Source organism: Sus scrofa, chromosome 7, assembly GCF_054392235.1.
Source record: "Sus scrofa isolate SSC_HxYL_T2T_F1_AM1 chromosome 7, Sscrofa_HxYL_maternal_Yorkshire_Landrace_v2.0, whole genome shotgun sequence".
NCBI lineage: Eukaryota > Metazoa > Chordata > Mammalia > Artiodactyla > Suidae > Sus > Sus scrofa.
The window spans coordinates 127,165,263-127,235,726 of NC_139389.1; the positions used below are offsets into that span (position 1 = coordinate 127,165,263).

The 70,464-nt window shown below is 50.5% G+C and overlaps 1 protein-coding gene, 2 long non-coding RNA genes and 1 other non-coding gene across 4 annotated transcripts; 3 read left to right on the forward strand and 1 right to left on the reverse strand.

The window, feature by feature from the left end:
- The first annotated feature begins 6,461 nt into the window (after positions 1 to 6,461).
- Positions 6,462 to 16,663, forward strand: LOC146401902 (uncharacterized). Its single transcript, XR_014809337.1, has 3 exons — positions 6,462 to 7,150; positions 15,337 to 15,513; positions 16,199 to 16,663. It is a non-coding gene; the product is annotated as an uncharacterized LOC146401902 (long non-coding RNA).
- Positions 16,664 to 17,255: 592 nt separating this feature from the next.
- Positions 17,256 to 25,738, reverse strand: GSC (goosecoid homeobox). The gene is made up of 3 exons (XM_003482313.5): positions 25,281 to 25,738; positions 24,581 to 24,840; positions 17,256 to 24,241 (listed from the first exon to the last, which is right to left on the reverse strand). Exons 1-3 carry the CDS (start codon positions 25,633 to 25,635, stop codon positions 24,086 to 24,088), a joined length of 771 nt encoding a protein of 256 aa, XP_003482361.3. The 5' UTR covers positions 25,636 to 25,738; the 3' UTR covers positions 17,256 to 24,085.
- A 79-nt stretch (positions 25,739 to 25,817) lies between these two features.
- On the forward strand, positions 25,818 to 53,594 carry LOC106504549 (uncharacterized). Its single transcript, XR_001298110.2, has 4 exons — positions 25,818 to 25,918; positions 26,931 to 27,147; positions 50,871 to 50,966; positions 51,230 to 53,594. It is a non-coding gene; the product is annotated as an uncharacterized LOC106504549 (long non-coding RNA).
- A 3,780-nt stretch (positions 53,595 to 57,374) lies between these two features.
- LOC146401903 (small nucleolar RNA SNORA31) lies at positions 57,375 to 57,508 on the forward strand. The gene has a single exon (XR_014811728.1). It is a non-coding gene; the product is annotated as a small nucleolar RNA SNORA31 (small nucleolar RNA).
- The last annotated feature ends 12,956 nt before the right edge of the window (positions 57,509 to 70,464 follow it).

A 70,464-nucleotide genomic window follows, 5' to 3' on the forward strand; every position in this document is an offset into this window, starting at 1 on the left:
AGCACACGGAGCTGCCCAGGCTAGGGGTCCAATTGGAGCTGCAACTGCCGGCCTACAGCACAGCCACAGCAACACCCGATCCGAGCCACGTCCTGCAACCTACACCTCAGCTCATGGCATCACCAGATCCTTAACCCACTGAAGGAGGCCAGGGATCGAATCTGCGTCCTCATGGATACTAGTCAGGCTCGTTTCCACTGCGCCATGACAGGAATTCCTATGTCTATAATTTCTGAGTTGGTTCCAGTTAGGAACAGGCAAGAGTCACCAGGTTGAATCATGTGAAACCGCCAATGAAACAGGTCGAAAACAACTTGGTACAAGTTGGTACAAGATCTTGGTACAAGTTGGTACAAGTTGGTACAAGATCTGGACAACTTGGTACAGTTCAACCTAACATTTCTTGGGCACTGTCGTATGCTAACAGTGTATACCAGTGCTTTGCAAACTTAGGTCATATGAAAATCACCTGGGAATTTGGTAAAACTGCAAAGGCCCAAGCCCCACCTTACATCAGCCTGCTTGGGCCTCTGGGTCCTTTATTAGCCCTGCAGGCGAGGCTACACACACCAGAGTTTGTGAGTCCCTCCAACAAAGCATGAAGCTGAGCTCTGGCTTCTTCCACTCAGTCTCTGGGATGAGCCATGCTCTCTGCCTGACGCAGCTCCTATGGGCTCCCAAAAGCAAATTGGTAAACGTTTGGAGATTTTCTGAACTGTTTGTTAAACACAGTTGTGATTAAAAATTAAATATGAACTTCCGGTTAAGTCAATTATATTAAAAGCAAAGATAATACATACTCCAAACTCCTCACTTCTGTGCACAGCAGAAATCGACAGAACAGTGTAAATCAATCCTAATTTAAAAATTAAAAAAAAAAAAAAAACTCATCACTTCTGGGAGTTCCTGTCATGGCTCTGCGGTAACAAACCCGAATTGTATCCATGAGGATGTGAGTTTGATTCCTGGCCTTGCTCAGTGGGTTCAGGATCCGGCGTTGCTGTGAGCTGTGGTGTAGGTCGCAGACACAGCTCAGATCCCCTGTTGCTATGGCTGTGGTGTAGGCTGGCAGCTGCAGCTGCAATTCGACCCCTAGCCTGAGAACTTCCATGTGCCGTGGGTATGGCCCTAAAAAGCCAAAAAAAAAAAAAAAGAAAAAAAAAAGAAAGAAAGAAAAAGGAGAAACTGGGGGCTGGGAGATTTTGATGTTTCCGAGGTCAAAGAAAGAGTCCAAAACTGAGTTAGGATCGGGCTTGAAGTCCCTCCACTAGAAACCCAGGGGGCACTCGCTGTACAAGTGAGATCTACAGAATGTCTGTCCATCCCAAACCACGTCCCCTTACCTCCCGGGATCCAGAGGGCGATGCTCTCGGCCACGTAGAATGAGGCATCTCTGGGCCCTGGCCATGGATCGCTTTTTATGGGCTAAGAGGGGAACACAGCCAGTTCATCTAGAGCCAATCAGACTTCCTTCCCTTAGAGTCTGAAGCTGGGTCGTGAAGAAACAGAAAGACTGAAGAGGGACAGAGAAAGGAGGGAGACCTTGTCCGTGTGGCTGGTGCCATGTGTTTGCCCTGCGACGTGGGGCACAGAGAACATAGGTCTGCAGGCACCTAAAAATAAAGGAGAGGCAAAGAGAGATGAAGGGAGAATCTGAGTGACCTTCTGTGCCCTTCATAAGCTTAGCTTGTTCCTGCCCTGCTTCCTCATCCTAAAGGCTATTTTTTAAAATTAAAGGTAGATTGAATGGTATCTGTTACTTGCAGCCAAAAGAATGCAGATTAACAATTTGTAAATGCATGGATGTACCCCCCAAAACAACTCCGAAATTTAACTCTTGAATTTTCTAGAAGGAGGCTGATATTCACTTCAAGTATTTACCATGACTTGTCATAGAACAGCCAATAACAAATATGTTTATCGGTGGAACCCAGAAGCAATCCCTTTAAAGAAGCCAGTGAGGGAGTTCCCATCATGGCTCAGTGGTTAACGAATCAGACTAGCATCCATGAGACATAGGTTCGATCCCTGGCCTCCCTCAGTGGGTTAAGGATCCAGTGTTGCCATGAGCTGTGGTGTAGGTTGCAGATGCAACTCGGATTCTGTGTTGCTATGCCTGTGGCACCTTGTAGGCCAGCAGCTACAGCTCCGATTCAACCCCTAGCCTGTGAACCTCCGTAGGCTTTGGGTGTGGCCCTAAAAAGACAAAAAAAAAAAAAAAAAAAAAAAAAAAAAGGCAAAATAAGGATGCCTGCTGCCAACACCATCATATTCACTATTTTCTGGAGGACCTAGTGAATGCAATAAGGTAAGGAAAACAAGTAAATGAAAAAGTTTTGGGAAAGAAAAGGTGAAATTATCATTGTTTTGGATGATATGATTGTCCCCTTAGTAAATCCACCAAATCAACTGAATATCATGCTGAACCAATAACAGTTTGATAAAGTGGTTTGATACACCATAAAAACACAAAAATCAATCATTTCTCTGTATGTCAATAAAAAAAAAACTATTCTAATGGAAAAAAGAATCTCACTAACACAGTAAGAACTATAAAATGTCTAGGAATAAACCTGATGAAGATTGTGCAATTTATATGAAAACACCATAAACCTTTGCTAAAAACAAGAAAGAACTTGCTAAGGGTAAGTTATACCCTAAGGTCAAATGCATCACTGGCCCCAATTCTTTACCTCCCTCCTTTGAGGGTTTAACCATGTGACTCACTTTGGCCAATAGCATGTAAGCAGAAGTGGCTGTGCAATTCTGGGCCTAGGTCTTAAGAGACTAGGGACTGAACTCACACCACAGCAGCAACCCAAGCCAAAGCAGTGACAATACTGGATCCTTAACCCCACTGTGCCACCAGGGAACTCCATGCATCTTTAAAGGGAGAGAGAGAAAATGCCCAGGACTTGCAAACTGGGACAGTGATTCCCCCTCAAGAAAAGCATTGAACAGGAAGGAAAGATTTTCACTCCTTACCACACCCTTCTGTATAGTGGAAATTTGTATTTTATTTTATTTCTTAATTTTAATTTTTTCCTTTTTTGGCCGCCCTGTGGCACATGGAATTCACGAGCCAGGGATCAGATCCAAGCTGCAGTTGCAACTTACACGGCAGCTGCAGCAACACCTCTGTGCCGGGCCAGGAATGGAACCTGTGTCCCAGTGCTGCAGAAACACGGCCAATCCCATTGTGCCAGAGTGGAAGCTCCTAGCTGAAAATTCCACACATGCATGTATGGTTTATGGACTCCTAAAGGAAAGAAAGAAAATAAACGTGGAAATGGATAACACTTGTGTGTTAGTATGGGATAGATTTGGATACAGATAAAGAGAAAGGGATGCAGGCATACTTTGCTTTATTGTGTTTTGCTTTATTGTGCCATGAAGATTTGGCATTTTTTATAGATGGAGGGTCTGTAGCAACCCTGCGTCGAGCAAGACATTTGGTGACATTTTTCCAACAGCAGTTGCTCCCTTCACGACTCTGTGCCACACTAGCAATTCTCGTAATGTTTTACTTTGTCATTATTAATGTATTTGCAATGATCTGAGATCAGGGATCTTTGATGTTCCTGTCATCATTGTTTTGGGGTGCCAGGAACTGCGCCCACTTAAGATGATCATGTGCTCAATACATGTGCGTGTTCCGATTGCACCCCTGTCTCGCTCCTTCTCCCGGGGCCTCTGTTCCCTGAGACACAACGATCTCGAAATTCGGGCAGATGAATAATCCTACAACGGCCTCTAAGTACTCAGGTGAAGGGAAGGCTCGCACGTCTCTCACTTTAAATCCAAAGCTAGAAACCATTCAGCTTCGTGAGGAGGGCACTGTGGAAAGCTGAGACAGATGTGCCATTGCACACTTAAAAGACACCGGTAGTGTGCACAGAACTTTCACACGTGCACCGAAGCATTCACGAGACTCTCTCTATTACGGTACTCACTCTGTTCTGGAGGTAGAGGCCTGTGCGCAGACACAGAGGCATAAAGAGAGAGGCTAGAGATAGGAAACAAGACTTACAGACTTTACCCCTCATCACTTTCTGTTTTAAAATTCACTGTCTTTAAGACCTAGGAATGTCCCCCGCAGGGGTCAGGGGACGAGGGTGGGCGTGGAACCATGCGTGTTCTAAAGATGTAAATAGAGCTGTCAGCAATTTAGGGCACAATCGACCTCATTAGCCTGAGCCGGTGACATCTTTGTCTCAGGGTGGACACTAAGCGTGTCATTCCAGCGAGAAGAAAAGCTGGGGATCAGCCCTGTTCATGAGCATTGTCCCACTAAAGCCCCACTAATCCGGCCCTGCGGCCCCCACCCTGGATGCAGCCCCTCTCTCGTGGGCCTCGGGGCCTCTTCAAACTCCACCTGGACACCCTTTGTGTGGAGGGGTGCCCCCCGTGGGAAAGGCTTCAGGACTGAATCTTTAAAACCTTTATTCCTCCTGAAGTCTTTCCTGCCTCCATTTCTTTCCCATCCCAGATAGGATAACAGGGACGAGGATGACTGGGAGTTCCCGCTGTGGCTCACTGGGATAAGAACCGGACTAGTATCCATGAGGATTCAGGTTTGATCCCTGGCCTCGCTCAGTGGGTCGAGGATCCGGCGTTGCCTCGAGCTGTGGTGTAGGTCACAGATGTGGCTCGGATCCCACATTGCTGTGGCTGTGGTGTAGGTTGGCAGCTGCACCTCTGATTTGACCCCTCGCCTGGGAACTTCCATAGGCTGCAGGTGTGGCCCTAAAAAGCAAAAACAAACACAAACAGGGACAAGGATGACAGAGCAGCCAGCAGGAGCCAGGTGTGTGTTCAGCTCGGATGCTGAGCTAAGGACCCTACATATAACTGTGGTACCACCCTATTCAGTCCTGGGCACTCGGGAGCTGGTATCTAGGCTCCTGGCCCAGATATGAAAACTGAGCAAGGCAGGGCCAGGGTTCCCAGGGAAAGCTCCTCAAACCCCTCCCCCCCTTCCTCCAGACCCCCCACTGGGTCCTGTATCACTTGGCTTCAGTTATGCCTCCATGGAATTCATGTCTCAGAGGCTGCCTTGTGCCTTGGCTGAAGCTCCGCCCTGTTCATCTTTGCGTCCCCAGCCCTCGCAAAGGGCCAAGGCGACCGAGGAGGGAAGGACATGAAAGGAAAAGAAGGGACAGATGGAGGGGCTGGGGGGAGTGATTCTAGAAGGATGAAGAAAGTGAGGGCACAACTTAGGGTCCTGGGAGTGAGGCCAGACGGGGGCAGAGGTGGGCAGTCCCATGGGAGGGACCAGAAGCCAGGATGGTCAAGACAAGAAATGGTCACATTTCATCATGGACCTTCGTCCCACTGTTGGCTAAAAATACTGCTGTTCCCACGGGGTCTCTGTGTTCACACAGCCCTCGGTGGAGTCTTAAGTGGACCTAGCACACGGATGTCAATCCAGGCTCGGCCATGTGCAGCCCGAGAGCCTCTCAGACGCCGGACCTTCCACCCTGCAGGCTTGCTCCCCCCCTCGTGGCCGGCAGGAGCAGGCTCGGACCCGCTCACCCAGCTCACAGCGCCATCCTGAGCCCCTGGCCCCAGGGCACCCCACGCCCAATCGCCCAAGCCGTTCTGGTCAGCTTGGACTGAAGGCCAAGGCCCCGAGGCCGGCCTCCCCTCCCCTCCTGATTCAAGGCCCAGGATCTCTCCTGGTTCCTGTCTGCTCAGCCCGGTCCCCCGGTGCTCTGGGCACTCCTGGGAGGTCCCTGTCCTGGACTCTGTGCTCAGCTGCCCCTGCCTCACAGATGAGCTGGCTACAGTGGGATCCGGGACCCACCCCTGCTCGCCAAGCCTCCATTCCTCCTCTGGAACATTCTTCTCTCCATCTCATCCATTATCACCAGCACTAAATGGGGAAATGTCCTGCTCATAGTTACGAAGGAGTCTAGATGGCTGTTGTTTTGTTTTGTTTTTTCCAAGAACACAGAGCACGTTCCTGTAGGTGGCATTTGTCGTTTGTCCTCCCAGACGTTCTGTCATGGGTCTCAGAACAGAACGCTCAGAGGCAATATTCCACAGGCAAAAGTATGAGCTGTTACCAACATCATACTCTGCCATTTCACATCTAATTCATTTGAAGGGGCCACTCACCCCTCCCTCTCGGAGGGAAAAGGGGAAAAAAAAGTTGCTTTTGTGCTTCCAAGATTATAGTACTTTGCCCTGGAGAGAACAAAGGAGCGTGAGTTATTAACTCTCCTTTATGCTTGAGGCAACCATGCCTTTGAGAGATTAAACCACTTGCCTGTATCCCCAGACTCCAGGGGCCTCGGGAAGCAGAGCCAAGCCGCCTGGCTGTCCATCCCCAGCTACTCCCACCACCTCGTCCTGCCCCGCCTGCTAAAGCACTTTTAGTGCTGTCTGTCGGCAGTCACATAATTTGGACCAAATGCAGACCAACCCCTCAGGACAGCAAAGAGAGAGACAGCCTCAACAATTCAACCGAATGGGGTTGAACTGTTTGAAAATCGCTCATTTCCACTGAGGATGCAAACAAAAATAAAAGCAAACTGGAGAATAGTCACTCATTCTGGCAACGGATGCTTCAGGGGATCAGCGTGTGTGAGGGCTGCCTCGGGCTGGATCGCTTTACCTCCGCTCTGAAAATAAGCCCACTCTTCGTAAAAGGCAAAAGCATCTAGATTTCCAGGGGCAGTGACGAGAACGCCCCATGCACTGGAAAGAATGAGCATCCTTGAGGTCAACCTCGCTTGGCTGCAAAGAGACACACCCACTCTTCATGGCCGGCTGGCTGGCTGGCGGTCCCCTCCATCCCAGGAAGATGCTGGTCAATATCCAAATGACCCCTCTACTTGGAAGCCTTCAGCTCGGCTCGGCCTGGAAACTGTTGCTATGTGTGGGGAAGGATTTTCCCCCAAGCACTGAACGTAATAGCAGGCAGCAAGGAGGCTGCGCATGCCAGCGGATGTCCCCGCGGAGATGGCTTTGGAATTATTGAAGACAGCATTTTATCCGGCCAGGGCTGCACCCTGCCAATGAGGGGTGAAGAAGTTGCAGGATAGGGAAAAGCAGATCTTTTTTTTTTTTTTTTTTTTTTTGAAGTAAAAGGAAGAGTGGCAGTGCCTGAGTTGGGTGTTCAAGGTTCTTCTCTGAACCAACAATGGTAAGAAATGGGTGGGGGTGTTGGGGCGGGGGGAGAGCATCAGCTTTTGGAGTCAGACAGACATGGTTTCATGGCGCCTCCCTGACACTTCCTAGCTGGGAGATCTCCCTTTTTAAGCCTTGCGCTTCTCATCAAGCAAATGAAACAAATGATTGTCTCTGCCGATGGAGGAGGGTGAAGTGGGGCTGGACATACAGTACATAAATGCTCAGCATGGTCCCTGCACTGCTTTCAGTGCTCAGTATGTGGGGCTCCCACCAATAGAATCATTAGACGGAGACCCATGAAGATCTTAATGAAATGTCTACAGATGGCAGACGCTCTGATGCCCAGGGCTGATTAATAGACCTGGTAAATATCATCTTGGGACTTAAGAACTGCAGCATCCAGTAGGCCAGATCTGTCAAAATGTTAGTTCCATTGCTGAAGAGAATCAAAAGCATGGCATGGACTGAACTGTGTTCCCCCAAATTCCTATGTGAGAGTGTATGACTGGTATCTAGAGATAGGGCCTTCAAGAAGGTAATTAGGGAGTTCCCGTTATGGTTCAGTGGTTAATGAACCTGACTAGTATCCATGAGGATGCAGGTTTGATCCCTGGCCTTGCTCAGTAGGTTAAGGATCTGGCATTGCTGTGAGTGGTGGTGTAGGTCACAGACACAGCTTGGATCTCATTTTGCTGTGGCTGTGGTGTAGGCTGGCAGCTGTAGCTCCAATTAGACCCCCTAGCCTGGGAACCTCTATATGCCTTGGGAATGTGACTCTAAAAAAAAAAAAAAAAAAAGACGAAGAAGGTCCTGAGGTTAAATGAGGTCATAAGGATGGGGCCCCAACCTGATAGAATTAGTGTCCTTACAAGCAGAAGAAAAGGTACCAGCAGTGCCTGCACACAGAGGAAAGGCCATGTGAGGTCCAGAGAAGGAGGTAATGAGCTGCAAGCCAAGAAACCCACCCTGCCGGCATTTTGACCTTGGCCTTCCAACCTCCAGAACTGGAGAAAATAAACTCAGTTCTGTGAGCCACCCAATTCATGGTACTTTGTTGTGGCGACTAAAACCAGAGTTCTTTCACCCCATCTGTCACTTGCTGCCTCCAGGGTTTTCATCTCCCTGGCACTTGGGGGCTGCCTGAGGGAGGGCACTCAGGCCTCAGAGCATCACAGGTGCGTACTGGTCACCCTTGGTGTGAGAGGGTGACAAGCGCCAAGGGGAGAGGTCTGTGAGGACCTTCTTAGAATGATGTGCTAGGAACTCCTCCCTTTTCACACTTCCTGGAGTGGGTTCAACGGGGGCTCCCCAAAGATATGTCCAGGTCCTCACCCCAGGACCTTGTAAATGTGACCTTATTGGGGGAAAGGGTCTTGGCAGATGTAATTAAGGACCTAGAGTTGCGATCACCCTGGATTTCCAGTGAGCCCTAAAACTAATGACAAGTGCCCTTTAAATAAGAGAAAACCAGAGAGAGATCTAACACCGAGACACAGGGGAGGTGGCCGTGTGAAAACAGAGACAAGACTGGGCTTGTTTAACTGCCCAGGGGCTGCCATTCATGCTGCATTCTTTCCTGCTAACCCTCTTCCCTCCTGAGCAAGTTAACTGGCCACCGAGATGGAGCAGCGTCTTCTTGGGTGGTTGGTGACTCGGCTATTTAGACCAGCAGCAGCGTGTTCTCAATGTAGGTGACACATTCTCATCACAGACTGCGGGACCAGGTTGTCAGGGGAGGTGTGGTGAATATGGAGTGTAGATTTCTCAATGTTTTCTTTATCTATTTCTTTTATCTTTTTAGGGCCACACCCAAGGCATACAGAGGTTCCCAGGCTAGGGGTCAAATCAGAGCTATAGCTGCCGGCCTACACCACCCACAGAAACACCAGATCCAAGCCACCTCTGTCATCTACACCACAGCTCACAGCAACGCCAGATCTTTAACCTACTGAGCGAGGCCAGTGATTGAACCTGCGTCGTCATGGATGCTAGTCAGATTCGTTTCTGCTAAGCCAGAACAAGAACTCCAAGTTCTAAATATTTTAGGGGGACAAATGCATTAAAGGATATTTTATTGCATTGTTTTAATTTTTTAATTTTTTTTACACAAGCCAAACAGAGTTATTTGGGAATGGCAAAGAACAGCATTTGGGGACACACGGCTATGGTGAATCACAGGCAAACCCCTAAAGGATTTTAACGAGGGGAAGGTGGTGGATAGGCTGTAGTCACGCTGAGGAAACAGTTATAGTTAGAAATCACTGGAATAGGTGAGGGCCTCAGGGCTTGACTAGAATTTTAAACATGGCTCTCCATCACTCCCAGAAAGAAACCGTCTGATCTCTCTCAGCGTCACTATTAGTTGGGAGTAATTCTGCTGAGAGGGCAGATCTGATGGGCCTTAATTTGTAAGGAGAGTAGGATGTTACTCAAAACAATTCGTTTCAGATGGTAAAAATCAGGACCAGTTTTCCGGCTCACTCCCGATGCCCTGGGAATTACCTGGAGAGCATGCACTGATGTCCAGGCCCCAGGCCGAGAGTCGGATGCTGTTTGTCCCAGATGCAGCAACCTTGTCTTTCTTTCGTCTTTTTAGGACCACACCGTGGCACATGGAGGTTCCCGGCCTAGGGGTCAAATCAGAGCTGCAGGTGCAGGCCTGCACCACAGCCATAGCAACGCCAGATCTGAGCCACATCTGTGACCTACACCCCGGCTCACAGCAACACCGAATCCCTAACCCACTGAGCGAGGCCAGGGATCAAACCTGCAACCTCATGGTTCTCAGTCAGATTCGTTTCCATTGCGCCAGGACAGGAACTCCCTAACTAATTCATTTTAACGAAATTTTTATTAGAGTTGATTTTCAATGTCGTGCCAATTTCTGCTGTACAACAAAGTGAGCCAGTTGTATATATATGTACATTCTTTTTCTCATATTCTCTTCCATCATGATCCATCCCAAGAGACTGGATAAAGTTCCCTGTGCCACAGTAGGACCTCATTGCTGATCCATTCTAAATGGAACAGTTTGCATCTACGAACCTCAAACTCCCCATCCATCCCACTCCCTCCTCTCTTTCCTTGGCAATCACAAGTCTATTCTCCATGTCCGTGAGTCCATTTCTGTCTTGTAGATAGGTTCATCTGCGCCATATTTTAGATTCCACATAGAAGTAGTATCATATGGTATCTGTCTTTCTCTGTCTGACATATTTCACTTAGGATGAGAATCTCTAGTTGCATCCATGATGCTGCAAATGGCATTATTTTGTTTTTATGGCTGAGTAGTATTCCATTGTGTGTATCCACCTCTTCTTAATCCATTCATCTGTCAATGGACATTTAGGTTGTTTCCATGTCTTGGCTACTGTGCATAGTGCTGCAATGAGCATAGGGGTACCTGTATCTTTTTGAATTATAGCTTTGCCCATCATATTTGTTTATTAAAACTAAATTTTAAAAAAACCTACGAAAAAAATGCTACAAACCAAGGAATGCTTGGAGCCACTAGAAGCTAGGAGAGGCAAGCAACACAATCCCCCCTAGAGCTTTCGGGGGGGCAATTCCCTGCCAACACCCTGTCTTCAGGCCTCTGGCCCCCCAGAACTGGAGAGAATAAATTTCTGTTGTTTTAAATCACCATGTTTCCAGTAACAGGTTATGACAGCCACGAGAAATTGATATTCCTTCTGGTTCCATAAGAGTTCAATCCCTAATCTTAGACTAACAGACAAGTAAAATCCGAAGTAGCAAATAACATCATAACACAAGGTCCTGATGACAAAAGCTCCTGTTTCTTGAGGATTTGCTCCTTGTAAACCCTAGGGTAAATGCATCACCTCCATTCCCTCTTTCCAGATGAGAAAAAAAACGAAGCTCAGAAAGGCCAGGTGGGAGTTCCCATCGTGGCATAGCAGAAATTCATCTGACTAGGAACGATGAGGTTGCAGGTTCGATCCCTGGCCTTGCTCAGTGGGTTAAGGATCTGGCGTTGCTGTGAGCTGTGGTGTAGGTCGCAGATGCGGTTTGGATCTGGCATTGCTATGCCTGTGGCGTGGCAGCTACAGCTCCGATTAGACCCCTAGCTGGGGAACCTCCATGTGCCACAGGTGCAGCCCTTAAAAAAAAAAAAAAAAAAAGAAAAAGAAAAAGAAAAAAACAAATCACCATGTAACTAGTTTGAATGCTTTTTAGTCTCCACCATCAAACACCCTACCGGATACCTAGTAGATGCTTAATAAGTACCTGAACCGAACATGGAGAAAAGGAAACTGAAGCCCAGAGAGGGAGGAGTCTTACCCAAGCTCACACACAGGACTAGAACACTGGGCCGCCAGAGAACCGGTCACACTCTCTTCCTACACCGAGCCTCTGTGTCTGGGAGCAGCGTCCTGAGCAGCTGCTGCAAGACGGCAGGATTTCAAAAGGCAGCACTATGGGGAAAAGAGGCATCCCTGACAGAAGAGCATGGATGGATGCTCAGAGGCACATCTGGGGCTGGACCAGCCCAGGCACGTGGGCACTAGTCTTTCCGGTCCCTTCTTGGAGGTCATACTCTCAGCTCCCTGAGCTGCAAAGTGTTTCCCTCTGCATGTCGCCCTGTAATGTATGCAGAAGGAAAATGATGAAAATTTCCTAACTCAGAGTTCCCGTTGTGGCTCAGTAGGTTAAGCACACAACATAGTGTCCATGAGGATGGGGGTTTGATCCCTGGCCTTGCCCAGTGGGTTAAGGATCCAGCATTGCCGTAAGCTGCAGCAAGGCCACAGATGCAGCTAGGATGTGGTGTTACCGTGCCTGTGGTGTAGGCTGGCAGCTACAGCTCTGATTCTACCTTTAGCCTGGGAACCTCCATATGCCGCAGGTGTGGCCCTAAAAAGAAAAAAAGAGAGTGAAAGAAAATGACTGAACTGCAAAACAGCGCTCACAGTTTTCTTGGGTGCCTTCTCACAGATCCTAAGATTAAACTGAACATTGAAATGCTCCAGCCTGTGGGGTGGGGGAAGGGGAGGAAAAAGTCCCCACCCCCTAATGACCTGTCATTACAAACAACTGCAGAAGAAGTTAGACTCAGAGACATCATTTCAGGTCAAAGCAAATGTATTAGTCTCCTAGAGTTGCTGCAACAAATCACTGCAAACGTGATGGCTTAAAACAAGGAAAGTGTATCATCTCACAACTCTGCAGGCCTGAAGCCCAAAAAAAGCCCCAAACCAACCTGTTGGCAGGACCAGCGTACCTCTTCCAGCCTCCAGGGCTGCAGGTGTCCTTGGCTTGTGGCAGCCTCCCCGCCCCATCCCCACCTGCCTCTGCTTCCCAGAGCCTTCTCCCTGGTGGGTCTCCTCCCCTCCCCAGACACCCCACTCCTTTCTCTTATAAGGACACCTGTCCCGGGACTTTGGGCCCACCCCGATCCAGGATGACCTCATCTCTCGAGATCTTTAACTTCATTACATCTACAAAGACCCTTTTCCAGAGTTCCCATGTGGCTCAGTGGGATAAGAACCAAACTAGGATCCAAGAAGATGTGGGTTCGATCCCTGGCCCCTCTCAGTGGGTTAAGGATCTGGCATTGCCTCGAACTGCAGTGTAGTTTGCAGATGCAGCTCCGATCCGGTGTTGCTGTGGCTGTGGTGTAGGCTGGCAGCTGCAGCTCCGATTTGACACCTAGCCTGGGAACCTCCATATGCCGCAGGTGCGGCCCTAAAAAGACAAAAAAAAAAAAAAAAAAAAGCCATAGCTGAAAGAGACACTGCCATGTATAATTCAAAGTTGTCAAGCTGCCAGGGACACTGATCAACATGTGATCATAGGACCCATCACCACCCAGTATGTCTGCATCCATCAAATCCCTCAACAAGCCCAGGAGGTGACAAGGCAGGACTACCAACTCTCCCTAACAGTAGGGAAACTGAAGCCTGGAGGGTGAGTGTGGTGACCAAGGGTCACCAAGCCAGGAGCTGGCAGAGGCCACCCTTCCAACAGCCAGTCTGATTCTCTCATGGCCCTCTTCCACCCACACCCATGCGTGGCCCCAATTCAAAGCTTAACTCGAAAGCATCAGCCATGAAAGTGGGCTGAGTGGGATGCACTCCTGGCCCCCGTCACCCTGCTTCTCAGCCCCGTTTCCCAGGCCTGAGAGTTGCCCTCAGAGCAGGTGTTGAGAAGTCCTTGCTGTCGGCCCTTGGGCTTTGGGCTCCAGGCACCCCACTACTCTGTCCAGCTGCTGAGCTCAGAGAACGGTTTGGCTCCCGCCCGCCTACAAGAGCAAGTGCCCTGGGCCTGGCAGCTCCCCCTTCTGTGAAATGGGAACAACAGTCCCAGCCAGGCCCACATCCCACGGCTGCTGTTGGCACAGGCAGTGAATAGTCGTGAGAGGGTGTCCATAAGACGTGAGATGCGCACACATGCCTGGGCAGGTGCCCAGGGGCCAAGACTGGTGCCTGAGCCTCACAGGGGCTTGGAGCTGGGGGCAGGGCAGGGCAGGGGCAGCCTTGATGTGTCAGCGGCCCAAGAACTGCAGCATCTGGAAAAAGCACGTTGATGAACTAGACTACCAGCCACAAATCACTGTATTTTAAAACTCATTCAAAAATAATTAAATAAATAACAACAACCTTCTTTGCAAACTGAGGTGTTTTTCTCTCCTGTGAGAGAGAGCTCGTCTAGCACATGCTGACAAGATACGGCCCCGAGGGTCTCTCTGGGCTGGAAAGGCCTGTGGCTGACGGTGGACCTGAAGGGCTGTGTTACTGTGACCCTGGCCGCCCCTTTGACTCTCTTCCAACATCTGGGAGGGGAGAGAAGACTATTCTGAGCATTGGTTTAAAATAGTAAACTGGGGAGTTCCCTGGTGGCTCAGCGGGGTTAAGGATCCAGCACTGTTAGTGCTGTGGCTCGGGTCGCTGCTGCAGCTCAGGTTCCACCCCTGGCTTAGGAACTTCCGTGTGCCCTGAGTGGTGCCAAACAAACAAAAATCATAAACTGAACACTACACGGTGCCAGACTACGGATTCCTACCACAGTCCTGCCTTCAATTCTCTCAGTCTCTGCCCAGCTAAAACCATTCCTGGTAGCAACCTGCCTCCCCACCTCCGAGCCTCTTTTTTTTCCTTTTTATGGGCGCACCTGTGGCATATGGAAGTTCCCGGACCAGGGGTCAAATCAGAGCTGCGCCAGCCAGCCTATGCCACAGTCACATTAACACCAGATCCGAGCCGTGTCTGTGACCTAGGTTGGCCCCTTAACCCACTGAGCGGGGCCAGGGATCAAACCTACATCCCCACGAAGGACACTGTATCAGGTTCTTAACCCCCTGAACCACAAGGGGAACTCCTACCTCCAAGCCTTGGATCAAGCTGTTCCCTCTTCCAGAAAGACTCCTTCTCCCCTGCCCATCCTCAAGTGCCTCAAACCGGGTAGCTCTGACGATCCACCTCCAAAAGCCCTGTAGGACCCCTCCTCTGCCCACACACAGGACATTGTGGGGTCCCCCACCTCCCCCTCATCACTGGTCATCTAGGATTGAATCAGCTTCATTCTCCTGCCTGAGGCCAGACAAGACACCGCTCTGTTCATGCCTGTGACCCAACTCGGCAGAGGGCCTGGTGCACGGCAGGAGCTTAGTGGGTGTCAGATGCATGGAGAGAGGCGGACTGCACACAGAAACGCTGGAGCGTGATAGCCGGACCGCCTCCTCTCTGGTCTGGTCAGGGCGGCCTCCTGGCTGCCACCATACCTGCCTGTCTTTGTGTCTCTGCTCTGTCAGGCCCAATCCTAATGGCTTGCAACTCCCACCTCCTCCAGGAAGCCTCTGGGGTTGCAGCCACCTTTCGTCTTGCTCTCCACGTCGCAGTCACTAATGCGCGCTTCCTGACATCCTGCTTTCTACTGTCCCAAAGACGTTTCTTACACACACAGGCTACATCCCCAGGAGAGCTGCTCCCACAGCAGGTACCACATTTGTGTTCTCCCGTTACCCTGCCACAGACTCCAACCCAGTCCCCATCACAGGGGGCCAATTGCTATGCTAAGACCACAGACAAAGGAAACAAAGCCTCAGGCAACAGGTGTAAAACCAGCCTCCATCCGCTCTTAGCAATAGCCTGTATTTCTGATTTAAACACTAAATATTAGACTTGCCATCAGCAAATTTTTCCTGTGAAAGACCAGATACTAATATTTTCAGTTTTGCAGGCCCTCCAGTCTCTACCGTATCGAGTCAAATCTGCCACAAGGAGAAGCAACTGTGAACAGTACAAAAATGAATGGGGGCGTTCCCATCGTGGCACAAGGGAAATGATTCCAACTAGTACCCACGAGGATGTAGGTTTGATCCCTGGCCTTGCTCAGGGGAACTTCCACATGCTGCAGGTATGGCCCTAAAAAGCAAAAGCAAAAAAAAAAAAAAGAATGGGCATGGCTGGGTTCCAATAAAACTTTATTGGCAAACCAGACTGGCCCATAGACTATAGTCTGTCCACCGCAGCTTTGGAGGATTACTTGAGATGACATTGAACCCCCTCACCGCACAGACCTCAGCCCACACTGTAAAATATCCCAAACCCTGCCTCAACCCCCAGCTCCCTCTCCCACCGCAGCAGAATTGGTTTTCATCCCAGCACTTCCCACTGAAACCTGAAATCACAGCCTGTCTACTCGGTGATGAAGTGTCTGCCCCAACAGAACCTGGAACTCCAGCTGCTCTAGTATCCCCAGCACCTAAAACAGTGCCTGGCACAGATGAAGCACTCTTTTAATGTTTGTGAACAGAATAGAAGCCATAATCATTATTACTATCATTGTTGCTGAAAATTTTCAGTAAATATTTGATTATGTGCTTCGATTTTGATGTTTTGGGCCCTACCTGTGGCATGAGAAAGTTCCTGGGCCAGGGATCGAACCCACGCCAGAGCAGTGACCTGAACCACAGCTGTGACTATGCTAGATCCTTAACCTGCTGAGCCACCTGGGAACTCCTACATGCTTTTTTTTTTTTTTTTTAATACTTCTATTGTTAAATGTGTTGATATATATGATCAATCATTTGTGTTTGCAGGTAATTTTCATGGGTTGCAGGCAATGAAATCCCCCTACATTGGAAATGAGGGGGCTGAAGCTCACAGGTGACGCTGCCTGCTGGTGACTGGCAGAGATTCGAGCCCGGAGCCACTGGTGGGTCCTCAGGGGGTCTGGCAGTGTAGGCAGAGCACTGCGCATGGAGCAACCTTACAAGACGCAACCTCACCTGAATGGACTCTGTCATCTCACTTTCTGCAAAACGGTGACTACCATGCCAACTTCCCAGGCGCGGAGACGGGATTCAATAAAATACAGACGATAAGGCACTCAGAACAGCGCTCCTTATGTGATAGGGTGACAGCAAGCACCCCACCCAGCCTCCCGGGATTAGATAAGGACACAATTAGGAAACAGTCCATCCTCCCGGCGAAACATAAGGTGTATTTTTCACCACACCCTCTAGGCACTGCAGAAAAGATTTCCCCTCTTTAAAAAAAAAATAAACCACACAAGAACCTCTTTCCCAAAGACAAAAATAAACCATAAAGACCTCTGATCTTTTTAGAGCTTTAATTGCAGTCCAGAAAAGGGTTAAGCGCACATCTGCTCACATCTGTATCCGAGTCCATTCACCATATGGGCTGAAACCGAAACACAACCAAGGGGTTTTATCAGGCTGAGGACAAAGGGATGGGTCTCTGTTTCAACCCATGCACCTGGGGGCGGGGAGGGGGTGGGGGGTCCTCTTGCGGCAAAAGCAGACCTGAAACAAAAACAGCAACCCTGACACCGAGGGAGCGCCACTCCTAGCGTCCTGCACCGGTGGATGCTTTGAAAGTTCCCTGCATGGCAGGCATCACGAAGACTGGAGTTACAGTTAGGATGAGACAGACAGACAGACAGACAGACACATACACACACACACACAGACTTTCCATGCCTGAGACAGACACACACACACACACACACACACACACAGACTTTCCATGCCTGAGACAGACACACACACACACACACACACACACACACACACACACACACACAGAGAGAGACTTTCCATGCCTGCCCACTTCAGTAGAAAGTGATTCACTTGGTTTCAGATTTAAATATTTATTCCTCAAATACAAAACAATGTTGAACATGCACACCCCTTAATGTCCCAGCCATCTGGCCTTCGGTCGGCGCATCCTCAGATGAAACGAGCAGCTGGGATTCCGACTTCACAGAGTTCTGAGTCTTCATCGCAGAGGGGGGATCTTTCCAAAGGCCCGGGGCCTCCCTGCTTCGTGGAGAAGGGCAGTTGGAGTTTTCTGGTCCCATACTTAGCACTTTGAGGATTTTCAAAGGAGGATTAGCCATACTCCATCTGGAAGGAAGCATCACTGGGCCTTGCCGGGTGATGTCAATAGTTTCTTTAGGACACGAACGAAACAGGCACAGTCACCGTGAGGCTGGCGGGTCAAATGCGGACTGCTGTGATTTAGACCCTAGGGCCGTGTCTGCAGGGAGCCCTGACCTGGCAGGTGCAGGCCCTCCCCAGCCCACAAGCTCCCCCTTGAAAGAGGAATTCCCTTGACTGCCCGTCTATCTTCCATGCAGCCCTGCGGTCACGTGGGACGGCTGCCACTGTGCTGTGGGCGGCCTGTGGCCACCACACCTGTGACACACCGTGTTTCTCACCACAGGCTGCTGGCAAACACAGGTCTTCACTCTAAAAATTTATTTTTAAATTAAAAAAAATTTTTTAATAGCCCCACCCACGACATATGGAAATGTCCAGGCTAGGGATCAAATCTGAGCCACAGCTGCAGCTGTGACAATGCCCAATCCTCGAACCCAATGCGCCAGGCAGGGGACTGAACCCGTGCCTCCACAGTGACCCGAGCTGCTGCAATCGGATTCTTAACCCACTGTGCCACAGCAGGAACTTCCCAGAAATTTCTTATTTTTTAGCAACTTCTGTCTCCCACCCTCACCCCCCTTCCAAAAAGTTTAAACAATTGACTGTGTGTTAGTTTGGGGGGAGCGGGGGGAGCATGAAAGCACATCCTTGCTGGGCAAGCCGCTCAACCTTCCTCAGTGCAACAGGGAGACTCTGTCTCCTTAACCTGCAGCGGCCCCTTTGGGGTCAGTCTCACTGCTGCTGTGGCGGGGCTGAAGCATTTTGCAGCTAGTAAATCAGGGAGGACAGGATGTGCGCACTTCTCAACTCTGTCCATCTCGGCTAAAATGATCGCACGAATGACAGCTTCCAGAAATCAACTCAGGTTAAGGGAGGGCAGGCGAATGCCCAGCGAGACTCCCCAGACTTAACCCAGCCGCTTGACTTGATCAGCAGCCTCCAGAGGACCTCAAAATTAGGAAAACAGAAGGTGCAAGTGAAACAAACGCCTAAAGAGGGGAGGAGGTGGGTGGGAGAGGAATTCGGATGGAACCCTCTCCATGGATGCTTCCCAGGGCTGGACTGGGGAGAACAAATGAGGCCTGTGGGCATCCCAAAATTACAGACCCCCTTCAAAATGCCCCAACATGCCATAATCCACCCTGTTTGTTTCGTGGGTTACTTGGACTGCAAAGACAATGGCTTTTTATTTCTTCCCAGAGTTCAAACCAAGCCATGACAAACAGAGTGCTTCTGTGTGGTCACAGAGCTCCAGGGACAGGCCTTGGGGATACCCCAGATCCTCAACCCCACCCCCCCACAAGTGAGAAAGCCCTACAACCAAAAGACCCGGCTGGATCCATCTCTCCCAGAACGTTCAAGGAGCTTTGCACTGGCTGCTGTGTTTGGTTTCCGTTTTACTTTTGAGAAACTTCAAGGTCATTTCATGAAGCTTGGAAATTGAATCCAAATCCGCTCCACTTCTCCCTTCTTCCCTCTAACTCGCCTGGTCCTAAAGCTCTTAGGGAGAAGGCAAAACCCATTATACCTTATCAGATGTTTCCTTGTCTTCAATCCATTTAATTTCATTAGCGTTTGTGTCCTGTGGTCACGCATAAACCCCTAAACCAGCAACAATTAAAAACTAGGGGCAGTCCGGAATTCCTAATTCCCATCTTCTTATGCAGAGCATCATCCAGCCCATTCGAGGGTGGTTTTTCAAAACACGCAATAATAAATGTGTCAGACACGCTGCTGGGTTCTTATATTATCTCCCATCCTCTACCCAAACCCATTTTGCAGCTGAGGAAGGAACTTCTTCCAAGTCACCTGGCGAACACACAGCCCCATCCAGATGGGGGCTTGGACCAGTGAGACTGGAGTCCACTCGCCACCTCATGTGGCCCTGCCTGCCTGAGGCTGGAACTCCATCTTTGTAGATAATTAGCATCTGCACGCCGTTCACCTAGAGCTGACTGGCTGTGCAATGAACAAAGGGGAGTTATTTGGGGGACCTGAGGTATGGATCCAGGGGGTCTCAGGGGCTAGGAACCCTGGTGCCAGACCTATTTACTGAAAACCCCATACAGTGCAGAAAAAGCATGCCCGCCCCCGCCCCCTTACCTCCCAGCCCTGGTTTGCTCCAGAGGCATCCGCCAGCTTGGATCTCACACATCCATTAAAACTACATCCTTTACACAAGGAGGTTAGCTCCAAATTGCGAAGTCAGTAAAAGGCAAACTGGATTGAAGAACTGCCATGGAGATATATACTCTCCAACGGTGCGGTTTGCAAAGCAAGTGTTTCAAGCCCTCCCCCTACCCCGACAGCCCATGGCAAAGACCACGGACATGTACCCTCCCTGAAGATCGTGCAGAAGCCAAGACTCCCCGAATCTTCCACACACTCCACCGCCCCTTGTCAGCTCCTTGCAGCCAGGGCCCTCCTTAGGCCAGGTGACCCAGGGTACCCAGAAGTTACCCCGTATCCTGCCACCAATACCAGGAGGTGCGTGTGGGGTGGGGGGGTGGTCTGCTCAGTTCTGGGGGCTTAGGCCAGCTCTACCCTTTGTGTGTGTGTGTGTGTGTGTGTGTGAGAGAGAGAGAGAGAGTGTGTGTGTGTGTGTGTGTGTGTGTTTTGGGGAGGGGTGGGAGTGGGAGTGGTGGGTTTTTGCCTTTTTTTTTTTTTTTTTTTTTTTGTCTTTTTCTATAGCCACACCCACGGCATATGGAGGTTCCCAGGCTAGGGGTCTAATCAGAGCTGTAGCCGCTGGCCTACACCACAGCCACAGCAACTCGGGATCCAAGCCAAGTCTGCGACCTACAGCACAGCTCATGGCAACGCCGGATCCTTAACCCACAGAGCAAGGCCAGGGATCGAAGCCGCAACCTCATGGTTCCTAGTCAGATTCGTCAACCACTGAGCCACGACCGGGAACTCCCCAGCTCTACCCTTTACTATGCCTCCTGAGGGAGGCTTTTAGTCTCTCTGAGCCTCCACTTCCCATCTGCAAAATGGGCAGTGACCGCCACCTCCTGAGGGCCTGAGAGGTGTGTGGAAGGGCTTTACAGTGGAAAGTGCTAGACCAAAGTTAGGGGCTCTAACAGTCGTCATTGTTCTTTGCCAGAGCCTGTCTGGCACTTGGTGGCAGATTAATTCCTGTGTCTCCCAGGGGCAGCTGCCTTCACTCCTGAGGAACTGAACTTTCTAGGCAGCTTGCACCACCCCCTCACCCCCCAAATGAACAGCCTGTGTTCGGGAGGCAGCCTGCTTTCCGTAAATCCAAAGAGCCCTGCTCCTTGCAGATGGCAGTTCTCATTCCGGCCCTTTGTGCTCACTTGGTGCCCCAGTTTGCTCAGCTGTGAAACTGGGAGAACACCTTCAACTGGGGCGGGGGATGTGCTGTCCAGACTGGAAACCACTAGGCAGCCACCTGGCTTTTGCTCACCCACTCGAATGCAGACACACCACTTTTCCAACGCCGGGATCCAAATTCCCACCCAGGACAATTACAAGACCCAGACAGCACTTGAAGGCCAAGTGCTTTCTGCTCTGAGACCCCACAGGGCCCTCCCTGACCCCAAGAGCTAGGCTAAGACAAAGGTTTGAGCCCCACAGCTGACTGGGGAATGCAGGACGTGGTGGCTGGGCTGTAATAGGACCCTCCTGACATTTCCCTCTTCACTCCAGGCATTTGTTAAGAGATGTTTATTTTCTGTGAGCTGGGCCAATTCTATAGTACTTCACAGGGTCTTCTGGCAGGAAGACCTGGACAGGGAGGGGCTTTCTCTTGCCACCCTAGCCCTGCCCAAGCCAAGCTGTGTGCAACCATCCAGCTTCCCAACCCATCTGTCCGCTGCTCCTTGCATGCCCCCCCACCCCACCTCACTTTTCACCAGGTGCCCCGAGTGGGGGAGGAGTGTCTGAGAGCCTAACCCTCCCCCAAAGCCCCCTGTCACTGTGAACACCTTTCCAGACTCTCTAGACAAATGCAGATTCTTCCCCCCCTTTTTGTGGCCGCATCTGCAACATATGCAAGTTTCCAGGCTGGGGGTGGAAATGGAGCTGGAGCTGCAGCTGCAGGCTTACGCCACAGCCACACCAAATCCCACCTACACCGGATGCAGTTTGTGGCATTGCCAGATCCTCAACCCACTGAGTGAGGCCAGGGATCGAACCTGCATCCTCACAGACACTACATCAGATTCTTAATCCACTGAGTTACAATGGGAACTCCCTTCTTTTAGGAAGGATCCGATTTATAGGGAGCAAGTCACGGACAAAGACAGAGGATATACTTCCGGAGATGTTAGATTTTCAGGGTGGAATGATGCTACCCACTTCTGTCAGAATGTTCCAGACTAAAGGAGTACTGGAAGCAGGCAGGGCTCCCTCCTCTCCAATGAGACAAAGCACAGCATCTAGGAACAGTGATGGAGAAGGGGTACTGGGCAAGCGAGGGTCTCCCCAGGGAGTCTGATCTCTAAGCAGGAGGTACAATCATGGCCATTGCAAGATTATTTGACCTGAACCGAACAGCTTCCTTGAGTACCTCTCACCAGAACTGGTATCAGCAGCAGCATTTCAATCACGGTTTAAGATGTACTCGGGCAAAGATGATGTCCCATCTTTTATTTCTTACAAACTGAATGGCATTAAAAGTATTTAATCCTCCCAACCTTAATTCCCTCATCTGTAAAATGATGCACTTGCATTCCCCATCTCAGAGTAGTGAGAGGTGAAACGAGATAATGCACACAGGTCCTGAAGTGCTGGTTCTGACATAATTATGCCATAATCGATGTTTTTAAAAAATGAGTAGCCATGAAGAATTCCCTTCCGCCAGGTATCACTCTTCGTGAGACCGTGCCTTGCCATGTCCACAACCCCCCTGGGAGGCAGATGCTATTACTGTGCCCATTTTACTGTCATGGAAGGTGAGGCACAGAGGGGTTCAGTCATTTGCCCAAGGTCACACAGGATGGAGTCTGGAGAGGAACCAAGGCAACCTTGTCCCTTGAGGCAGACCTGTCTCTAAGTTGCTGCCCCCCTTTTGTCTAGGGACACTCCTTATTTAAAAGGTGGTGTTTGGGAGCCACTAAGTGTCTTTTCACCTGCTCCAGGAGTCACTCCTACCTTTTAAAACCCCAAAAAGCTGTGAAAAATACCGCTTCTCGTAAAAGCCTGTTGTTACTTTTCGTGTGCTGTGTTCCACGGTGAAGATACCCAGCCTTCTCCCAGGGGGGGACCTTACTCAGCCCAGAAGGAACAGGCTCACCTACTCCGAGCAGCAGAAACATCAGGAAGGCTCTGAACCTGCCTCCTTGTCTATAAAACGGGTTTAGTGCAAAACCCATCAAGTTGAACATGTGAAAAGCCATTCCTGCTGGCCCCTGGCCTCCACGCCCTCCTCCCCAGGGTCTGGAGAACTGTACTGAAGGAATGCTCTCATCTTCGTCCGCGGCGCTGATGGGGCACCAGGAAGCTTCGCCAAGCTTTCACAAGCTGCTGACCAGCACCCCTGAACGGCTCTCGGGTTTCTCCGACTCTGGCCTGATCCGTGCAGAGCAAGACAGTCAGCAGAGAAAGCCACAGGCACTCTCATCTCGCAGGGACTCTGCCACGGCAGCCGTGTGCTCTTAGGCCCCGGTCGGCTGGCACAGGACGACAGAACGCATGGCTCAGAATGTGGTTTCCAAACTCCCAGGGAGAAGCACAATGGGCCCTGCACCCAGGGGTCTGCACTGGGCGCCCAGCTCTGAGCTGCCTAGGGGGGCTGTGGGGCAGAAACCCTTGCCAGGGACAAGGGGAGCATCCAGAGCCGGGACCAGGAAAGATCCAGGAGTTTCTAGAGAGAGGGCATGCCTGCCTAATTCCACTGGGACCTGCCACCTCAGGCCTGGAGATTTCGTGGGAGCGGGGCCTGGTGAGCGGCCTAAGCGGGCTCAGAAGTCGCTCCCAGGATCCATCAACTCCAGGCGGATCCTGCTTTCTGCTCTCCCGTGGTAACAAGGAGGAAAAGGTCTCTCTCTCCCCACCGGCCAAAGGGAACAGGAATCCCAGGCTGCCTCCTTCAAACACCACCCCTTTCCTGAAAGCTACACTTGAAACCGGGACACTGGGTCCTGTGACCACCTATACCCAGACTTTTTTTTTTTTTCTTTTTTTGGACAAGTCATTTTTCCTTCCAAAGCTCTACACTACAAAGATCTCTTTGGGCCGTAGATGGTGCTGGCGGTGGGGTACGAAATACAGAATGTGGCCCGTCTACATCGCCATCACTTTATTGTATTGTCACCGTTAATTTAACTATAAATACTACGGCGGGGAGCGAGTCGCCCGGCGGCCCCGAACGTTGGGCTGCGAGCCCCGGCGGCGCGGTAGCCCAGGCGCCCACCCTCTCCGGACTGTACACTATTTACAACTCTTCGTTCCTCCTTCTCGACCCCCCTCCCGCAAGGCAGCGCGTGTGCAAGAAAAGTAGCATCGTCTGGGTGTGCAAGTCCTTCGTGTTAGGCAAGGGCCACGGCCGGCCTGCGGCCGTCAGCTGTCCGAGTCCAAATCGCTTTTACCTTCCTCTTCCCTCTTCTCGGGCGAGGCTTTCGACGACGTCTTGTTCCATTTCTCGGCGTTTTCCGACTCCTCGGACGAAGACCGCTTCTGCCGCCTCCATTTGGCGCGGCGGTTTTTGAACCAGACCTGTTGCGCAGCAGAGAGTAGAACAGCTATTAGGATCAAAGGTGCGTCCCCCCAACGCCCCGGCACCCCGGGGCTGGGTGTGGCCACGGGGCGCCCCCGGCGTGGAGAGGGAACCGGGGACCCCGCGCGCGCACGCCAACAAAAGGAGAGGAGACCGGCTCCCGCTTCCGTATTTTCACTTAACTTCCTGGGCCTAAAGCGCCCTCCAGCAGCCTCCGGGCCGCCACTGGGAGGTTTTTAAAGAGCAGGGAGACCCAAGGAGGGCCGAGCAAACCCGGCTGGGGCCACGATTCGCTGGGAAGGGCCGTGAGTTGCGCCGCAGTAGGGTCCCGCGCCTACCTCCACTTTCTCCTCGCGGAGGTGCACCTTCCGAGCCAGCTGCTCGCGGGTACCCACGTCTGGGTACTTGGTCTCCTGGAAGAGGTTCTCCAGGGCTTCGAGCTGTTCATCGGTGAAGATGGTGCGGTGCCGCCGCTTCCGCCGGCAGTGCAGCTGGTTGAGGAGCTGCAGTTCCGTGCGCGACAGGGTGCCCACGTTCATGTAGGGCAGCATCTGGTGTGGCACAGGGGACACCAGCACCGAGCCGGGGCCCTCGTAGCCTGCGACAGAGTAAGGCGCACGGTCAGCCACTTCTCTTGCCACCGCGCACACGCCGGCCTGCCCGCCAACGACCCACTCCGACTTTAAAATCGTCTGCAAGGGGGTGCGGGGAATTGGGGGTGCACGGAAAACAACGGTTCGGGGAACTGAGGAACCATGCCAGAGTCCACCCGCACGCTCGCAAAGCCGTTAGCAAATCCTAAAAGTCTAGTCTCCCCACGCAGGCACTGTTACAGTTTCCACTAACTCGCCTAAAGTTTGCAGCCAGTGTGCAAACGCCTGAGCCCGATCCGCAAAAAAAAGGGGGGCAGGGGGAGTAGATTTGCAAGAGGAGAAAAGTTCGCGCAAAGTGAAAGAAGCGAACGCCACCGCCACCCACGTCCCAAGGGCTGAGGACCACGGCGGCGGGCCGCCGAGGCCCGAGCGAGCGCGACCCTACCTGGGGGCGTCGGGACGCAGGAGCACTGCTGGGCACCCAGGGGCGGCACGGCCCCGCAGCAGGCCGGGCCCACCGGTGCCGCCTGCACGTGCAGCTGCCCGTAGAAGTAGTTGTTGTAGCCGAGGCGGGAGCCGCCGACCGCGGCCGGGAGGCCTGCACCGCCGGGGGCCACGGGGCGCGGGTAGAAGGCGCCATAGTCCGAGGAGGCGCCGCCGCCGGCGCCGTAGAGCGAGTCCCCGTGCAGGGCCGGGAAGACGACGGGAGCCGCGGCGCTGGGCGCCACCGGCAGCACCGAGTCCTTGCAGCGCGGCCGGGCGGCCAGGATGTTGTCGATGCTGAACATGCTGGCGGGCATCCCCGAGCCCGGCGCCGGGACCGGGGGGCGGCGGGGACGCGCCGAGGAAAAAGCTTCAAGGTGGGGGGGTCCACTCTCCTCCCGCGGCGGCCCAAACCGAAAGAGCGCCGGCGAGCGCGCAGCCCCGCGCCCCTCCCCGCCCCCTGCGTCCGCGCTCCCTCCTCCCGCCCTCCCCTCGCTGCGGCGTTCGGCGAACTCAACCCGCGGGTAGGACGGAGTTTAGACCAGCTGAACCTCTTGTTGGTTTTATACTGAGTCGACGTCATCCTGGATTTAGTTCCTGGTAATATGCAGATGACAAACAGAACCAGATTTGGCCCTTTCTGTTCCTTTGGGTGGGGGTGGGGGTGGGGGGGCAGGACTTGAAGAAAGGGGGAGGGGAAGAGGCCAAGGGGAGGGGGCTACGGGGGCCTGAAAGGAGATTGTGGATTGCGAATTAATGAAATTAACCTAATCTTTTCCATTCAGCAGCCCCGCCGCGGGCCGGCGGAGCTGGGCGGGCGTCCTAATTGCCCCGGTTAATCTCATTAATTCCATTGTGGGGCCGCAGTTAACAACTCCCTCCGCCGACCTCTCCGCCCCCACCGTTCCCCCTCAGATTGGGTCCTATTATTGGGTGCGATTTCCTCTGCAAGAAGCTCAAATTCATTGTGGCCAGTTTTACTTTGGGGCTACTTTTTTTTTTTTTTCCTTTTCGGAATTTGTTTTGTTTTAGAAAATGCGAGGGGCCGCGTCCTCAATCAAGCAAGATTGAAATTCCGCTCTGCCTTCGGGCCCCCATGCCCTGACCGCGTAATTTCACCTCTGTTTTTTTTATCTTGACATTCTCTCCCGAATAGAACTGGTTAAACCCCGAAAGCCTTTTGTTTTTGCAAAGGCCAAAATTTGTAATGGAAAAACGACAAAAGAAGTGCATCGTGATTCTTAATTATAAATATATATTTAGTAAATATATATATTATTTTTTTAATTTATTTTTTTATTTGCAGGCACCTTGGGTCTGAAAACTACCGTAGCAGCCCCTAGGCCCTTACCCAGCCGAGTCCAAATTCATCCACTACTTTAAAATTCGCCACCAAAAATAGCCATCGGAAGCAATGCTTCCAAATGCTCCCTGCGTGGGTGTTGGTAGGTTTTGCGGGGTTTGTTATGTTTTTCAAACTTTTTTCGGAAGTAGGGTGTCTTCTCCCTCAACTGTTTCAACCCCCCCCCCAAAAAGGGGGGGGGAGGATTTTAGGAATTCCCTGTCTCCTTTCCCAACAAATGAATCGCATTTTCCCCTTCTGACCTGCTAGCTCCCCGCCCGGGACCGGCCTCCTGGCTGTCCTTCTCCCGGCAGGCCCCAGCTGGGCTCCCTGGGCCCCGGCGGCCTGGCCGAAGCCCGGCTCGGCTCGCGGCAGGCGGCCACGGTGATTTGCGGGACCCTCTGCGCGTCACGGCCCGTCAGCCGGAGCTGCGGGAGGCGCATCCAGTCCACGACGGCGCGCAGGCGGCCGAGAGCCCTGCGAGAAGGTAGGAGACGTGCACGCGGAACGAAAGCAGCCTCCGAGGTCCTTCCCGCCCGGCGCAAGTCCCCGTCTTACGGTGCCGTACTTTCTCGGCCCTTGGCGCAGGCAACTCTGGCCACTGCAGAGAAGGGGCAGTGCCGGGCCCAGGCGAGACTGCCTAGCGCCGGGGTACCTGGACACCTCGGGTGTCCCAAAGGCAGGCCGCCTTTAACTCACGCCCATCTTTTGCTATTTCTTACTGGCTAATTAGCCCGGGGCCCCGGCAAGGGTGTCTCAAGTCCCAGCAGTAAGGCTAAATACGTGGGCTTCCTCCTCGGCGACTCTGGGGCAAAAGGTACTTGGCAATTGCTATTCCCGGGTCAGAGGAGCGATTGCGCGCTCCTACCCGTGCGCGATACTTCGGACGCAGCTCGCAGCGCTGACCGGGAGAAGCTAGGCGACAGCGCTTCTTCGCGGCCTCCCCGCGTGGACTTCGGTGCCCTCATGCCCACCCACTCACCCGCTCCTGGCCTGAAAGCTTTGTATCTTTGAGTGCTGAGCAGACTTAGAGGTGGTTGTAGGAGGAGATTACGGTAGGACGGAGATGGGTCTCAATTTGGGGGAGGCGATGGATTTAAAAAAAAAAAAGAAAAGAAACCAATAAACACTGTTCCCAGGGGAAGGAGTGTGACCTTCCCCTTCGCAGAGGTCAGGTGTAGGGAAAGAAATGTATCGCCTTCCTTCTCCCACTAACTAAGGGTAGTGGCTTTTTTTGTTTGGGTTGTTTTTTGTTTTTTTCCTTTTTTCTTTTCTCAAAAGACTCAAAAATCACCAGGTAGGTTCCGCGCGCACACATTCCAGGCCAGCCTTTTCTGAGTTTAATTCTACAGGGCAAATGATGGAAGAATTAGAGGCTGCAACTTCAGCAGGCACTTCCGCGGCGTTTGTGTTCGTGCCTGGGAGCACGCGGGGCGGCGGCACGCGCGCGTGTTGTGGATTTTCTGAGACCTTAGATGAGCCAGGCAGGAGCAAAGAGGGAAACTTGGGGCAAATTCTCCGTTGTGTTTCTGCAAAGGTGCTCAAACTGGCACCCCCGCAGAGATTTCAGGCGGAGATTGCAGGCTCAGATCTGAGTGCCTCCGAATTTTTAAACAAGGCAGCTTCACCCTTTATTTGCAACAAGCAGTCTTGCCTCCTTCTACTGGGTACATTGTTCTCTTTAATAAGCCGATTTAGCAGACCCCCCAGCCTTTGCTCCTAGCTTTCCTGCAGCCCTCCCACTGTGCCATCAGATTCCTGGAAGGAAGAGCACTGTACAGTGAGTCTGGAGCGTCGGAGTTCTACACCGAACGTTGCCACCTTGAAAATCATTCTTCCTTTCCAGGCCTCAGGTTTTTTAGTTATTGAACTAATACCGACATCCATTGGGTCCTTTGTAATCCTAACATTTTATGAGGCTGGGTAATTGTCCCCCAATGAATCGCTGAGGGGACTGAAGGTGGATTTAGGAACATTTTTTAGTATTTTTCCTTGGGACAAAGGACAGGGCTGTCTCCACCCCCCCCCCACCCCGCCACCCCCCCTGAGGGCAGGGTCTCTGTATCAGCTGGATCTAAGATGAGGAAATGCGCTCTGAAGGCTCTGTCCTGCATTGGGTGGTGACTTTCCGGGAAGAAAGAAGAAGTCCGAGGCCACTCCACTCCAGTTATTCAGCGGGCTCCCAGGGAGCTCACCGGCGCTATCGATGGCGCCTCCTCCTCCAGGTTGCCCTTTGGTCCGCAGGCGCACTACTGAGTCAGTAGGGAGGCAGGAGCCGCAGTAGGCAGTCAGGGGCGCTGCGCCCGCACTGCACCTCCTCTGCGGGCCGAAACCCACAAGTGTCCACACTGCGCTAAACAAACAATCAGTAGCCCCCGTGTTGCCCGGTGCAATTGGAATAACAAATGCGATGCACGCAAATTGCCCGCTTCGTGTTGCTAAGCGATTGTTTGTCGCCCTGCACGCACCGCTCAGCATGGGAGGGCCCGGAGCGTCTGGAGGCGGCTGGCGAGCGCTTAGGTCGGAAATGCAGTAAACACGCTCCTGATTTTCCCTATTATCACCCAAACACGATTTCACACAAAGCAATCACCACGCAGAAGTCTATGAAAATGTGTTTGTTGAGGAGTCAGTCGCCCTGGTAATAGCCCTCATTTTAAAAATATTAAAGAGTAGATCAGCGGATTCCACATGCATAAGGTATATTTGCGGTTCAGCATCTATCAAGACGCTTTTGCGCCATGGTCATTGCTAAACTGATTCATAGAGCATAGATTAAATTGCTTCTCTGATTTAAAACAGAGTACCCAAGTTTGGACTGTGTATCTAGGTATCTCTCCTGCCCAAAGATATTTTCGTCATGGGAAAAACTGTTGCCCCACTACCTTTGCGGGGCCGCGCGCGCGTGCACACACCCACCCACCCACCCTTGGCTGTAAAAGAATATATATATATATATTTATATATATATATATATGCATATGTGGCCCCAACTTCTTACAGTTCGTTCCAGGAACTTTCTTTTCTTAATTCTCTCAGCCTCTTGTCACAGAGCAGAGTTCACAATCGGATGTGTTTAAGTAGGATTTTTTTGTGGCATGTGCAAAAAACTTGTGCGTCCTTTTCAAAGGTCTGGAGCCCCCTCGCAGGGGGCATTAGCCAGTCAGAGGAATTAGGAACAACCCCGCAGACCTGCACACAGCCTAGAGATCCTCGCAGTTTGCACAGCGCTTATTGGTTTTATTGTTTATATTTGGGCTTAAAAAAAATCCGGTGTCTCAAAACTAGTGCTCAAAACCCGCTCCACTGCCCTGCTGCTCCCTCGGGGACAACTTTGGGAACCCCAGGGGGTTTTCCATGTGAGGTTTGGTAGATGAAATTGAATACAGGCGCAACTGCCACCCCACTAAGGGGTAGCACTTATGAGGGTTGGGTCTCCGCATTCAGCAGAATTTAGGGACTTTACCAGTTGAATTTTGCCGGAGGTTTTGGAACATTCCAAGTAAACCCACCTTGCCCCTGAGGACAAAATAATAACGTGTTAGGAAAACTCATAACACTGGGAAAGAAGAAGAGGGTGTCGAAAAATGACGCGGTCCCAAGGCATCAGGGAAAAAAAAAAAAGAAATAGCTCCGGCTTTCCAGGGTTGCAGAAATCCGCTTTCAGCCGAGCTAGTTACCAAAGTTTGTTTCAGAGTGACTGCGCTGTTGCTTTTGCAGATCACAGAATGCAAATGACGATAATTTGTTCTCAGTGGAACTTTCTCTTGAAATGATTAGCAAAGTCAGTCATTTGAAAATGAGAGCGATTGCGCAGCCGGTTCCGAAGCCTCTCGCTAACCGATATCAGCTTCTAAAGTTTTCATTCATGTAAACCTCATTAATGAAGATCTTTTATTTAAACGTCAAGGGGACTTGAAATTTAGAGTAAATTATGAAGCTTGTATGTCTAGCCAAGTCATGGGTCAAATGCATTTGTGAAAAACTGCTAAAAGAGCATATGGTTTTGAATTTTTCTACAATGACTAGTGTTTAAATAAATTGCTTGTACTGCTTAACTTCATGTGTAATTTTGACAGAAATTGGCCTATAGCCTTTTGATATGTAAACATTTCAGCCTTTTATGCGGTATAAAAAAGACACTTGCTTTTTAGGATCAGTTCAGGCAGTCACCCTGTAATTCAGAAAGCTGGCACCTACCATTACATTCTTGCTAGATTTCAACTTTCAAGTGGCAGCCTCAGGGAGAAAAAAAAAAGGAAGGAAAGAAAGAAAGAGGATATTTCAAAAGCAATGTCCATTTGGGATTAAAAGCTGCAAATGAGGTGAGAACGTGCCACTTACTATCTGAAAGAAATGGATAAACCATAGTTATTAAAGAACATTTTCTGTCATTTTTCTTTAAGCCAGCCCGTCTGAGGGGACACTTAAGCATGTCATTAAATGCTTGTCTTACTCCAACACACAAATAGGTGTTAAAAATCTAGGTATCACTTCAGGATGTTACCGGCGAAATGGCTTTGTGTCACAGAGCCCATTAAGATGCAAAAAAAACACTCCCGTCTCTCTCCTGAAGAGAGTCATTCTGGGCACAGAATCACAAGAAGCAAATGGCAGCACTGAGCCAAGCTCGGGGATCTTTCTGGCTGGGAGGCTTCTGCTGGGGATGCAGACCTGGTGCAGAACAGTTTAGAGACCGCTCGGGGCGGCCTGAAACATGTATAAATCTGCATAAACCTATTTGTTGTTAAAATATTCGTCCCCTATAAATAAGCCTTGGAATGTGGATTGGAGGGTGGGTTGCCCAAGTGCTAGACGGGGCCACAGGGTCACTTCCTGGGCGCGATGGGACTCCGCTTCTCCCCCTCTGTTCTCTGGGTCCTGCCTCTATTTATCCTCCAAGTCAGCTTTGTCATATACAGACTCTCTGTGACACATGGCCCCTTTTGTGACGTTTTGGAGGAAGCAGGGGGAGAAAGAAAACTCAGGAGCCAAGGACACCCCTTTTTTTGTATACAGTTGAGCCTTCGGAGCAAACTGAGATCTTTTTTAGAAAGATCATGCTAGGGCCAAATGCAATTAAGAAAGACTCGCGCGCCCCCCTCCATCCCAAGACAGGAGAAGGTATTTTATTTACATTTTTTATGCATTCCAACACATCATATTGTGGTCAGCAAACCGGAAAGAAAAGGACATATTTCATGACATAAAGAAAGCACCAAGTGGAGTGCTTTTTTGTTTTTTGTTTTTTTTTTCTTTTTCTCCCTAAGCAGTCTACCCTCCTACCTAATCTTTCTGTCCACTTTGAAATGAATAAGGGTAATTTTTTTTCATTTGCCATAGTTTTAAGGTTCTTGGGAAAACAGTTGATTTGCTAATAAAATTGCTCTGTAGCTTTCAGCTGTGTAACTTTGAGGAACGTACTTAAGTGTGTTTGTGATCACAGTTTGCTAGGCAAGGTATATCTGTTGGGTTAAAAAAGGACGTTTAATACTTAAAAGATAATGTAGAAAATTAGGGGGCTTTTTTTTTTTTAAGGAAAGAATATTTTCAAATAAACTAAAAATGATAGGAAAAGATGGCTTGGGTGGCCATATTCCATAGTTAACACCGTGGCTCTAGAAAGGTTTGTATCAGTGGAGATTCGTGCAATATGGAACTTCGTTATAATCATCATCATTTTAAAGAGGGCTTGATAAAATAAGCATTTGTTGGTACCTTTCAGTTCTGTATGTGAAATTTAGATGAGGTTTATTAATACTGATTCTTTTTAAACATCCGCATAAAGAAATTAACAAGCACATTCCCAGATGTGCCTTGACCTCCAAAGTAGTCACTAGAGGAGATTTCAGGTTCTTCTAGCATCACCGTGCTCGTTGTAGTTTTGAATAGTTCTCTGAACTCCCAGACGGGCCCTTACTTGGGCCCAAGAATTCCTGTCTGCTTTTTAAAGAAGCAGCCAGACTCCCTTGTCCGCTTGTTCTACACAGAGATGGAGCATTCCTAAGCCTAAACAGTCAGATCGAGTCATGGGAGATGGAAACAAACAAACCAAAAAAAAAGCCACTTTCAGGAGTCACCGGTCATGTCACCTGCTCAGTCCTACCATCTGAAGGTTCAGATGCTATAGCTTTACTCTCCCCTGGCCTTGCCTTGGGTGGAGGACGCTGAGCCCTCGCCAGCCTGTCTGCATAATTCAGGCCATTTCTCTGCTTGTCCCTGAGGAGGAAAGGGAGGAGGATTCTCAGAAACAACCTCAGCTTTCAATTCGTTTGACTTGTGTTGGGGCTTTCATTGTCTTTTCTGTGCCAGGAGATCAGCACTTTTGGAAATCTACCACCTTCCCCTCACACGTTCACACACTCCTCCTCTCCCACCCACTCACTCTTGATCAATTCTGGGCCAATCAACCCCAATACCAGCTCCCTGGTCCCCTCCCTTCTGAAGTTTGCGTGTGTTTTCGTGTTGGGGGCGGGGGGAGGTGGTATCTACCTGCAGCCGGGGCAGAAAACTGAATGATGCTTGAGCCACAATGTGGATTTGGTTTCACTTAGCAGTAAAATGCTTTCTGCAGACCCGAAGGTCTTGGGTTTAAAATCACAAGAGTCTATCTCCCATGGCATTGTGTTGTTTGTAATTTATGTATTATGGGGGAAAGTAGTCTGTTCATAGTAATGATAGCTTGGGGAATTCAGTCTATGAGCCAAACATAGGCCTGTTGAACTGAAAAGACCCCCTCTTGTCTACATGATACCTTGCAGGGTTTTTTGTTTTTTTTGTTTGTTTGTTTTTTTCAAAGAGGTCTCCAAAGATTTTATTCCCCTCTTGGAAGGTTGGTAGATAGAGTCCTTTTTGGTTCCGCCTGGTAGGTCCACACCACATTTGCAAGTGACCTGGGGATGTGAAAACACACTCCTGCCCATCTAATGACAGTGCTTTCTCTGAAACTCTAGAATTCTGGAATTATTTGGATCTCCGAGGCTCTCCAGTTGACTTTGAGACGGGAACATAAGTTTTTGATAATGCTCTCCACATTCTGATTTAAGCCGTGGCCATTCTTTCTTTTTCTTTTTCTTCCCCCCCTAAGCCCGCAGAAATTCGCTTTCCAAGTTAAACTAGACTGAGGTGATCCAGCGAAGGTTTGACTTCAAATAATTTTTAAAAGAACTTGTTCACCCTTCAAGTCCTTCAATAAAGGAACAGTGGCAGAGTAAGTAGCTTTGAAAAGCCACTCTGCTTGGCAGAGGAATCCCGGCTCTTCTGACAAAAGATGGATATTGAATATGTGTGGCGAATGCCCACTGCTCCATATTTCAGGGAAATTCTTTATTGAATATTTCTCGCTTAGGAAGCTGGAGTCCCTGTGAAATCTTGCTCCTTGGATCTCTGTCGGGGCTGAACCAGCCTCCCAACCTAGTAACAAATTGCCTTTTTATGGGTTCATGTTCTAAGTAAGAGCAAACATCTGCATCCTGGGGCATCAAACCACAGATCCTAGAATGAGAGCTAGCCGTGACCACGCTAAGCCGGTTGTTCTAGAAAATGGAGCAAATAGACCTGGCGTGAAATTCTGCAAGTCCCGCCCAAAGGGAAGGTGAAGGAGAAGACCACTGTACTCAGTGGTTGGTCACTACCCTCCCGAGTCGGGGGAGAGGGGGGCATTGCCATCTCCCGTTACAGATCAGACACTAAGACCAGATCTGGTCATTATCTGCCCAAGGTCTTTCAGCTGAGGTCTGGATTTTTTTTTATTTTTTTTGGGGGGTGGCATATGGCCAGAGATCAGATCCGAGCTGCAGTGGTGACCGACACTGCAGCTGCAGCAATGCTGGATCCTTTAACCCACTGGGCCAGGCCAGGGATCGAACCTGTGTCCTGACACTGCAGCGATGCAGCTGATCCTGTTAGGCCACAGCGGGAACTCCTGTGTCACCCTCTTGCTCTCATATTGATACCAACTCCTGTAAAAGAAGTGATAGTTTCAGCTGCTGGGCCTGGCAAGCCAGACCTTTTGCTCCCAGGCACCAGGTACCTTTCTCACCTCCCTTCCCGGCCTTGCCTGTTGAGACCACAGCCACATGGAGGGCTTCTGCTCTATGCCTCTGTGCCCGTGTCCTTCACAGCCCTCCCTAGCTGGCTCTGCCCAGCCACGCTGGCTTCCCTGTCTGGCTGCATAGATGGGGCCTCCACCACTCTGAAGACCTGGGGGTCACTGTCAGGACTCCTTTGTGTTCCAGAACAAGTCCTCCTGGAGACAGAGGTGTCTGACCTGGGGCCACAGGGGCAGACTCAGCATTGATTCAGCTCCGTATCCCCCACCAGCTGCCCCCAGGCCTTGGTGCAGTGGCTAAATCACTCCTTGTTTAAGGAGAGAATACGTCTTCACCCAGCCCCTCACCCCACCTCCCTGCCTGGAGATCTCCCCAAATTCCAGGCCAAAGACCTTAGCAGGAGAATGTTAATGAGCCCCAGTGGGGGCGCAGGGGCAGGGGCTCTGCGGAAATAGATAAAGGAGGAGGAGGAGGAGGGCGAGGGTCCACCCACCTGTCAGCCCAGCAGATCCTGGCTGGCTGGCCCAGGTCCTCTCACAGCCAGTGTGCACCCAAGAGTGGTCAGCCTGCAGGTCACATTCGTGTCTCTTCGGCCACACCTGTGTACGCTGGCAGGCCGACTGTCACCTTTGAACCTGAGGGTTGATGCCTCCGGATAGAGCATCCTCTAGTCCTCTGGGTGGGTCCTGAATAAAGACAGCATGAGGGCCCCCCAGGCCTGCCTAGGCTCCATCTCTGCTGGAGCCTTCCCTTTCCCCTCTGTGAAATGGAGCAGTCAGCAAGCTGCAGGTTCCCGAGTTCCCACCCAGCTCAGACCCCTGCCACATTCAGGGCCAACACATCCTGTTCCTGGTGGTACAGCCTGTGAGGGGCAGAAAGGGTCAGACCCAAGTGCCAGGCCCCATGGGGGTGCAGAAGCAGAGCTGCCGGCATACGAGGGAGCTCCCAAGAGGCTTTCCTCCCGGCCTGAGGACGTTGAGAAAGGCTGCCCCATAGACTCCTAGCAGGGACCACTGGGGGATCCTCCGGCGCCTATGGGGGTCCTAGTTCAAAACTGTGGTTCCCACTCTCTGCCTGTCTGCACTGGCAAAGCAGGTCAAGGGCAGATGGTTGCTTGGCCTGGTGGAAAGGATGCTGCCAACGGTGGCTTTCCATCAATGGCAGTGCATCTAGCACAAGAATAGCGCCAAGCACTGGCAACGCTCAGCCATGCCTGTCTGATTCCAGAGCTCCCGAGCCCCACGGCGGCAACCTGGGGGAGACTCCGAGCTGCTGGCCCTGTGGGTGGCATTGTGGCTACAAGTCCAGCCTCTGTCATTAGGCTGACTTCCAGCTCTGGTGCCTACGAGCTGTGTGAGCCCTTTAACCTTTCTGCGTCTCAGTCTTCCACTCTGGTAAATGGACATGGTCTGATCCCCAGCTCAGGGCATGGGAGGGTGCCTGGGGAGCACCCATCAAGCAGCTGCAGTCATGTTTGCAGGCACAAAGGCCTTAGCACATTCAGGGAGTTTTACCGCTAAGCCCCCGGCTCTCTCCCACACCAAAAAATTAAGGAAGTTATTCATTGAGGGCCAGAGAAGCCTAAGTATCTGGAGCAGTTTGGATAGCGAGGCCTGGGCTTTGCTCCCTGCATAACAAAAGGCTCAAATCCTATCTTGGGGGAATTTCGAGGGAAAAGGGTGCTTTACTAAGGAATCAAGATTTTTCACTTCTTCCTTTGATTCTCCGAGTAAAGCCATGGGCCTGGGCGGGGCTGGGGTGCCACAGGGCAGGACTAGAAACTCAGCTTTCTAATGAGGAAACTGAGAACCAGACCAGCCCCATTACTTGCCCGCTGGGCTTCCTGGTAGTCCTGGGGCTCCAGTCTACCAGCCCGCCCCCTGCCACCCCTGGCCTTTGGCTCCTTCAAGGACCAAGCCACTCCACATACGCTGGGGTCAAAATCAAGGTGACCCCCAGCTGGGATGAGTCTGAAAAGCTGAGGGACCCCTTGCTGGGAGGGCGAGGTCCTCCTGCCGCGCTGTGCACACCTCCCTCTGTAGGTGAAGGTCACCCTCAGCCTATCTCGGCCTCCCAAAGCAGGTGGGGAAGGGACCGGTGTGACGGTCAGAGTTCAGTTCTAACCCCCACCCTCTCTCTCCTCCCCCCACCATCTCCTGACAGGTTTCAGGACTCTGTCCCATTTGGGTGAAGCATATATTATTCATCCATTAACATCTTAAGGGTTCAGATTGAAGACCCCCTAAGTAGCTGTACCTTAGAAATCTTCTCCGTTCTTACTGTTCGCAAGGTTTGCGATGCTTGTGAAGGGTAAGGAACTTCCTTGGGAACAACCCAAATGTTCCCGAGTAGGTTACACATTAAATAACCAGCACAGACTCCTAGCGGAAACCCCAGAGCCGCTGGAGTGAATGAGGTAGCGCACAGGTCGCTGATAAGAAGAATCTCCAGCATGGATTGCAGTGTGACAGAGGCAAGATGTGGCCCTTTTGCATGGCACAACTGTGTGTGTGTGTGTGTGTGTGTGTGTGTGTGTGTGTGTGTGTGTGTGTGTGTGTGTGTGTGTGTGTGTGTGTGTGTGTTTGGCATCTATGTGACACAGCACTGTCTTCCAGGGGTTCATGAGTATAAACGAGTTCATATTTGCAAGGCAGTTAGCACAATGCCTGGAACACAGTAAGTCTGGACCACGTTCGAGAAAGAAATATAAATGCCAGAGAAAAAGATCAGGAAGGAAGGTTCACTCCAGAACTCACAGTCGTGGTCACCTCTCCGTAGGAGGGGCTGGGATTAGAGCTGATGATGAAAGGGGACTCAAGCCTTATCTCTACTGTTTCGCTTTTGCGCAAAGCCATTCATGTTTTATTTGTGATATTAAAATTAAATCTACACCCACGCCCTGTAGCTCCAAAATATGAAACCCCTTTCCTCCTCTGCCTTCCAGGGAAAAAGCACCAAGGTCAAACAAACACCCCGAGATAAGACCCACCCACCACCCACTCCCCATCTTCATGTCCTCAGCTAACACCTCATCACCGGCAAACAGTATCCTTGGAAATGAGTCCCCTTTGCTAATGACTCACTCCTCTGGCTTCCTGGACAGCAGCTGGGGGACTGGGGGAGGAGGAGGGGGTCCCAAGGGGACAAATTACAGGTTTAAAGTCTTAAGACTGGATTTAAGCCCCCAAATGCACCCCTCGTATGTGTAAATCACTTCTTCTCTGCGCTGGGGACCCAATCTTTGTGTACCTCTTAATTCTTTTCTTTTAAGGCACACATTTTATTTGATATAAACTATTGAGTTTTGCTGTTTGTGCCACGCATGTGCATGTGTGTGTCCGATTATCTTCTTCGAACACAGCCCCATGAGTGAAGTTATTCCGTCAAAGGCTACACACGTTCAAAAGTTTACCTTTTTTCTTTTCTTTTTTTTTTCTTCTTTTTTTTTTTTTTTTGATGTGTGTACCTCTTAATTCTTCAAACATAGGTAAGGTGCATGTGAACTTGATTATCATGACAATCATCATTGTCCCTTGGTACCTGACAGCGCCTGGCACTCACAGATACTCAGTGAATAGCTGTGAACCCGAGCTGAATGTAGTTTATATGGCATCGAATTAATAACAAAGGAATTGTTATTATAAAGCCTGAAATTAACATGCTGATCTTTCAAATTCATATTCAGAGTGAACTCATTTGACAGATAGTTATCATTTACCTTCTGTGTGCTGGTCCTTGTGTCTTGTGCTAGAAAAAAATAATGAACGTGCAAAAGTCCCCGACCTCACGTAGCTTATATTTAAAAGAGATTTCCAGCAATGAAAAGCTATGCCTGAGGATGAAATAAAACAGGATCTTAGCTGCTCGGTGCAGCAGACAGGAACAGGAAATTTTTATCACAGTTCAAAGTGTTGCATTGAACAGAGCAATGTCTAAATTATTAGAAGTCATAGAGATTCATGACTCAAATGCAGATACCACGTTTGATTTTTATATATACATATTCGTATATCCCGCTAGAGCTTTTTCTAATAAGCTGGCTTTATCTTCAGTGTTGGGGGCAGGGAGAGCTGTCAGCCGACTGACAGTCTTGGGGAATGCAGCTTTGATGCTGTGAAATCTTGGAATCATGCTCGGACCTGGGCTCAAACCCAGCTTCACCAGCTCCCAGCTGGGTAACTGGGGTGACCGCACGAGTTATCAGGGTGTCTGAGCCTCCGTTCAGCTTGTTTGTTCACACTGCTTTCGGGGTGGAGCGAAGGAACATAGGCGTAGTCTCCAACACACAGAAAGGGCTCAGCCAGGGGAAGCATTCTGCCTGGACAGGAGGGGCAGCCAGTGAGACTGCACCCCCCCAGAGGCAAAACCAGCAAGACCGTACCCCCAAGAGGGCAGCCTAGAGAGGCAGCCTGAGGGTTCAGATTTAGCGTTCACCAAGGCCCTCGACCCCTCTAAGACCCAAGCCATTGTATGAATATGCAATTTGCCTCAAAATTCACCTAGGTCCCCTTGAAGGGAAGAAGGAGAAAGAGAAAGAGAATCTTGCTAGTATTTCCTTCTGTCCTTTCTTTTAAAGCCCTTGTATCTTGCATTATTATCTCCATGGGTGCATGAGGGCCTGAGATTCTAGGAGATTACACAGATTGTAAGAAAGTAGAAGCATATTATGCAAATCCAAATCTGCCCAAAGCCTGTCTTCTTTTCACTTAACACACAGGGAAGCAAGGAAGAGAGGCAGCAGGATGGAAATTTCCAGCAAGGGCTTTTGCGTCGCCAAGACTTTTCCTGTTTGTTGGCAGGTTTTTTTTTTAACCGCCCCTCATCCTCAGATTTTGCATCTGTAAAATGGGGCTAAGAGTGGCTCTGTCCACAGAGATTGGTCTGCAGATGAAAGGAAGGCACCCATTGTGAGTGGCTTCAGGGAGCCTGATGGCTGAGAGACGGGGCTCTGTGGGAACACACGGGCCTAATTCACAGACTCAGGCCGACGCCTCTATCATTAGAGGAAAACAATTTATGTTGCTTGTATTTTTCTTTCTGTGCCCACAAGTGTGTGATAATGTGATAAAGATTACTGTATGGCTACATAAGCCTTAAGATCCTCCTCGCAGGAGAATGACGGCGCTTAAATGCTTTTGTTGGCACCGACACGTGGGAAATCTTTGCCCTGGTGCCAGGCAGGTGCTGTGGTAAAGTTAATGATGAGATCTGGTGACGGGTGAAACCAGGATTTGAACCGGGTGCCTGACTGAACAGGCATGGGCAGCTGGCTGGCCGTCTTCTAGACCGTTCTGCCTCCCATGGATGCTGCTGAGACGGTTGAGAAAAGATCTGAGGCCGTCCTTTGCAAATAGCTCCCTGCTATGCAAGAAGTGGGACCCGTTGTCGCCGCCCTCCTTCTCTGCATGACTTAGGACAGGTGGAGGGTGTCCAAAGCAGGGCCACAGGTGTGGGTTGTGGCCAAATCCCATTCATTAGCTCTTCCCCGGTGGAGGAGGGCTGTGCAGGCCTGGAGTGCCCACCTGGGCCCCAGGGGTGGCCAACGACAATGGAGATGCAGGCCCAACGGATAGGCAGCGAAGAGCTGGGAATCCCAGCCCAGCGAGGCGGCTCCCAGCCGTGGAAGAATGTGCTGGAAACTCGGGTGATGCCACTCACACCCTGGGAGCCAGGCAGCCCTTGGCAGAGCGGCAGGCCCGCTCTGTGAGAGGTTACCCCTGGCCTCCCCGGCTGCAGTAATGATGGATGGGTTCCCCCCACCCCAAGGAGGGTGCTCCCGAGGCCCCCTGACCCCACTGAGCAGCTTGGCTCTCTGGTCCTGGCTTCACAGCTTGGCCTGATGAAGGAAGTGCCTTCCAGAGTGAATCAGTTATCACACCCCAGGCATAAGCAAGGTCAAACCTCCATTCCAAGTGCCCATTTCTTTCCAGCATGCTGCTGGCATTTCCTTCTCTGTCACAGGCTCAAGTCCCCTGGAGGGCAGAAAACCCGCTCAGACTTCAGAGTTAGACTGCTCCGGGTACAAGTGCCCCCTCTGGCACTTGAAGCCATGGGGTTGGGATAAATCATACTCACCTCGCTGCTCTTTAAATGGGAAAAGGAGTTCCTACTGTGGCTCAGCAGGTCAGTGGTGTCTGTAAGGGTGCAGGTTCCATCTCTGGCCTCGCTCAGTGGGTTAAGGATCCAGCACTGCCGTGGGCTGTGGTGTAGGTCACAGACGCAGCTCGGATCCCGCGTTGCTGTGGCTCTGGCGTAGGCCGGTGGCGACAGCTCCGATTGGACCCCTAGCCTGGGAACCTCCATAAGCTGTGGGTGCAGCCCTAAAAAGTCAAAAAAAAAAAAAAAAAATCAGGCTGCCTTTAGGGTTAGGGCAACAGGTTCCACTCAGAAGTCAGGCTTAGGTCTAGAGTGAATTCAGAGCTAGGGACCACCACTGGGGGCTTGATGAGTCTTGGTGTTGGTTTGGATTGACCCCTCATAATGACTGTGGATCTCCCAGCACTGCTGTGGAGTTAAGACTCGACTCAGATTCAATGCTTGGCATTTACTGTAGCTCATCAATTCTGAGACGTGCTTTTTCTGTCATCCATATTCTAACACATCCCAGGTCAGGGCTGACTTACACCCCTGGTGAGCCATGATTCAATTAGCAGCACATTTATCTTTCTTTGTAAAGGTAAAATGCTGCGTCTGATATTGGCTGGCACCTTTGGTTAGAAGAAACGCACTGTGCGGTTATTATTCTTGAGCCCCAGGCTCTCTGCTTGTTCCTCAGTTTGCTCGGATGAGTCACCGAGTCCCCACTCGCGCCCCACTGTGCCTGGGAGCTCCCATCCCAACCATAGCCTGTGTCACATGGCGTTTTCTGCTATGTTCACATTTTTCTGTCCTGTTCTAGAAGATTGTCCAGGGAAGGACCTGGCCTGCCTTTATCCCCCTGTGGTTCTGGTCCTCCCCTGGTGCCGAGGGTCTGATAGGAGCTGTGGTGTTAGAAAAAGCTGCTATTTCTGGCACTAGACTGAAAGGGCATTTGCCGAGGCTTTGCTTTTATAGCCTCCTTTAATCCTCCAACAGCCTGCAGCGGTAGGTGTTGTTATTATTACCCCAGCGGATAGGTGAGGAAACTGAGGCATGAATAGCTTAAGGGGTTATTCAAGGTCACTTTTTAGATAATGCCCTTGGGGCTTTTTTTTTTTTTTTTTTTTGTCTTTTGTCTTTTTTGTTGTTGTTGTTGTTGTTGTTGCTATTTCTTGGGCCGCTCTGGGGGCATATGGAGATTCCCAGGCTAGGGGTTGAATCGGAGCTGTAGCCACCGGCCTACGCCAGAGCCACAGCAACGCAGGATCCGAGCCGCGTCTGCAACCTACACCACAGCTCACGGCAACGCCGGATCGTTAACCCACTGAGCAAGGGCAGGGACCGAACCTGCAACCTCATGGTTCCTAGTCGGATTCGTTAACCACTGCGCCACGACGGGAACTCCCCTTGGGGCTTTTTTAAAGACAATTTAAAAAAATTGCTTTCTCAAGATATAATTCACATCCCATATATTTTGGCCACACCCATGGCATATGTAAGTTCCTGGGCCAGACACTGAATCCGAGCCACAGCTGCGACATGCACTAGATTCTTTAACCCACTGTGCCAGGCCACGGATTGAACCCACACCTCTGCCCTGACCCAAGCTGCTGCAGTCAGATCCTTAACCCACTGTGCCACAGCGAGAACTCCACATCGTACTCCTTTTTAAGGCTGCCTAATATTCCATTGTATGGATAGACCACATGCTGTTTATCCATTGGTCAGTTGATGGACATTTGGGTCAATTTCATCTTTTGGCTGTTGTGACCAACGCTGCCATGATTATTTGTGTACAGGTCTTTGTGTGGATATCCATTTTCTTTTCTGTCTTTTTTTTGCTATTTCTTGGGTCGCTGCCACGGCATATGGAGGTTCCCAGGCTAGGGGTCTAATCAGAGCAGTAGCCCCCAGCCTATGCCAGAGCCACAGCAACACAGGATCCGAGCCGCGTCTGCAACCTACACCACAGCTCACGGCAACGCCGGATCGTTAACCCACTGAGCAAGGGCAGGGACCGAACCCACAACCTCATGGTTCCTAGTCGGATTCCTTAACCACTGCGCCACAACGGGAACTCCGGATATCCATTTTCATTTCTCCTGGGGCTCTATCTAGGGGTAGAATTCCTGGGTCATAGGGCAACTATATTTAACCACTTAAGGAAATTCCAGACTGTGTCCAGAGTGGCTGTACCATGTTACATTCCCACCAGCAATGAGAGTCCCAATTCCCCCACATACTCACCAACACCATTACTGTCTGTCTTTGTTAACTGTCACTATCTTAGCGGGGTGAAGCAATATCTTATGTTCTTTTGGTTTGCATTTTCCTAATGACCAATGCTGGTAACCTTTTTTTTTTTCTTCTTATGTGCTTACTGGCCATTTGTATATTTTCCTTGGAGAAATAGCTATTTGAATTTTTGGCCTATTTTTAAATTGGATTGTTTATATTTTTATTGTCAAGTTGTAAGAATTCTTTATAATATTCCAGACACAGGTCCCTTATCAGATACGTGAGTTGCAAACATTTTCTCTCATTCTATGGGTTCTTTTGCTTTCTTGATGCTGCCAAAAATTATTTCCAAAGTGCTTGTATCATTTTTCATTCTCCTCATTGATGAGCATTTATGTAATTTTTAACCTTTATTTACCAGTTTTAGACTGACAAGGTGGTTCTCTAGTTATCCTCCAAGAGAGACCCAAAGAATTCTTTTCACATTTCCTTTTTTCGTCACAAATTCATGCATTTCAGGAGTTCCTGCTGTGGCACAGTGGAAGCGAATCCGACTAGGAACCACGAGGATATGGGTTCGATCCCTGGCCTCACTCAGTGGGTTAAGGATCCGGTGTTGCCATGAGCTGTGGTGTAGGTCGCAGGTGCGGCTTGGATCCCATGTTGCTATGGCTGTGGTGCAGGCCAGTAGCTGTAGCTCTGATTGGACCCCTAGCCCGGGAACCTCCATATGCCACAGGAGTGGCCCTAAAAAAACAAAAACAAAACCAAAAATTCATGGATTTCAATTCTTAATTCTTTTTATGTATTTTAGTAGAGTAAAATTATTTTTCTTTTCTTTTCTTTTTTTTTTTGTCTTTTTGCCTTTTCTTTCAGATTGCCTTTCCAGATTTGCTTCTGAGTCCCCAGCTAAGAGCAGTAGTTTTTCTTTTATTTATTTTTCCCCTTTTTTGGTTGACCCGCACCATATGGAGTTCCCTGGCCAGGGATCAGATCCCAGCTGCAGCTGCAACCTATACTGCGGCTGTGGCAATGCTGGATCCTTTCACCCCCTGTACCAATCTCACTGTACCACAGCAGGAGCTCCTTTTTTTCTTTTTCTTTTTTTAAATTAAGGAAGCCAAAGCCAGCCACTCTCACTTGAGTCCAAACTGCCTCCCCATAGGGACAAATCAGCGCAGAGGCCTGAGCAGTTGTGGCCACCATCCAGATGCAGCCTTCAGACCAGACCCCTCACTCACCTCCCTCTTCATCGGCCCCTCAGCTGTTAGCGTGTCTCCCTGGCCGTAAAGGAGCAGCCAGTGTGTGTGGTCGTGAGAGGCCAGAAAAAGCAATAAATTGACTCAGATGTGCGTCTGGGCTGGGTGGACATGGTGGCAGAACCAGTGGTGGCCCAAGGAAGGACCCATAGGTCCCTGTGTCCTCTGTTAATTCTTCTTTAAGGCGGTTTTGGTTCAGGACAGCCTTTTTTCTTTTTTCTTTTTGTCTTTTTGCCTTTCTTCTAGGGCTGCGCCAGAAGCATAGGGAGGTTCCCAGGCTAGGGATCGAATCAGAGCTCTAGCCACCGGCCTACGCCAGAGCCACAGCAACGCAGGATCAGAGTCGCATTCGCGGCCTACACCCCAGCTCACGGCACCTCCAGATCCTTAACCCACTGAGCAAGTCCAGGGATCGCACACGCAACCTCATGGTTCCTGGTCGGATTCGTTAACCACTGAGCCGCGACGGGAACTCTGGTTCAGGACAGCTTTATGGGCAAATTCCAGCGTGTCCTCAAGGCTCACCACCAGCGCGTCATCCAGGTTTAGGAGCTGATCCAGCTTGTGGTCCCCCGGCGCTGAGATGCTCTTCTGCTCCCCCGAAGGCTGGGATCCTTTCTCCTGATGAACCATTCCCGGCGGCAGCCCACAGCCCTGACCAGGAAGTGCACGGGGATGTGACAAAGGGAGCATAGGTACGCCCCCCTCCTGTGAAGTACAGCCTGCAGGACCTTGGGTCCTGTGTCTGCTCCCGCCCCCTCCACCGCGCATGCGCCCTCACTCCCAGGTCCCAGGGTGGCCTCCCCCCACCCCCGCGCCAGGCCCCGCCCACCCGGCCCCTGCCGCCTTTCACAGCAGCTTTCTCCTCTGCCTCAGTGTTCCAGAATCATCTTGTTCATTTCCTGCCCGACACCTAGAATCAACCATTCCTGATTACTTTCGGTGAGAAATAGCATTTAGGGACCATCATCTGGGTACCGGGGTTGCTCCTTTATCCTGGCGGGATAGCGTTTCTAGGCCTTTTCAGTGGACGTGGCGTTAACACAGTTTAAGAAAGTACACTTTTTTTAATGATTTTTATTTTTTTCCAGCATAGCTGGTTTATAGGGTTCTGTCAATTTTCTCCTGTACAGCTAGGTGCCCAGTCACTCATACATATATACTTTTTTTTTTTTTTTTGCGCATTATCATGCACCATCCTAAGTAATTAGATATAGTTCCCAGTGCATTTTTTTTTCTTTTAAAGGTATGTCATGTGTATGTCCTGATGCTTCCAGTCCTAATTCAGGCTGTATTTGACCTTTTAAAACTCAGATTTCGGAGTTCCCGTCGTGGCGCAGTGGTTAACGAATCCGACTAGGAACCATGAGGTTGCGGGTTCGGTCCCTGCCCTTGCTCAGTGGGTTAAGGATCCGGCGTTGCCGTGAGCTGTGGTGTAGGTTGCAGACGCGGCTCGGATCCCGCGTTGCTGTGGCCCTGGCGTAGGCCGGTGGCTACAGCTCCGATTCAACCCCTAGCCTGGGAACCTCCATATGCCGCGGGAGCGGCCCAAGAAATAGCAACAACAACAACAACAACAAAAAAAAGACAAAAAAAAAAAAACAAAAAACTCAGATTTCTATCTCCTGTTTCTACACCAAAATTCTGGCTCCCAAAGACAAGTGAGAAGAGATAAGATAAGCTGATAAGTGAAGCGCTAATAAGAATAGATGACATTTATTGAGGGATTTTCTGGGAGGTTGCAGGCGGGGGGGCAGGGATCAGGCCTCACAGCCGGCCTAGGACCAAGGGGCAGAGAGGCTGAGGAAGCTGGCAGGTCAGGCAGCTGGTCCAGGGCAGAGCCAGGCCTCAGGCTCAGGCAGCAGCAGCTCCAGGGTGAACCCCTCCGCCTCCCTTCCTGGAGCATCTGCCTTTGCTCCTTTAGGACAGGGGCGGGTGGGCGGTGCCCTGGAGAGAGGAATGGTTCTAGAGCTGAGACGTGGAGCCGAGGGAGAGGTCACTCCCACAGGGGGCTGGGGGGACCAGGAAGGTTTCTGCAGTGTTCCGGGCTCAGGGCCACAGTCCAGGCCTTGGCAGTGACGGGCGAGGCCCCTCACGGCTGGTCCACAGTGGACCACGGTACATCTCAGCAAGGTGAGCAGACCTGCCCACCACCGAAGCAGTGCCTGGACAGCTTGGGGGACTGACATGTGCTGTCTTGTTCTGCCCCAGCCGAATAGTCTTTGAGTGTGACAGGAGCCAAGAATGCCCCAAACCCATCAGAGTGCAGCTCAGGTGAGCGTGTCCTGGAGAGGGAGCCCTGTGACCAGCAAAGGGCGGGAGAGCCCATGTAGGCCAATCGCGGGGGCCACTGAGGTGGAGTGTGGGCACCCCCAACACCAGAATTGCACAGGGACATCAGTGTCACTTCCCTCTGGTGACAAATGTGGAAACAGAGACTGGGGGAGAAAGAGACTTTCCTAAACTCACGCAGCTACTGAGCGGCCAGATCCACCACCACCTCCAGGCTCTGACTCCCAGCACGTTGCAAGTTGCAACCTCATTATGTCCTGGTGGGTGTGTTCCTTTCCCAGCATTGCTATAACAAAGGGCCGAGAACTGGGTGACTTCAATGACAGGAATTAATTGACGCACCGTTCTGGAGGCTAGAAGTCTAATGTCAAGGCCTCGGCAGGGCTGGCTTCTCCTGAGACAGAGCAGCGATCTGTGCAGGTCTCTCTCCCAGCTTCCCACAGCCTCCAGTGCCTAGGGTGGTTGGTGTGTTCTCCCTACGCCCCCAAGCATGTTCCTTTTTTTTTTTTTTAGTCTTTTTGCCATTTCTTGGGCCGCTCCCATGGCATATGGAGGTTCCCAGGTTAGGGGTCCAATCCGAGCTATAGCCACCGATCTATGCTGCAGCCACAGCAATGCAGGGATCCAAGCCGCGTCTGTGACCTACACCACAGCTCATGGCAACGCCAGATCCCTAACCCACTGAGCAGGGCCAGGGGTTGAACCCACAACCTCATGGTTCTTAGTCGGATTCATTAACCACTGAGCCACGACGGGAACTCCAAGCATCTTCCTTCTGTACATGTGTCAGTGTCCAAAGTACCCCCTTTTAATAAGACTACCCCCCAATGACCTCATTCATCAAGTTAGACATGTGAATGCCTCTGGAATGACCTGATCTCAAAATTAGGTCACTTTCTCAGGTCCTGGGGATCCGGACTTCATCGCATGAATGTGGAGGGCACTGTCAGCCCATAGCACCAGCAATGGAGGAGGCTTCTCCTACACGATGCCCATGAGCTGGGCAGAACTCGGGATCCAGCAGCCACCTCCAGGTCGCCTCCAGAGCCCACTCTTGGCATTTCCCTGCCACCGTGCCCTTGCTGTTTGTACACGCGTGCACGCACGCACACGGGCATGCGTGCAAGTGACATTCTGTCCTCTGTGCTATGTCTCCTTGGTCCCCTCCATCTGATCATGAGCTACTTCGGTGGCAGGGATGGTATCTTGGTTAACTTTGTACCCTCCTCCTAAGCCATGCTTTGCCAATTACAAGGTCTCCATCCAGTGGGGTAACATTTTCCGGGCCTTTGTCTTAAGCAATCTCAAGCCTTCACCTGTATTTTCCCCTCTTTTACATCTTTAAAAATAATTTGCAACCATCCTAATAAAAATTAATTCAGGGCAAAAATCACCGATGGAGGTTAAAATCTCTGGGTGAAAATCTCTGGGAAACATGATGTTTATATAGATTCAAAGCCTCACGCTATGTGAAGCTCACTTAGGCTACAGTGTGCTTATCAATTACGAAAAAGAGGCCAGAGATTTCTTAATAATTAAAAAGGAGTGGAGGGAGTTCCCATTGTGGCTCAGTGGGTTAAGGACCCCATGTTGTTTCTCAGAGGATGCGGGTTCCATCCCTGGCCTTGCTCAGTGGGTTAAGGATCCGGCATTGCTGCAGGCTGTGGTGTAGGTTGCAGATAAGGCTCAGATCCCACGTTGCAGTGGCTGTGGTGTAGGCCGGCAGCTGCAGCTCTGATTTGATGCCTAGCCTGGGAACTTTCACGTGCTGCGGGTGCAGCCCTAAAAAGAAAAAAAAAAAAAAAAAAAGGAAAAATAAACAGGTGAGATTAATTTTGATAATATATTTTATTTAAACTAAGAGATCCAAAATATTTTCATGTCCGCATACATTCAGTTTAAAAATGATTCATGAGGAGTTCCCGTCGTGGCGCAGTGGTTAACGAATCCGACTAGGAACCATGAGGTTGCGGGTTGGGTCCCTGCCCTTGCTCAGTGGGTTAACGATCCGGCGTTGCCGTGAGCTGTGGTGTAGGTTGCAGACGAGGCTCGGATCCCACGTTGCTGTGGCTCTGGCGTAGGCCAGTGGCTACAGCTCCAATTTGACCCCTAGCCTGGGAACCTCCATATGCCGTGGGAGCGGCCCAAAGAAATAGAAAAAAGGCAAAAAAAAAAAAAAAAAAAAAAAAAAGATTCATGAGATATTTTTCATTCTTTTTTTTTTTTTTTTTTTTGTTAATGCTACATCTTTGAAATCTGGACTTTACAGTGCATCCTAACTGAGAAAAGCCACATTTCAAGTCCTTCGTAGCCGCCCGTGGCTGGCGGGCACCGCATAGAACAGCAGAGGATTAAATCGTGCAGCATGACGCTGGTGGGTTCAGATCGCAGTCCTGCCACTTCCTAGCTTTGTGAACATTGGCCAAATCATTTAATTATTTTATTCTATTTATTTTATTTTATTTTATTTTTGTCTTTTTAGAGCTGCACCCGCAGCACATGGAGGTTCCCAGGCTAGGGGTTGAATCAGAGCTGCTGCTACCAGCCTACACCACAGCCACAGCTCACGGCAACGCTGATCCTTAACCCCCTGAGCAAGGCCAGGAATCGAACCTGGGTCCTCATAGATACTAATCAGATTTGTTTCCACTAAGTCACGATGGACTCATTTAATTATTTTAATCCTTAATGTGTCCTAAACTGTAAAATGCGGTTTGGCTAGGGAACTTATCTCTTAGAGTTGTTTTGAAAATTAAAGGTATGATGTGTGTAAAGTGCTTCGTGGAGGGCCGCTCACTCATCCACTCATGAACAGTTCCAAGCAGAGGGTTTGGCAGCTGGTAAGCACAAATTGCAGAACAGGCATAGACTAGGGCCAATGCTGTCAGTACTGTGCTCATGATAGATGCATTTTAAAGATGCTGGGGGAGTTCCCTTATGGCTCAGCCGGTTAAGGATCTGGTGTTGTCACTGCAGTGACTTGGGTCGCTGCTGTGGCACGAATCCGATCCCTGGCCTGGGAACTTCTGCATGCCTCGAGTATGGTCAACAAAATTTTTTTTCATTAAAAAATGTTTGTTAAAAAGATGCTGGAAGAAGTAGCATTCTCTGAGATGGCCTGACTCCCTAGCCCAAAGGCAGACCATTTTGAGCACCTGGATCCATCTAGGGATTTAATTATTTCACAGTTGTTCACTCTACAAGCATTTCTTGCACTGAATAGTTGAGCCTGGACTAGGATAGAGGAGCTTGGAGATGTGGGAGCCAGGGAAGGCCCAAGGGAGAAGGATAAGACTTCGGGGAGAGCCGGGGAAATGGGGCAAGGTCCTTGGTGAGATAGGTGGGAGGCGATGTGTAATATCAGGGCCCTTTCATGGACCTGATGACCAAGAAGGATGGAAGAAGTAGCTTCCTCCCCAGGGGAGTAGATGTCTGAGCAATGTCTTGCTTAGGGAAGAGTTAAGGAAAGGTAGGTGGCATTTCTGATTGGTTAAAAGAAAAACACCACTCACGCAGAGGTCCAATAGCAGGAAAGGGCCCTGGGAGTTTGGGAACTGGGCAAGGCTGCAAGGGTGTGATGGGGCCAGAGGGTGGGTGGACTGTGAAGGGCTTGGGAAGGTTTTGAGGGAGGTTGGACTTTTATCCAATGGCCTGAGAAAGGATAACCAGTTGTGCTCTGTCGAGCAGAAAGGAGGCCCTTTGGCAGAGGTGGGCCACTCTCAGGGGAGACAGCAAATGGATGATGATAAAGAGGAGGAGACCCCGCATGGGCCCTGAGTTTCGGTTGGAAGTAGAAGAGCCTGAACCGCAGTGCTGTCTTCGCCCTGCAAACCAGGCTCCTGGAAACCAGCCCTGTGGGTTGGCCCAGTGGAGAGGGCTTGTCCACACAGCCTAAGTAGAAGAGGCCGCCCAGGACCAAAGCCCTTGCTGGTGGAGTTAGGGAGGAGGCTCACACTGGGTGGGCGCTCGGGGGTGGGCGGGAGGGATTAACAAATTTCCTCTAACAAATCGAGATCATTCCACTCTGGTCTCTAGGCCTTTGCACTTGCTGTTCCTAGATGCTAAGTTCAATCCCACTGTTTGCACAGCTGCCCCTTTATCAGCAAGCGGGTCTTGTTCAAACACCAGCTACAAAAAGGCCTTTCCTGACCCCACTTGACAACACTGTCGTCTCCTCATCCTCCGCTCTCCCCACAGCTCCACTTTATCCTGTTTTACCCCATTTTTAGATAGCACGTCTCACCATCTGAAATCACGTTATTTGCATGTAATTCTCTATTTCCTCCCCTCAGAATGTACTGCACTCCTGAAGGGCTGGGCCTAGTCTCACTCCTTGTTCTCTATCCATCATTGGAGACAGGACTTGACACCTGGGAGACGTCCAAAAGGTAATTGTCTGAAGGAATACATGGATGGGCGGATGCATGGCTGAACAGAGGAGTGGGTGGACATTTGGATGAGTGGATTGGTACGTGAACAGGTGCACGGATAGATCGATGGGTGGACAGATGAACGGATGGATGGGTGGATGAGTGAATGGATGGAGATACCATCTCAGTGACTGTTTCAATGTGATTGAAACTAGGGTGGATGGAGGGGCTGCCCATATCTGAACTGAAGGTGAACTTTTTTTGGTGGCATCCTTTTTCAGAAATATTTCAGAGCTGGCCTTGATCTTCGTAACTGTGGAGACCGCATGTGGTGGTGAGAGAGATGAAGAGACCAGATCCTAATACAGGATATAGAAGGGCCACCCAGGAGTTATATCCAGTCTACGCAGATAGCTCGTTGGAACTACCCCATGTTTAAACATTTTTGGGGGAATTAGTCGCTAGCATTTAAAAATCTCTGAAGGTTTCAAATAAGTGTACAGATCTATTTGTGCTTAACCAAAAGATCTGAGAATATCAGGCCTGGCAGTATTACGGGGCAAAAACTGGCTGGGGCTGACTCGCCTTTACTCCCGCTTGACCTGGCTTTTGCCATCCAGTGGCTCTAAACCCACTTGGCCTGCTTCCTCATTCCGGTCACAGGCCTGGCCCCATCAGCGTTTGAATTTACTTTATTTGCTCGAATGCTCTAAGTCATGATTCAAAGCAATGGTTCCCAACTCTTTTTGAAATATGAGGACCTCTTTGTAAAATAATGTCCCCCCTGTGATCATGAAATGAAGACATGCTCACAGCAGGAACGCAAGACATGTGGAAAGTCGCTAGAAGGTAGTAAATATCGCCCGCAGGCTAACACGTGGAGAGAAGCCCCATTTACACTTGGTGGGTGTGCGGGCTTCTAAAATCTTCATGGTCCTCACACTCTAGTAGTTTTATATATATAGTAATTAACTTCTGATTGGCCAAAATCAGATGTAATAAAACAATTACTTTTGCAGAAACAGGGAAGAAGGAATGTGACTTCCTTCAGCGCACGGTTTTCCCACGGCCATTTGGAAAACGTCGCACTTGTACATGGGCACATATTACAGGCTAACCTGGCAGGCCATCTTTGGTGCCCACGTGGAGGTTCAGACTCTTGTCTTTTGGGGCCTGGAACTTCTGCTTTAAGGAGCTATAGTAAAGACCAAAATGTGCCAGTTTGGCATCATGCACTCATCTCCCGATCATATCTGGCCACATTACAGCAAAAATACATTTTAGTGCATCATTGAACTTCTTGGAAATACGGGAACTCCAAAGGGCCATGATAAGGAAAAAACAAGCAAGCAGGTAGGTAAATATATAAATGTCAGAGGAGTTCCCACTGTGGCACAGTGGGAACAAATCCCACTAATCTCCATGAGGATGCGGGTTCGAACCCTGGCCTGGCTCAGTGGGTTGGGGATCTGGCATTGCCGTGAGCTGTGGTGTAGGTCACAGACGTGGCTCGGATCCTGCGTTGCTGTGGCCCTGGCATAGGCCGGTGGCTACAGCTCCGATTCGACCCCTAGCCTCGGAACCTCCATATGCTGCGGGAGCAGCCCAAGAAATGGCAAAAAGAGAAAAAATAAAAAAATAAAGGTAAGATCAGAAATTAATGAAATAGAAAAAAAAAGATATAACACAGCAGATCAACTGGGCTAAATATTGGTTCTTTGGAAAGATTATTAGACAAACTTCTGATGAGACCGGTTTTAAAAAAGCACACACATGCATAACAGTGTGCCCTATTTTAGGAACAAAAATAGATCAAAACTATTGCTCCAACAAAGTTTTGTTCTTTTTTGGAGAGGTGGCCACACCCTTAGCATATGGAGGTTCCCAGGCTAGGGGTAGAATCAGAGCTACAGCTGCCAGCCGACGCCACAGCCACAGCAACACAGGATCCGACCCATGTCTGCGACCTATGCCGAATCTCACAGCAATGCTGGATTCTTTAACCCACTGAGCAAGGTCAGGGATCGAACCCACATCCTCATGGATACTAGTCAGGTTCCTTACAGCTAAGTCACAACAGGAATTCCCCAAAGATTTAATAAAATGTTATGCAAATCTTTTTGCCAAAAATTTGAATTCTTATCTATAACTTCAAAATTGATTCAAAAGGAATCAAGAGCCCAAATTTTCTTACAACTATTTAAAAAAAATAAGTAAGAGGTTAACTCTCTTGCTACAGGAAAAACATAATTATAGGTCCTAGATTTTTTTTTCTTTTTTTTTAAACGGGAGTTCAACCAATATTTCAAGCTCATTCCAGTCTTACACAAAATCTTCTGGAGAGTAACAAAATAATGCGCAACCCATTCTATGATGGTAATGTAGCCTTGATCTCAGAATCATTCAGGGATAGTGTAAGGAAGGAAGATGATAGGTCCATCTCATTGCAGAAGTCTTGTCCAAAATATTTCCAAACTGAATCTGGCGCCGCATGAAAAAGATAGTGCATGAGAATTGAGTTGGGTTTAATTCCCCAAATGCAAAGGTGATTTAATATTGGGAGAAATGATAACTATTCACTATTTTAACAAATCGAAGCAATAAATTACCCCAATCTGTGTAGAAATAAAACTTTGGAAAATTTAACATTCACTTGTAATTGATCAGTCACACAAACACAAAAATATATACCAAAGTAGGGAAGTGGAGAAATACTTCCTTGGCAAGATAAAGGTATACACCAAAATCATCAGTCTCAGTGGTGGTAAATTAGCACCTTCTCCTTAGAGACGAGAGATAAGACAAGAGTGCATTCTGTCCCTATTATTGCCCCAGAGGTCCTACGTAATGCAGTAAGACAAGAAAAAATGTAAAAGATACAATGATTAGAAAAAAAGAAATCAGCCTGCCATTGACAGATGATACAATTGTTTACATAGGAATACAAAAGAATCTACACAGTACTAGTACTGAGAGTTCAGCAAAGTAAACATAACGCCAATAATTAAAAAAAAAAATTATATTTCTATGTACCAGTAACAACCAATTAGGAAATGTTGTTTCGCTTTAGGGACATTATGTCAAGTGAAACAGATCAGGCAGAGAAAGATAAATACTGTATGATATCACTTATATGTGGAACCTAAAAAAATACAACAGGTGTTTCCATTGTGGCTCAGGGTTGAGAACCCGATATAGTCTCTTTGAGGATGCAGGTTCAATCCTTGGCCTCGCTTAGTGGGTTAAGGATCCAGCATTGCCACACCCTTTAGCATGGGTCGCAGATGCAGCTGGGATCCAGTGTTACTGTGGCTGTAGTGTAGGCCGGAACCTGCACCTCCCATCCGACCCCTAGTCTAGGAACTTATATATGCTGCAAGTGTGGCCATAAAAATAAAATAAAAAATTTTAAAAACCAACAAACCAGTGAATATAACAAAAAAGAAGCAGACTGGTAGAGAATAAACTAGTGGTTATCAGTGGGGAGGAGGGAGAAGGAACTAAAGGTTTGGGGACTACGAGGCATAAACCATGGGCTCAAGGAGGAGTTCACGTTGTGGTGCAGTGGAAATGATTCCCACTAAGAACCATGAGGTTGCTGGTTCGATCCCTGGCCTCGCTCAGTGGGTTAAGGATCTGGTGTTGCCATGAGCTATGGTGTAGGTCACAGACGCTACTCGGATCTGGTGTTGCTTGCTGGCTGTGGTGTAGACCGGCAACTGTAGGTCCGATTCAACCCTTAGCCTGGGAACCTCCATGTGCCGAGGGTGCGGCCCTAAAAAAAAAAGATAGGCTCAAGGATGTATCATACAACACGAGAGAAATAGAGACAATATTTTGTTATAACTGTAAATGGACCATAACCCTTCAAAATTGTATGAAATCTTAAAAATTAAAAATTAATAAAAAATATATTAACAAAAAAGGCAATGTCGTTTCAAAAATGATTTCGTTTATCATAGCAACAGAAGAAAATGTATGAGGCACATACAGATAATTTTTTTTTTTTTTTTTTGTCTTTTTACCATTTCTTGGGCCTCTCACGTGGCATATGGAGGTTCCCAGGCTAGGGGTTGAATCAGAGCTGTAGCTGCCAGCCTATGCCATAGCCACAGCAACATGGGATCTGAGCCGCGTCTGCGACCTACACCACAGCTCACGGCAACGCCAGATCCTTAACCCACTGAGCAAGGGCAGGGATCTGTCTCTATTGTCTCTAATATTGTCTCTGTTTCTCTCGTGTTGTATGATACATCCCACAACCTCATGGTTCCTAGTCGGATTCGTTAACCACTGTGCCACAACGGGAACTCCCAGATAATTCTTTTTTAAATGGGGAAGACTTTCATAGAGAAACAGTGTATCTTGTTAGAGAAAATCATTAAAGCGATCATAAATACGTGGAGAATATTTGCAGTTCATAGCCAGGAAGACTCGACATGTCGAACGTCTTAAATATCCCCACATTGAGCCATAGGCTTAATCCAATGCCAATCAAAATCCCAACTGGGTTTTTAAAGGAACTGAACGAGCTGATTCTAAGATTTCTATGGAAGCAAGAATAGCCAGGACATTCCTAAAGAAACATGAAGTGGGGCAATTTGCCTAGAAGACATGGAGGGTTTTTATTGAGCCATGTGGATGATGGCAGTGGGTTATTGGCACAGACAACCTGACGGGGGAAGCAGAATAGAGAACTCAGAAACAAACCCAAGCACATCTGATAACCCAACATCTGACTGCAAACGACATGTCAGGCCACCAGCCGGAGAAGATCTCGTCTGTAGAAGATGCTGGGGCCACGGGTACCCATAGGAGGACAAAAGCAAAAATGCGTCCTTACGCCACCCTGTTACTCACAAAAACCCGATCCAGATAAAAGTGTAAATAAGAAAGACACAGTTTCAAAACTCTTAAAAACTCCTCCAGCTCAGGAAGTCTTTTCTAATTGAGATTTAAGAAGGGCAATCGGTAAATGCGACTTAGGGAACATCCAGAGCTTGCTGTTCAAATTCACCTTCAACAAACAAACCACAGACTGAAAGAAGACAATGGCAACACTTTGACAAGCAAAGGATTACCATCCAGGACACGTGAACAATTCCTGTAATCCAGTGGGGCCTTACAGAAACAATTTTGGTATTAAAAAGGGATCCTCCCACCCCCCAAGGGAGCAGCAGAGTGGTACTTCTGCTTTCCGGTGCTCTGAGTTTCAGGCCAGGAGAAAGCCCAAAAATGAGGTTTTACAGGAGTCCCCTTGTTTGAAGGAATGGGTCCCCTTGTGCTTTGAGGAAGCCTTTGAGGTGGGGTCAGTAATTCCATTTCCCAAGAGGCTACAGGTAACAGAGGGTCCGGTGAAGAGAAGACGCATACCTGCTGGGTGGCTTCTGTGAGATAAGCGAAACTGTTTTGTAAATAGGAAAATAAAAATTCTTTTTTCATTGCTTTCTCGGATAATTAGATTAATGGGATTAACATATGGGCAAAGTATTTTAGAAACAAAGGGCGATTTTTATCAATGGCCAGGGTGGGGGAGTGGAGTGGGGGTGGGGTCTCTTCCTGGTGGTGAGTTGTCGGTTTCAGGAGCTGGGTCTTCCTTTGAGCTGGGAGCCCAGGAGGACATGGCATGGGAAGAAGCGGTAAATGAGAGCCTGGAGCACCGAGGCAGAAGCTTTTCCAAACTCCCAACAGCCTGCAAGCTGAGATGGTCCAACAGAGGGGCATTCATGCCCAGGGCCAGCAGGCTGACCAGGCAGCTTGCTAACACTAAGCCTCCGTGTCCTCTCTTGTCAAAGTCGGGTGGGAACACCTCCCCCTCGGGAGAGAGCTATGACCTGTGTGATGAGATATGACCTGTGTCACGTGGGTAGCCTGAACTCCTGCACACAGTAGGCGCTCAGCCAAGTTCTGTGGGCTCCTTCTCCCTGGGAAGATCTGACAACACATCTCCTGCTGGAGTTTTAGTTCCTCCCCTTCCTCCTCCGTCTTTCGTGCTCCCCTTCGCCACAATTTTCCCTTTTCACTTTTTAAAAATTTCTTTCTTTTTTTTAAAAAATGTATGGCCACACCTGCCACATATGAAAGTTCCTGGGCCGGGGACTGAATCCAAGCAACAGCGTCACCTATGCTGCAGCTGGGCAACACCAGCTCTTTTAACCCACTGTCCGGCCCCGGGGTGGAACCACACCTCTGAAGTGACCAGAGCTGCTATAGGTGGATTCTCAACCCACTTCGCCGCAGTGGGAACTCCGTCCCTTTTCACGTTCCAGCAACTTTTTGCCAGCAGTGTCCCTGGATACTCGGCTCTCCAAACCCCAAATGGGGATGGGAGTGAATGCATTGTAGTGCACACAGACGGTAGTACTATTATAGATGGAAAGACCACTTCGGCGTTACGGCTGTGGTCATGAGAAAAACTAACACCAAATGCATCTATCTGACAGGCCTGGAGCAGTTGCTGTCTGCTCCTCGGGTTTCCACTACCAATGCAAAAAGAAAGTATCCTTGAGCTTACTGTCTGTCTGATTGTGGCAGCCCAGATTGAATGGGGGAATACAGGGGAAAATATTTTGCAACTCACAGATAACCTTGTGAACATAAAAGCCGGCTTGACTCCAAAGCATTTAAGTTTACAAGAAAAAAAAAATTGACATCAATAAAACAGGCAATCATAGCAATGAAATTTGCTGCTGTTTAGCCAGCTCCAGACCCAGGGTCTGAGCCAAATACTTTTCCCCAGTTAAATCCCCATTCCATCCCAGGGACCCAGGCACCGTTGTTAAGCCCATTTTGCAGGTGTGCCAGCTGAAGCGAGAGACAGGATGCCTGTGTTGCCCAAGGTTACAAGGCCTGTTGAAGGAGGAATAGGACACATTCTGTAGACCCGTCAGCCGAGCACCATGGTTGTGCTAAGTGGTGGTGTGTAACCTGGCACAGTGGTTGGGAACGTGACCCTGGCCTGACATCCCGGCTACGAGGTTGCTTTGGAACCTTAGCAAGTGACGGCTCTGAGACTCAGCTGTTCTCACATGTAAAAGGGGGGCTTACACCATCATCAGAGCATTTTGGCAAGGATTCTGTCCATTAAAAATACCTGAAGAGCTTAGCACAGTGCCTGGCACACAGTTTGAGAGGATTAAATAAGTTAATACATGTAAAGCAATTGGAGCCAAGCCTGGCACAGGATAATTGCTGCCTAAGTGCTTGCTTTCATTATTGTCCTTGCTGATGCCGGGACCGTCCAGGTTACAGAGAAGCCCCTTTGCCGAGGACCCCATGTGTGCTTGAGGGTTGAGTGAACCCTAGATCCGTCATGATCTGGGTCAGAGCCTCTGTGACTCACAGACTCCTCGCAGCCCATGCAGTCTTGGGGGATAAAATCAGATTTTACACAAATATCTGAATAGACAGCTTCTCTTAAAGAGCTCCATCTGGCAGTCTGGGTTCACATTCCTGCCAGTGCTAATTAGTCCTCTCTTAATGGCTGGCATGTTTGAGGCATGTGACCTTGGTGGGAGAATGTCACCTGCCTGGTCTTGTCACACTTGGAGTTTGTAACCCCTGGAGGACATGCCCAGGAGCACAGGTGCCACTTGCCGCATGGTCTGAGAACAGGAAGGAGGCCATCTAGGAGAAGGTGTTTTGTTTTCGTTTTTAACTCAGAGGCAGAGCAAATGCACTCAAGAGCATACGAGGCGTACTCCTAACTTACAAGAAAATGCCCACCCATTTGCTCCTACTTGGGCTGAGAAATTGAACATTACCAGTAACTCAGAGTCTTGGTACTCAGCGTGGTCCTCCAAGCAGCAGCAGCAGCCTCACCTGGAAGCTTGTTGGCAAGGCAGCACCTCTGGCCCCTCCCAGACCTACGGAGCCAGGTGACTCACGTGCACCTCCAGCTGGAGAAAGGCTGCTTTTCGGGTCCCGTGTGCAGCTCTCAGCTGTGCCCACCTCCCTCCCCTATAGCCGAAGATCTGAAGATTCTCTAACTAACCTGTGTTTAGCTTTACCATTTGCGTGGGTATCTATCCAATATTTTTAAATTTCTCAGGCTGCACCTCCTGCGTGTGGAAGTTCTTGAGCCAGAGTTCGAACCTGTGCCACAGTTGCAGCCTGTGCCACAGCTGCAGCAATGCCAGATCCTTAGACTGTTACACCACAGGGGAGCTTTCCCCCATTGTATTGTTTAGTTTTGAACCTGGTGATGCAAAAGGGTGACGTGCTTGCTTCCAGCTGCAGCTGGGCATCGTCTCCAGGACGCGCTTGCTTCAGCTTCCCGGGAACTCCCTGGAGGGGACGTCAGGCCCAGGGCACCCTTGTGGGGCATCGGAGGGGCCACCATGTGAGCCAGGTATGGGGTGGGCAGCTGTCCACCTGTATTTCCTGTGCACATGCTCAGGAGTAGGTCAAAGCAGAAGAGTGGATACGAGTGTCTGGGCTGGACCTGGACCCTGCCCGGGAGAGCAGGAACTCCATCTTCTCAAAGTCAAGAGCAAGTGGTAAGCAGGCCAGGCTTGTCGCTCAGGACCTTGATGGTGGGAGCTGCCCTGGAGGCCCCCGTGGAGGTCATGCTTCGAGCCCAGCAGGCAGCACCCAGATTATGCATGAGCATCATGAGACTCAAGCTTTCCTGCTTTTCTCCTCTCCTTCCCTCCCATCCTTGTGGAAGTGTCTTTAAAAATCCCTTTACTGTAACTTGATGGGATTTTTTTTTTAAGGAAGTGAAATTAGAAGTGTGTATTCAGCTCCCCCATCCTTCCTTAACAGCCATACGTGCGGCATATGGAGGTTCCCAGCCTAGGGGTCAAATCGGAGCTGCAGCTGCCGGCCTACGACCCAGCCACAGCCATTCCAGATCCAAGATACATCTGCGACCCACACCACAGCTTGCAGCAACGCCAGATCCTTAACCCACTGAGCAAGGCTGGGGATTGAACCCCCATCCTCACGGCCACTGTATCAGGTTCTTAACCTGCTGAGCCACAATGGGAACTCCCCCCGCCTTTTTTTGTTAGTTCTGTTTTTCCTTTTATTTTTTGGCTGTGCTGAGGCATGTGGAAGTTCCTGGGCCAGGGATCAAACCTGCACCACATCAGCAAGTTAGGGTTAGGGTTAGGAGCTGGACAAGGCCAGATCCTTAACCAACTGCACCACAAGAGAACTCCCAGCTAGCCCATTTAGCCCAGAGCTCCTTGGCTGGATCTTTAAACAATAAAGAAGGTTTGGAAGGGCCTGAGGGGCTGGAGCTGTGTAAGGGAAGGACGGATGTTGTTTGGTCTCCTAGAGCTGCCGTAACCAATACTGGGTGGCTTAAACCTCCTCCTCTCCCTCTCTCTCTTCCTTTCCTCCTACTCCTTCTTCTTCTTCTTCTGTCTTTTTAGGGCCATACCAGTGGCATATGCAATTTCCCAGGCCAGGGATCTAATCGGAGCTACATCTGCCGACCTACCCCACAGCCACGGTATGGCAGATCCAAGCCACATCTGCAACCTACAGCACAGCTCATGGCAACACCAGATGATTTAACCCACTGAGCAAGGCCAGGGATCGAACCTGCATCCTCCTGGGTCCTAGTCGGGTTCGTTACCACTGAGCCACAATGGAAACTCCCCCCCCCACCCCTTCTTATAACAACATCAGTCATTGGATTTGAGGCCCATCCTGCTCCAATACGACCTCATCTTCACGAAGTCATCGGCAAAGACCTGATTTCCAAATAAGGTCACATCCTGAGGTGCTGGTTCCGGATTCTGGGGGCACCCTGTTCAACCCATGGCAGATGGTGTGGCTGGAACTCGAGGTGACCAGAGAGGGTGGCAGGGGGTTATTTATGACCCTGTCCCTTCCTATTTGGACTTTGTGCCCATGGAGGGCTGGAACCCTAACAGAGATGCTCCTGCACCCCACTCTTCCACGTGTCCACGTTTCTCTTTGCCCATGATGCACGGCCCATCCTTCCGGGCTCACGCCAGGCCCTCTGCGGAACCAACTCTGACCGGCTCTGAGGAGCTCAGCACCCAGCCCCTGCCCAGTCCCTCCCTGAGCTCCCCTGTGGACATGTCCGTCTCCTCCTTGGACAGGAGCTCTTGGGGTCAAGGCCATCTCTCATCATTTCTGTGTCCTCTGCTCCCGGTGAGGCTGGGACAGCGTGGATGGGAAGCGGGGACGGTCTCAGCCCCAGCGTGGACCTGTCAGGGTTGTTTTCCAAAGAGGTGTTTGCTTTTCTGCATTCGTAGGAGGGCCGATTTTCCAGCTCGGAGATTTTTTTCCATCTCTTTCCATAATTAAACCTCCTTCTAAACATGCTCCAGTCCCTCAGCTGCCGAAGAAAGGCGAAGCATCTTTGGCGCCCCCAGCACCCTATGCGCCCCGCCTTCTGCCCGCAGCCGCACCGCTGCCCGCGGCTGAGACCCCTCGGTTCGCGGTTCTCCTTTGACGACAGGTCCCGCGTTTCCAAGACAAGCCTCGGTCATAAAATCAACTGTCCGCAGCCATTTAGGCCCAGGCATGGTTAATGCCAAAACTGGCCTCCAAATTGACAGTTAATGAGGGAAAAGGACGAGGGGGCGTGTTAACAGACGCGGGCTCAAGGTAATAAACAGGCCATTAAAGCCGGGTAGTAAACAGCTTGCCAAGGACCATTTATGAATTTATTTTTTTGAAGGGTGAAAAAATTAACCAAGGCCTGTCTCCCTTGGTGACTGGGTCCGACTGGCAGTAGGAAGGAAGAGAGAGTCCTGGGGAGGCAGCGCTGGAGGGGCGGTGAGCGGCCAGCCCCGGAAGCCCTCGGGTTGGCATGTGCAGGTGTGTGGGCGGGGCCGGGCACCTGGGTGGAGGGCTCGCCTCCGACTCTCACAGACCGGAGCTCTGGTGGCACCTGTTCCGCGCCTCCTTGGAGGCCGTACATGGTATCAGGAATCCTGGAACTGCTCCTAGCCGGGTCCCTGGCTGACAGTGGGACCTGGGAGAAATGCCTGATTTTTCGGGCCTCAGTTTCCCCGCTGCAAAAATGCGAGGGACTCCATTGTCTCTTTAAGGCCTTGTGCTGAGTTAAATATTGCCCCCCTCCCCATTCACGTCTTTTAAAGAGGCTCAGAGTGCCACTATTTTTTTTTAATTGAAATATACTTGATTTACAATATTGTGTGGGTTTCAGGTATAAACAGATCAGTTATACACAGATATATACATGTATATGTATGTATATATATAATCTATGTAGTTTTTCAGAGTCTTTTCCATTATAGGTTATTACAAGACGTTGAAGGTAGTCCCCTGAGCTATACAGTAGGACTTTGTTGTTTTTCTGTTTTATAGACAGTAGTTTGTACTTGTTAATCCCAAACTCCTAATTTATTCTTCCACCTCCTCTCCCCTTTGATAACCATAAGTTTCTTTTTTTTTTTTTCTTTTTTTTGGGGTGGGGGCGCTGCACCTGCGGCATATGGAAGTTCCCAGGCTAGGGGTCAAATCCGAGCCACAGCCACAGCAATACCCGATCTGAGCCGCATCTTTGATTTACACCACAGCTCGTGGCAACATCGGATCCTTAAGCCACTGAGCAAGGCAAGGAATCGAACCTGCATCCTCATGGATACTAGTCTGGTTTTTAATCCACTGAGCCATGATGGGTACTCCTTCAATTTGTTTTCTATGTCGGTGAGTCTGTTTCTGTTTTGTAAATGAGTTCATTCGTATCATTTTTTAAAGATTCCCTTTTTTTTTTTGTAATGGGTTAAGGGTAGATCACACTGGGGTGGGATGGGCCTTCATCCAGCATGACTGGTGTCCTTCCAGGAAGTGACACGGAGACACAAAGGGGGCAGAAGGCCATGTGGCCACAGAGGCAGAAACTGGGTGACGTGGCCACAAGCCAAGGAACACCAAGGGTTGTCAGCCACCACCTGAAGCCAGGAGAGGCAAAGAGGGAGCCCTCTGCCTCAAACACATACACATCTCATCAAGATCAACAATAGAGTTCTCAAAATTTGCATATATGTCTACCCATAGGTCAGCGGATGCAGATGCCAGTCAGCCTGAGAACTAACACATCAGGATGCACTCCGTAGAAAGACCTCGAGATGTAACAGCTCAAGGGGTTTGAACCTCTCCTTCTCCTGAGGCTGGAAGATGTGTCCTGGGCCAGAGGCTCTGGGTGCCTCACCAGGTCCTCATCCACAGAGATATACCCATACCCAGAAGGCAATGATAGATCAGCCTCGAACCATTAAAGATCCCCCAAAGGGCATGTCGTGTAGAAGAGGGTGCATTAACTGCAAGGTGCATTAGAGAGGTTAGAGGATCTTACTGTGGAGTCGGATGACTCTGTAATGATGGGACTAAGTTGCGAGGGTCGCTGCTGGCCGGTTTCCATGTCTTTCGTCAGAGCACGAGGCATGGGCGTCCTCCGCGGTTCATTCTAGTCTTCGATTCACGTAGCTTTGCCAGTGTGTCACCCACTGGTGCTGGCCTGATATGGGAGGAGAGAGGAGGCAGAGAGGTGCTACCTGCCTTTTCTTCCTCTTTCCTTGAGCCCTGTGTCTCCGTGAGCAGCAAGCAGACAGCTAAGCTCTGGGCTCTGGCTGCAGGGTGCTTCTTGATTCAGCAGGTGGCCTGTGGCTTCTTTAACGTCCGGAAGCTGTGGAAGCCACCATCCCTCATGTGTAAAACATGGACCATCATAACAGCACAAACCGAGGGTTTCATGATGCAGTTAAATAAGCACTGAGCACGGCGCCTGGCACAAAGGCCATCCATCAGAAGCCCCCCCAGATACTGGATTTGCACCAGCATCCTTGCCGCAGACCCAGATAGCCCCCGCAAAGAGCAGGGTTTGCAATGTGGACCCACACCAGCTGGGTGGCTTCTGGTTGAGGGGCTGATCTCTCTGAGCCTCAGTGTGCACAGCTGAAAAATGGGAATAACGCTTATCTTTGAGAAACTTAACTCAGCTAAAACGCTCAGCCAGGTACCTCTGAGGCTTCACATGCCTTCTTGCCCTGTCTCCAGGGGCTTGTCAGGGGCTGCCTTTCCTGCCACGGGGGAGTTAGGGGGAACTGACTGGAAGGAGAGACCAGTCAGACCAGTCGGGTTGTCTGGTCACTGACACCTGGAGGCCTCCAGGTCTAACTCTGAAGCCACATCCCAGCCTCGGTTTTAGGTTGTTACTGATGCAATGCACCCAACCTGCTGAGTTTGCTGAGGAAAGCCTGACAACTGGCTAGGACAATGACCTACCCCCAAGGTCCCCCGGCGGGTCAGAGCAGAGGTCACATTTGCTTCACTCTCCCATCCACTTTGCTGCCAATTTCATTCAGTAGATGCTTGTGATCCCTAAAGAGCTGGGCACCAGATGAGGGACCTACAGAGAGTGAGACCCTCTCGCCCATGGTCAGCGAATGACCCCCCCCCACCAAAATCTGTCCACTGGTGAAAGGGTCTTTGTGGGTGTAATTACGTTAAGAATCTCCAGATGAAGGAGTTCCTGTCATGGCTCAGCAGCAACGAACCCGACTCGTATCCATGAAGACACATGTTCGATCCCTGGCCTCTCTCAGTGGGTTAAGGATCCGGCGTTTCCATGTGCTGTGCTGTAGGGGGCAGGTGCAGCTGGGATCTGGTATGGCTGTGGCTGTGGCGTAGGCCTCAGCTCTGATTCGACTCCTAGCCTGGGAACTTCCATATGCTGCAGGTGTGGCCCTAAAAAAAAAAGACCAAAAAAAAGAATCTCGCGATTAGATGATCCTGGATTATCCAGGTGGGCCTTCAAACCAGTGACAAGTGTCCTTTCAAGGGACAGAAGAGGAAGAAAGAGGAGAAGGCCATGTGAAGATGGAGGCAGCAGTTAGACCCAGGTACCCGCATTATCCTATTTTCCAGGTAGAAAAACTAAGGTGCCAAGGGGCCAGGAGGAGGTGGAAGTGGGAAAGAAACTCTTTGCTCCTGGCCTGTGCCGTTGACCTCAACACTGAGCTGTCAAACACGAGGAGCCATTCAGCTCCCTCTCTTAGGCCCGCTCATCCAGCCGTCTCTTCGTAGAGCCCTCGCCCAGCCCTACAGCTCCGAGGGACCCAGGTTCGTCCAGGAACAAGGACAACCCCAGCAGGAGCAACCAAACGAGCCCACTGTCTCCTTGTCACAGCTCTACAAAGCACCAACTCTTATTATTTTTGTCTTTTTCCCTTTTTTAAAAAAATTATAGTTGATTCACAAGGTTGTGCCAGTTTCTGCTGCACAGCAAAGTGACCCAGTCCTACATATATATATATACATTCTCTATCTTCCATCATGGTCTGTTCCCCAGACTGAATATCAGAAATCATTATTATTATTATTACTATTATTTTGTTTTTTTAGGGCTTCGCCTGTGACATATGGAAGCTGCCAGATTAGGGGTCAGATTGGAGCTTCAGCTGCCCGTCTATGCCACAGCCACAGCAAGCTGCATCCGAGCGGCATCTGTGCCCTACACCATAGCTCAGAGCAATGTCAAATCCTTAACCCACTGAACGAGGCCAGGGATCGAACCTGCATCCTCATGGACACGAGTCGGATTCTTAACCTGCTGAGCCACAATGGCTCGACTATTATTATCATCATCCTATTTTACAGAAGGGAAGATTGACGTTTCCAATGCAGGCCTATCTGGCTAGAGTTCATGATCAAGCGCCCTGTTTTGCTACATAGAAGTAGCTCTGAGAGGGAGACAGATTCATTAGCCAGGGCTTTTGCACACGGCTCAAGTGTGATCATCCAATTTTTTTTTTTTTTTTTTCTGTGCCTTTGCCATATGAAAGTTCCCGGGTGAGGGATCAAACGTGTGCCGCAGCAGTGACCTGAGCCGCTGCAGTGCCAGTGCCAGATACTTAACCCACTGCACCACAAGGGAGCTCTGTTGTCTGCATGTCTTAGCACATGGCTTAAGCATCCGATTTCACTGTTTTCACACACTAAAGTGGAACCTCCCTGAGGACAGGGACCGGTGTCAAGTGTTAGCTCAGTACGATTAGAGGAATAGTCAGGTTTCTCTCTCTCTCCACCACACCCTGAACTCTTCAGGGTCAAGGTGTGTCCCGAGACCCCAGCGTCTATCACAGATAGAGCTTGAGCCCCTGCGTGCGAAGGACCCTAAGCCGAGGTTGAAACAGAAACAGGGAGAAGACAGAACTTTCTAGGGAGGAAAGTCCTCCTAAAACAAACACCCCCATCTCTGGGCCTAATAGATGTGAATGAAAATGGTATTTAATTGGCTAAAACCAGAGCTGTCATCACCTAATCAGAGAGCCTGGAAATAGATTTGCAGCACTCTGCTTCTGCCGGGGGAACCATGGTGCAGCCGCCTTGGGAGCCCCGGGCCGCTGCAGACGCCAGTAGGCGTCCGTCTGTCTGGGGAGCAGCCTGGAGGTTTGGTTATTCGATCAGGGGAGGCCGGAGCCTGGGAGAAAGCTCGGGGTGTCGAGGAAGCCGGCATTTCCGGAAAAGCCGACAGCCCTGTTCGTTTCTCTTGCCTAAATAACAATCATCACTGCTCCCTGGGGCCAGCACTTTATAGTTTGCAAAGCGCTTCAGCGTTCACAAGTCTGCCCCGGGTGTCCAGGAGGGGGTCTGGCGGGATTGTCACCCCAGCGTTATGGGCCAGGAAACCCAGGCTCAGGCAAGGCAGCGGGTCAGGAACTGCCCTGCATCTTCTGATTCCTGGAAAGGCAAGGGGTAGCGTCACCCCCGTGGGGTGGGGCTGTCAGAACTTGCCCTCCACCGATTTGGGAAGTCTAGTGAAGGCCTCCTGGGACTGCCTCGTTACCCCCCTACCCCGGCTGGGTCACCCCCATTCTTTCCTCCTCCCACCCGGCTCTCTTGGACTCCTGGGAATCTGCATGGCTGGCCAGGCCCTCCGCCTGCTGTGATGCCAGTGCTGCCCCCCCCGCCCCCCGCCACCCCCCTCCTACCTCACCTGCGCTTGGCCCCTGAGGCTCCGCTCGGGAATCACAGCATCCAGAAGCTCGAACAGGCTGGGAGGGTGACCTTCCCCCATTCTCCCTTCCCGGTCAGATTCCAGAGCCTTCTTCTTGGGGCTGGAGGTCAAGGTGGACTCCACTTTGACAGAGACGGAGGGACGGGTGGACCTGATGGCAGAACACGGAGACAGAGGAATGAAGGGATGGAGGACAGGGCATGGCAGGGCTAGAGAGAGTCAAGGGTGGCGAGGTGCCCCAGGGCTGGCAACGGAGGGGGACTCTTACTGCGGCCGGGTCCGAAGGGATGAGGCGGGGAGGAGGTGTAAGAGAGGCTGCAATGGAGCCACTGTGGCCTTGACCAGTGCCTGCCCAGTGGGGGTGGGGGAGCCATGAGTAGAAAACACCCCCTCCCCTCCTGCTGCCTCTGGTCGCTTCCCAACCTCCCCCCTGCCACCCTCTTCACCCCAGCAATGGGCCAAACCCTACAAAGAGCCAGAGGGCCGTGGCCTGGGTGAGGTCCTCCACCCGGGGTGGAGGAGGCGAAAGACCTGGCAGGCAGGTGGAGGAAACCCAGCAGGTGGACCTTGAGTAGCTGCGAGGCCCACGCTGACCCGTCAAATGACTGGGTGTTTTTGAGTTTCAAAATTCAGATTCTCTGGCTCCTGCCCTACCTCAGTGTTCTAACTTAGTGGGTCTGCTTTTTACTGGTTTATTCATTTACTTACTTATTTTATATTTTTGGCCACTCATGCAGCATGTGGAAATTCCTGGGCCAGGGATCGAACTCACACCTCAGCAGTGACCCAAGCCACTGCAGTGAGTTAACACCGGATCCTAAATGGGTCCCTAGTAGGTCTGCTTTTTAAAAATCAGTGCTGGAGTTCCCACTGTGGCAGAGCGGGACTGGTGGCATCTCTGGAGCGATGGGACACAGGTTTGATCCCAAGGACAGAGGGTTCAGGATCCAGCATTTCTGTAGCTGCAATGTGGGTCACAACTGTGGCTCAGATCTGATCCCTGGCCTGGAAACTTCATATGCCCAGAGGTGGCCAAAAGAGAAACAATAGGTCAGGGTTCTGGGTGATTTTTAAGAGCAATGTCAGCATTTTTGGGGGCAGCCATTTTCACAGGGACCCTGGGACTTCTGAGCCCTGGTCGTCCCCCACCCCCCTGGTTCCCTGACAGCCTGGGGCCAGTCACTTCCACCTTCTGGGTCTCAGTTTCCCCAGCAGGAAGCAGAGGGATCTGGAGCCTTCCAGCCTGAAGGGACTGCTCTCTGTTGCCGGCCACACCGCTGGCCTGTTAACCCTCCCCTCAGCTCCTGGCGTTCCCAGCTCTTTGACAGTGACAAAGGCCGAGAGAGGTCAGCACGTGGCTGCCCTCTGCGTTTGCAGTTCTCTTGAAATGAAATGTATGTTCTCCTGGGGTGAACGAAGGTCTCTGAGATCGGGAACCCACGACAGACGCAGGGAGGCGGGTTGGAGGTTATGGCTTTATACGGATGCAGCCACACCCCACAGTCAGGCCTCCCCGGACAAGGGGGCAGAGATGTGACGTGCCACAGTCCATAATCCTCAGGGAGCCTGGCCTGGATCCTCTGTACCCCTTACAGAGGTAGGTAGGACCTCCAGGAGCAGATGTGTAGCAGTCTGTCCCCAGAGGCGACTGTTTGCTCCAGAGACCACCGTGCCCCCTCTCCCCTCAGCAAACCCGCTGAGGCCGGTTGGAGAGGGACATGCTCGCTGCCATGGGCACCTGGGCCCTGGCACACAAGTGCAGAGCTGGCCTCCTCTGTCCAGCAGACAGTGCCACTGGGTCTCATATCTTTTGTCCTGAGAACCCAGCTCAGGCCTGGGACCCGTAGGTGTCCATGGTGTGTTGGACAAATAGACACATACAAGGTCTCCTTGGACTTGCCTCGCGCATTGCCAGCCCTGAAGTAATGGCTGCGTGTTATTCCTCTGACCTGGATTCCAGCTCACAGCAATGTCCACCCACCTGCCCAGCTGCCTGATGGCAACCCAGCCACTGTTTTGTAGCCGATTCTGTGACATCTTCTAGTGGCTGAAAAGAGCAGTCGCTGAGTTATAAAGAGCACCCGCCCTGCCGCCTGTCCATCAGGTCCGGGGGAGAGATGTGCTGCCTCGGAGGGCCTCCTGCTGCTACTGTATGAGGCAATAGCTGTCACTCACAAAGGCTCAGAGAGGTTCGGGGATGTGCCCTGCTGCCTCAGCTAACGAACAGCCTCCTCTGCCTGGCATCTCCAGCATCCAACAGCGAGGACCACTGACCCCTCCTCCCCCTCCGCTCATCAGCCCCCTGTCCCTCTGTCATGTCATCTTCTGAGAAGACGCCGTCTCACGGTCTCCAACTTATAATATGTGCTGTCCTCTTTTCAGGCTCTGGTGTTCTTCGGCCTCCAGCTGTGGGCACCCAGGGGTCTAGGAGACACCCCTGTGGGTCACTCACCACCTGGATGACTCAAGCTGCCACTGCCTTCAGCCTGATGGCTTTGTGTTGGCCAAGCCGAGAATGCCCTCGAAGGGATCCCTGCTCCCTGCACACGTTGACTCCGAAGGCCTTTAGGAAGGCTTACTGTCACTTGGCTGTGCCTTCCCTGGCCTCCCCCACAATCCTGTCGCGGTGTCCCCACTGATGTTCCCGGAGGCCACTGCAAAGAGAAGTTGAGTCACGCGGCACTTGCACCCTGGTATTAAGCCGAGGCATGCTGAGTTTTATGTTTCCAAAGCACCGAGATGCTCCTTGGTTGGCATTTCCCACCCCTAGGGCTGCAGTCAGAGCCTCCAGGTTCCTGAGCTGGGGATTCTCCCAGTCCTGCCTTTAGGTTTCCCCCCAGTCTTCGTTTAGCACCTGGACCCTGCTCTAGGCCCAGGGCAGGTAACGGGGAACCAGACAGATGAGGTCCTGACATCCGAGGGGAAGGAGCACGATTATAAGGAAAGGCTGTTTCAGAGCGTGAAAGCATTTGGAATGAAGTATGGCAAATGGGGAGTTCCTGCTGTGGTGCAGCGGGATCGGCGGCGGTGTCTCCGCAGCACCCAGGACACAGGTTTGATCCCCAGCCCAGCACGTGGGTGGAAGGAGCCCCATTGCTGCAGCTGTCGCTTGGCTCTGAACTCCACATGCTGCAGGGCGGCCAAAAAAGCAAGAAAGGCAAAAAAGAACATGGCAGACATGGTACAACGAGGAGACACTAGTAGCTGGAGTGGTTGGTGATAATACCCATCAGCAAATGATGACCAGAGGTAAAGGAGCAGCCCACCACGTGAAGGGATGGGACAGGACCAGGCACGAAGGTCTGAGAGCCCAGTGCAGCTGCACAGAGCAAATGAGGGGAATGGGATTAGGCGGGGAGGCCAGGGGGCAGGCAGGAGCCACCTGCTCTGGGCTTTGAAGGCCATGTTAAGTAGTTTGAATTCTACCCGGCACCATATAGAGTACCTGGGCCAGGGGATCAGATCCAAGCACAGTTGCAGCGTACACCGCGGCTGTGGCAATGCTGGATCCTTTAACCCACTATGCCAGGCCAGGGATCGAACCTG

Coding starts and splice junctions, on each gene's coding strand:
- GSC (XM_003482313.5), bottom strand. CDS start 25,635: ATGCCCGCCAGCATGTTCAGCATCGACAACATCCTGGCCGCCCGGCCG. Junction 24,841..25,280: donor CTGCGTCCCGACGCCCCCAG/GTAGGGTCGCGC, acceptor ACTCTGTCGCAG/GCTACGAGGGCCCCGGCTCG. Junction 24,242..24,580: donor TCCGCGAGGAGAAAGTGGAG/GTAGGCGCGGGA, acceptor GCTGCGCAACAG/GTCTGGTTCAAAAACCGCCG.